The following is a 68,370-nucleotide window of genomic DNA, read 5'->3' as shown; positions in this document are numbered from 1 at the left end:
CTACCCCACCCAGGCCCCAGGCTCACCCCACCCAGGCCCCAGACTCACCAGACTCAGGCCCCAGGCTCAGCCGACCCAGGGCCAGGCTCATGAGAACCAGGCCCCAGGTTCACCAGACCCAGACCCCAGGCTGACCCCACAGAGGCCCCAGCCTACCCCACCTAGGCCCCAGGCTCATGAGACCCAGGCTCCAGGCTCACAAGTCTCAGGCCCCAGGCTTACTCCACAAGGGCCCCAGGTTCACCAGACCAAGCCCCAGGCTCATGATCCAGGCCCCAGTTTCACCCCACCCAGGCCCCTGCTCACCAGACCCAGGCCCCAGGCTCAGGAGATCTAGGCCCCAGGCTCACCCCATCTACCCTAGGTCACCAGACTCAGGCCCCAGGCTCACCCCACCTAGGCTCCCTGCTCACCAGACCCAAGCCCCAGGCTCAGGAGATCCAGGCCCCAGGCTCACCCACGTAGGGCCCCCACTCACCAGACCAGGACCCTGTCTCACGATGCCCAGGCTTCAGGCTCACCAGATCAGGCTCCAGGCCTACCTCACCCAGGCCCCAGGATCATGAGATCCAGGCCCCAGGCTCACCCCACCCAGGCCCAAGTTTAGGAGATCCAGGCCCCAAGCTTAGGCAATCCAGGCCCCAAGCTTAGGAGATCCAGGTCCCAGGCTTACCCCACCTACCCCAGGCTCACCAGACCCAGATCCCCAGGCTCACCCAACCTAGGATCCCTGCTCACCAGACCAGGACCCAGTCTCATGAGGCCCAGGCTTCAGGTTCACCAGACCCAGGCCCCAGGATCACCCCAGCAAGACCCCAGGCTCACCAGAACCAGGCCCCAGGCTCACCCAACCTAGGACCCCTGCTCACCAGACCAGGACCCAGTCTCACGAGGCCCAGGCTTCAGACTCACCAGATCAGGCTCCAGGCCTACCCCACCCAGGCCCCCTGCTCACCAGACCCAGGCCCCAGGCTCACCCCACCCAGGCCTCCTGCTCACCAGACCCAGGCCCCAGGCTCAGGAGATCTAGGCCCTAGGCTCACCCCACCTACTCCAGGCTCACCAGACCAAGGCCCCAGGTTCACCCACCCTAGGACCCCAGCTCACCAGACCAGGACCAGGACCAGTCTCACGAGGCCCAGGCTTCAGGCTCATGAGATCCAGGCCCCAGGCCTAGCCCAACCAGGCCCAGGACTCACCAGATTCAGGCCCCAGGCCTACTCCACCCAGGCCCCAGGCTCATGAGATCCAGGCCCCGGGCTCACTCCACCCAGGCCCCAGGCTCACCAGAATCAGGCCCCAGGCCTCCCCAACCCAGGCCCCAGGATCATGAGATCCAGGCCCCAGGCTCACTCCACCCAGGCCCCAGGCTCACCAGAATCAGGCCCCAGGCTTACCAGACCAGGCCCCAGGCTCACCCTACCCAGGCCCCTGCTCACCAGACCCAGGCCCCAGGCTCACCCAACCTAGGACTCCTGCTCACCAGACCAGGACCCAGTCTCATGAGGCCCAGGCTTCAGGTTCACCAGACCCAGGCCCCAGGATCACCCCAGCCAGACCCCAGGCTCACCAGACCCAGGCCCCAGGCTCACCGAACCTAGGACCCCTGCTCACCAGACCAGGACCCAGTCTCATGAGGCCCAGGCTTCAGACTCACCAGATCAGGCTCCAGGCCTACCCCACCCAGGCCCCCTGCTCACCAGACCCAGGCCCCAGGCTCAGGAGATCCAGGCCCTAGGCTCACCCCACCTACCCCAGGCTCAACAGACCAAGGTCCCAGATTCACCCAACCTAGGACCCCTGCTCACCAGACCAGGACTCACGAGGCCCAGGCCCCAGGCTCACCAGACTCAGGCCCCAGGCTCACCAGAATCAGGCCCCAGTCTTACCCCACCCAGGCATCAGGCCCAAGAGATCCAGGCCCCAGGCTCACCCCACCCAGGCCCCAGGCTCATGAGATCCAGGCCCTAGCTTACTCCACCCAGGTCCAAGGCTCACCAGTCTCAGACCCCAGGCCTACCCCAACCAGGCTCAGGGCTCATGAGATTCAGGCCCCAGGCTCACCCCACCCAGACCCCAGGCTCATAACCCAGGCCCCAGTCTCACCCAACCTAAAAACCCTGCTCACCAGACCAGGAGCCAGTCTCACGAGGCCCAGGCTTCAGGCTCACCAGACTCAGGCCCCAGGCTCACCAGACTCAGGCCCCAGGCTCATCCCACCCAGGCCCCAGGCTCACGAGACTCATGGCCCAGGCCTAGCCCAACCAGCCAAGGACTCACCAGACTCATGCCCCAGGCCTAGCCCAACCAGGCCCAAGATTCGCCAGACTCAGGCCCCAGGCTTAGCCCACCCAGGCCCCAGGCTCATGAGATCCAGGACCCAGGCTCACTCCACCCAGGCCCCTGCTCACCAGACCCAGGCCCCAGGCTCAGGAGATCCAGGCCCCAGGCTCACCCCTTCTATCCCAGACTTACCAGACTCAGGCCCCAGGCTCATGAGATCCAGGCCCCAGGCCCAACAGACACAGACCCCAGGCTCATGAGATCCAGGCCCCAGGCCCAACAGACACAGACCCCAGGCTCATGAGATCCAGGCCCCAGGCCCAACAGACACAGACCCCAGGCTCATGAGATCCAGGCCCCAGGCCTATCCCACCCAGGCCCCAGGCTCATGAGATCCAGGCCCCAGGCTCACTCCACCCAGGCCCCAGGCTCACCAGAATCAGGCCCCAGGCCTCCCCAACCCAGGCCCCAGGATCATGAGATCCAGGACCCAGGCTCACCCACGTAGAACCCCCACTCACCAGACCAGGACCCAGTCTCATGAGGCCCAGGCTTTAGGCTCACTAGACTCAGGCCCCAGGCTCACCCTACCCAGGCCCCCTGCTCACCAGACCCAGGCCCCAGGCTCACCCAACCTAGGACCCCTGCTCACCAGACCAGGACCCAGTCTCACGAGGCCCAGGCTTCAGGCTCACCAGACTCAGGTCCCAGGCTCACCCCACCCAGGCCCCAGGCTCATCAGACTCAGGCCCAGGCCTAGACCAACAAGGCCCCAGACTCACCAGACTCAGGCCCCAGGCATACCCCACCCAGGCCCCGGCTCATGAGATCTAGTCCCCAGGCTCACCCCACCCATACCCCAGGCTCATAAGACCCAGGCCCCAGGCTCACCCCACCCAGGCCTCCTCCTCACCAGACCTAGGCCCCAGGCTCAGGAGATCCAGGCCCTAGGCTCACCCCACCTACCCCAGGCTCACCAGACCAAGGCCCCAGGTTCACCCAACCTAGGACCCCTGCTAACCAGAGCAGGACTCTGTCTCACGAGGCCCAGGCTTCAGGCTCACCAGACCCAGGCTCCAGTCTCACCCCAAGCAGACCCCAGACTCACCAGACTCACCAGACCCAAGCCCCAGGCTTACCCCACCCAGGCCCCAGGCTTATCAGATTTAGGCCCCAGGCTCACCCCACCCAGGCCCCCTCTCACCAGACCCAGGCCCCAGGCTCACCCAACCTAGGATCCCCACTAACCAGACCAGGCCCCAGTCTCACCAGACTCAGGCCCCAGGCCTACCCCATCCAGGCCCAGGCTCATGAGAACCAGGCACTAGGCCCAGCAGACACAGGCCCCAGGCTCACCCCATGCAAGCCCTAAGCTCACCCAGATTTAGGCCCCAGGTTCATGAGACCCATGCCCCAGGCTCACCCTACCTAGGCCCTCTGCTCACCACACCCAGGCCCCAGGCTCATGAGAATCAGGCCTCAGGCTCACCTTACTTAGGCCTCCCCTCACCCCCAATCATCAGACCAGGCCCCAGGCTCACCCCACCCAGACCCCAGGCTCATAGGACCCAGGCCCCAGGCTCACCCCACCCAGGCCCCCTGCTCACCAGTCCAGGCCCCAGGCCCAGGTGATCCAGGCCCCAGGCTCACCTACCTAGGCCCCAGTTTCACCAAACCTAGGCCCCACGCTAACCCTGCAAAGGCCCAAGGCTCACCAGACACAGGCCCCAGGCTCATCAGATCTAGGCCCAGGCTTACCCCACATAAGCCCCAGGCTTACCAGGCTCAAGCCCCGGCTCCTAAGACCCAGGCCCCAGGCCTCTAAGACCCAGACCCCAGGCTCCTGAGACCCGTGACTCGAGCTCACACAGTCAGGGCCCTGGGAGGACAGCCCTTAGCTCATGGCGTGCTGGGGTTGGGCAAGTTCCAGAGACCCTGCTGGAGACATAATGTTATCCCCGGAGTGTAGTTATAATTGGAAAGGTAACACAGTTGATCTGTTGAAATGGCTGGAGGTGGCCGCTCTGTGTCCGTGGGCCCTCCTCAGTGAGGACATGCATGAAGGGCCGGGCCGGGGGGGGAGGGGACTCATCCCCCTTTTACTCAGGAGAATCTGATCACAGAGTGTGCGTGTGTTTGCCACACAGGATATGGTTTCTGAAGTTTATGAGAGCAGTATTAGAAATTAATGTTGAAAATATTTATTTTGAGAGAGTGCATGCGCCCCAGTGGGGAGGGGCAGAGATAGAAGGAGATACAGAATTGGAAGCAGGCTCCAGGCTCCCAGCTGTCAGCACAGAGCCTGACGCGGGGCTCGAATTCACGAACCATGAGATCATGACCTGAGCCGAAGTCAGACGCTCAGTCGATGGAGCCACCCAGGTGCCCTGAAGTTAACATTTTTAACACAGAAAAGTACAAAGAACATAATTGTTCTAACTGTGCAGGGAGAGCCTGGGGTGAGGCCAGGTGAGGGATCCCCTTTTATTTGGAGGGTGGTGTTCCCTCCTCCCGCCTGTCCTGGGGGTGTCAGAGTGGTCCTGCCCAGCATGCAACCCCTCACTCTCCCTGGCGGGGCCCGGCCTGAGGGTAGAAGGTGCAGGATGGAGTGCCTTCCACCCTGCGGGGGACCCAGAACCTCCTTCTCATCAGCCAAGCCACAAGTGGGGAAGGCCTGAGGGGGGGCGGGGCGGAGAGTGGAGCCTTCTGGAGGGTGCGCTGACCTGCCATCCCCACGGGACCCGTCTGAGGCCCCCCGGGCCCCCCGCCCCGCCCTGTGGGTCTCTCCTGGGCCCCCTGGAGCTCTCTCACCACCTGCCCTTCCCTTTTCTTTGGGCCAAAGTCGCTGAAGGGCACCCAGGCTGGCTGCCCCCTCCTGCTCTGCTCAGGATGGGCTTGTCTTCCTTTTCTGTTAAAGAAAACACAATCCCTTTTTATTGTGAAATGTCACATTATGACAGCAAAGTGCCCCAAACCAAGACGCACAGCCGGAGAGCCGTACCGGCCCCAGGCCCAGCCATAGCAGCCCCCTCCTCCCAAAGCCACCAGAGCCTTCATGCCTCCCTTTCCCAGGGGGACTTGTATCCCCTGGAGCCTGGGGGGCACCGTCCCAGTGGGGCAAACTCAGCCTCTGTCTGTGTCGTAGCATCTGGTCACTAGGAGTCTTCCCCAGGGCTCAGCCGGAGGGGGCGGTTATCACGCCTGCGTGTGTCCTTGGGCTGGGGTCCTCGTGGCTCTGTGCACAGACCTTATCCCACAGACCCTTCCAGAGCTGGTGTGGGGAACCAGGGCCTGGGGGGCTGCAGGGGAGGTCAGGGCTTGGCCAGGATTCACCCCAAGAGCGCTGGGGGCCATGGTCAACTGTGGATTCCAGAACAGTCCCCAGGGTAGCAGATGGGGGTCAAGCGGGGGGGAGGCTGCACGTTGAGAGACGTGCAGGAGAAGGGTCAGTGTGGGCCCATCAGGAGGCGCAGGGCCTGGCGGTGGGTAGGCACTCAAGGGCCAGCTCAGGACGGCGGGACCGTGAGTCCCAGACACCTCGTGCCTCGCGGCTGGGGGGGTCTCAGAGGGGCTGTCAGCCAGCCGCCAGGGCTGTGTGTGTGCGGAGTGGGTGTATGTTCCCAGCCTGAGCCGTCGGCCGCCCTCCTGGCCCGGACCCCCTGCTGGTAGATGTGGGCCTGGGGGTCCGAGGGGCTCTGGGTGTGGGGTTTGCGCTCTGGGAGTCTGGGTGTGGGCCTGGGGCGTGGGTGCGTCCCTTTCCAGAAGCTCAGAACCGGGGTCCCCGTGTTCCCAGGACGCAGCCCCGGCCCCAGGGAGGGTGTTTCAGCACAGGCCTGGGGGTCTCTGGGCTCAGAGCTTCTCCCGCGGGCTCCTCAGGAAGCCGTGTGAGCCCGTGTTTGTGTGAATGTGTGAGCCCCTGGACCGTGTGTGCCTGTGTGTGTGCGTGCATGCAGCGCCCACATGGCCGTAGCTGAGCGTGAGCCTCTGAGCGTGTGTGAGTGGCCGGGAGGGTGCCTGTGTCTGTGTCTCTGAATCTGCGTGTCTCTATCCGTGTGTCTGTGTGTGTGTGTGTGTGTCTGTACCTCCATGTGGCTGTGATTCTGGTGACGCTATGTGTGTGGGAGACCGTGTGAGGAAGGGCCACCCCGCTGACCCCTGTCGTCTAGGCCACCCTCGTGGAGCGCTCTCTCTTCAAACTGAAGTCTCCTCTGGGGGGTTCTGGCCTGGCTGGGGAGGTGGGTGCCGCCAGGGATCCCCGCTCCTGGGAGGCCACCCGGCCAGGACGCCGCCGTGCCGTGTCCCAGATGGGGGCGCTCCCAGGGTGTCCCTCGCCGTGGTCATGCCCTCGCTGGTCCTCCGGGCTCCTCAGCCTGGGGCGTTGGAGGCACAGGCAGCTTGCTGTGTGCAGGGTGGGGGCTCCCAGGGGCCTCCACAGGCCGCTAGGAACAAGGGGCAGGTCTGCATCCAGGGTGGCCGTTCGGGGCAGGCCCTGAGGGTCTCTGGGCCGGGTGGGGGTGGCCCCACCGGGGAGCCGGAGCCTGAAAGTGTACATGTGGGCCACGGAGGGGGCAGCCCCTACTCTGGGCACAGCAGGGACAAGGGTTGGGGGCAGGATGGGCCCTGAGGGGCAGTGCAGGCTGGAGCTGAGGGGTGGGTGGGACCTGGCTGCGGGCCGGGGGCTTTGTCCCCGGGTGGCCTGCAAGTCCTACAGGAGGCCCCTTCCACGAGGCAGTCCCCTGGGAGGCGGCCTGGGGGCCTGGCCACTCTGGACCTGTCCACCTGGCGGGATGGCCAGGGCAGGGGGGGGGGGAGAACGGTCAGGAATCCTCCCACCCAGCAGCTGGCCCCGCACCAGCCTCCCCTCCCCCCAGTGCAGATGCTGGAGAGTTCTGGCTGGACTGCTCTGGTCTCAGGGGCCAGCGGGGCTTTCCACCCCGGCCCCCACCTGCTCTGTGGTTCCCGTCCTTGGTGTTTTTAGAAATATTTGCAAGTGTATGTTTGTGCCTGTGTAGGGTGGGGGTGGGAGCCGCACCGGTGCCCACGGGGTCATGTTTTCCATACTGAGCTGGGGGGCGGGGAGCTGTGTGTGCAGCCTCCCCGGCGAGGGCAGCGAGGGTCCCGGTGGGGCTCCAGGGTGTGCGCCTGCACTCTGGACGGCATGTGGAGCCCCGGCCGGGGTGGTGTCCTCGGTGGGGAGGCCCCAGTGGCCAAGAGGCCTGTCCTGAGTGTGGCCCAGGCTCCTGCTGTCCAGAGCGTTCCAGAAACACAGTCTCCCTGGCTTGAGGAGACAGATGGGGAGTGGGCCTCGGTGACAGGGAGGTCCCACCCCGCACTCACGCCCCACGTGTGTGTCCACACTCGCTGCTGCCCCAGCACTGGCCTCCCCGGGTGTCCTCGCGGGTGACAAGACCCGGCGCTTGCTCCGTGTGCCACAGCCTCCCCTCCGTGGCCTCACAGCTCCGACCTTGCCTGTGACTTGGAGGCCCGGGGAGGCCGAAGTGCCCGTGACGGCAGACTTCCTGCCCCAGGGACCGAGCGCAGCTCCAGGGCGGCTCATGCGAGTGTGTGTGAGAGGAGTGGGGTGATCGGGGCCCGTTGGTGTGCATGTGCCCTGCTGCCTGCACAGGCGTGCACAGATGTGTACAGGGTATATTATGTACACGCGTGCACGCAGATATACACAGGTGTGTGCAGTGTGTGTGGGTGTGTACAGGTGTGCACAGGCAAGCAGTGGCTGTCCCCAGGAGACCCGGCCGTCTCCTCTCGCTTTCTAGGCCTGGCTCGTCATCCCCTCCAGCCACGATCTGGGTCTCTCCTGCTTCTCCTCACGCCCCCTGAGCCCCGCGGGCAGTGACAGGGCCCGGCTGGCGGTCAGGGTGTGGTAGGCCGGCCCCAGCAGGGAGCAGGGGCGCTCGGTGAGCTGAGGAGCCCCAGGGGGTCGGGGCCGGGCCTGCTCCCCGGCAGGGCGAGTGGCGAGGGCGAGGACCCCTGTGATTCGGCCTCACGGAGGCGCCTGCGTTTCAGGGCGGGTGGCCCGGACCTACACAGAGATGGACGCGTGGAACCCACTCGCGCACGGCACGCCCGTGGAACGCGCACGGCACGCAGAAGCGCAGAGGAACGACTCCGTCGCACACACTGAACAGCATGGGGCCCACACCCGGCTACAGACTCCCATGGACCAAAACACACACTCAGCCCTCCTTTTACACACTCAGAACACGTGCACTCTCCCGCCTCCCTACACACGCACTCAGAGACGTGCCCATGAACGCACACTGACCTCCTCGGTCTCCAGCTCACACACTCACTCATGTCCAGAGGGGGACATTCAGACCCCCACATGCACACTCACACTCTCACACCCATTCTCCTCCCTCCAGGCCCTGGGGGCTCAGGGAGTCCCACTGAGGCTCACGCAGGCCCACCACTCCCTGTGGGGCTGAGCAACGTACCCGGGTGTCTGGGTCCCAGCCTCACCACTCACTAGACCTGTGCCTCCCGGCCCGCCTTGGGGGTCCCATCTGTGAGGTGGGCACATGCCCTCCGCTCAGGGAAGGCCCCCACACGAACGGTGCAGGAACATGTGGGCAGAGGTCAGCCAGCAGCTGGGAGCAGCCGAGCAAGTCCTGGGCCAGAGCCAGGGGCCTGTGTGCAGGTGGGGACAGAGCAGCCTGGGGACCCCTGTGCCCCTCCGGGGTCTGGCCCCTCGGCCGGTGGGGAGCCCACCCAGCCCTGTGCACCGTGCACCGTCACTGTGCTGGCCGCAGCGGGGCCTCTGGGCCTTGGGGAGAAACCCGCAGGCCTGCCTGGGTCCCCAACAGGGGGCCGGGAAGCGGGGGCCCCCGTGCCGGGGGAGGCAGGAGACTCAGGCCTGGGGCCGGCGCAGGGTCCCCCACAAGGGCGCTGACAGCCAGGGCCGTGGGCCAGAGAGCAAGACAGCCACACGGCACAGCCTGAGGACAGGGATGGACAGCTGGAGGTCGTCAGGACAGAGGGCAGGGTGAACTTCCAGAGTGCTGGGGGCCCTGGCAGGGAGCACTGGGTAATGCACAGGTGCCCCATCACCGTGCTCCACACCCGAAGCCACCAGAGCACTGCGTGCCGACCACGCTCAGCAGCAAGAACGGAAAACGGTCTCGGCCCAGGTCCCACCACACGTCTGTGTCCCGTGTGTCCGTGTCCCTCCAGCCCCTCCTCTCCTCCTCTGCACATTCGAAGGCCCATCTGAAGACCCTTGCTGAGGAGGGCATGTGGGGGGGGGGGGCTAAGGGGCAGGGTACGCCCGGGCTGACCCCCAGGCCTCCTGGCGATGCTCACTCAGCATGTGCCTCTAAAGACCAGGGGCTTTGCAGACGGCCATGCCATCCTTGCCATTCCAAGTGAGGACTCCTGACTTCTCGGGGTCCCCGGACCCACACACACACCCTCGCCCCCGCACCGTGTCCCCTGTTCTCGGGGCTCCCACCCGGACCCCCCGCCCTGTTCCCCTGGCCCTGCCCTGCGGTTCCAGCAGTGGGTCTGGGCACGGGGGCGGCCCCCGCTCCTCGGACCCTCGATCCCAGGCGGTGAGCCCCCAGCCCTCTCTGGAGCTTACGGAGCCGCAGGTCTGGGCTTGGCGGCCCCTGGCAGTCACTGCCCCGTTGTGGCCCCCAGACTCGCCCACAGGGTGGGGCAGCATCGTGACTCTCTAGAGAGTCACAGGTCAGGACCACTGGCCTCGGACATGCTTTCACTGAGGGTCACAAGATGCCTTGGGGCCCCCGTCCCCTGGCTGCCGTGTGCAGTAGGGGCCCGGGGTCCAGGCAGAGGTGGGGGCACCGGGGTGAGGGCCGTGCTTTCACTGAGGGTCACAAGATGGGGTCTCTCGCTTCTTCATTCCCCCTCCATGTGTTAGCTGGGACACCCCCCCCCCACCTCCTCAAAGGAGAAGTTCCCTCATGTGCTATTAGCTGGTGATTGTGGAGCAGGGATCATTCTGGAATGAGCACCGCTGCCTTCCCCTTACATGCCAGATTGAGACATGAAGAGACACAAGTGGAGAGAGAGAGACAGAAAGACAGAGACAGGAAGACAGTGAGAAAGAGGGAGACAGGGAGACACAGAGGTAGAAAGAGGCAGGGACAGACAGACAAACAGGGAAGGAGACAGAGGGACAAAGGGAGGTGGAGGACAGGTAGGGTGGGGACAAGGACAGGCCTGGCCAGGGCAGGGGGGCCGCAGGCTGACAGGGGCTCAGATGCTGTGGTCACCCACAGCCACAGCCTGGGACAGCAGTGCCCATCCCCATGTGACCTGGGGCCAGCCCCCTGGCCCTGCTGAGCCTCGCTGCCCCGGTGTGTAGGGTGGGGACTGCACACCTTCTCCTCTGCTCCCTCATGGTCCCCCTACACCCACCAGCCCTGGGGCTTGGACCCTCGCAGGCTAGCCTGCAGGGTGGCCTCCCTGGGGACCCTGATCACAAAGATGGGACAAGGAGGACAGGCTGAAGTCCCCATTGGCAGGGCAGTGACTCTGTCACTGACCCAAGGTGGGCCTCTGCCAGCTGGCGGGGTGGAGGGTCCCCCGAACCCAAGGCCTAGGCCAACCCGGCCATGCTGTGGGGGCGGTGGCTGGGGCTGCAGGTGGGGACCGATGCAAGCTATTTTGGGGAACAGCCCCAGAGGGTGAGAAAGACGTTTCTCAGTTTGGAACAGACAGCCATTTGCATGTCACATCTAGGGCCTGGTTTGCCCAAAATGAGTAACTGGGGCAGAGACAGAGCCTGGAGCCTGTCACACCTGTCCTGGTGGGGGTGGGGTGGTGGGAGAGAGCACAGCGTCAGGCCCTGGAGTTGGGCCCCAGAGGCAGGGGGAGGGAGCTGCCACCAGACCCCTGCTCCCCCCCACCGGGATCTCAGTGAGGGTGCCGAGAGGGGGAGTGCCCGTCGGCACGCTGCTGGAGCCAGCAGGCCAGGAGGCCCAGGACTGCCATGACACCCCCCCCCCAACTGGTGTTTGCAGGACACCAGCCAGGGCCGGTCCCCTGGGGACTGCAGTGTGTCACCAGGGCAAATGGAGGGAGATGCCCAGGGAGGGTGATGGGGGTGGGGAAAGCATGGCAGCATGAAGGGGCGCCATGCGGTTCGTGTTCCAGTGAGATCCCTTGACACTGGGGAACTGATTCAGGTCCTTATTCTGAAAACAGGAGTAAGGGGAAGGCAGCGGTGCTCATTCCAGAATGATCCCTGCTCCACAATCACCAGCTAATAGCACATGAGGGAACTTCTCCTTTGAGGAGGTGGGGGGGGGGTGTCCCAGCTAACACATGGAGGGGGAATGAAGAAGCGAGAGACCCCATCTTGTGACCCTCAGTGAAAGCACGGCCCTCACCCCGGTGCCCCCACCTCTGCCTGGACCCCGGGCCCCTACTGCACACGGCAGCCAGGGGACGGGGGCCCCAAGGCATCTTGTGACCCTCAGTGAAAGCATGTCCGAGGCCAGTGGTCCTGACCTGTGACTCTCTAGAGAGTCACGATGCTGCCCCACCCTGTGGGCGAGTCTGGGGGCCACAACGGGGCAGTGACTGCCAGGGGCCGCCAAGCCCAGACCTGCGGCTCCGTAAGCTCCAGAGAGGGCTGGGGGCTCACCGCCTGGGATCGAGGGTCCGAGGAGCGGGGGCCGCCCCCGTGCCCAGACCCACTGCTGGAACCACAGGGCAGGGCCAGGGGAACAGGGCGGGGGGTCCGGGTGGGAGCCCCGAGAACAGGGGACACGGTGCGGGGGCGAGGGTGTGTGTGTGGGTCCGGGGACCCCGAGAAGTCAGGAGTCCTCACTTGGAATGGCAAGGATGGCATGGCCGTCTGCAAAGCCCCTGGTCTTTAGAGGCACATGCTGAGTGAGCATCGCCAGGAGGCCTGGGGGTCAGCCCGGGCGTACCCTGCCCCTTAGCCCCCCCCCCCCCCCACATGCCCTCCTCAGCAAGGGTCTTCAGATGGGCCTTCGAATGTGCAGAGGAGGAGAGGAGGGGCTGGAGGGACACGGACACACGGGACACAGACGTGTGGTGGGACCTGGGCCGAGACCGTTTTCCGTTCTTGCTGCTGAGCGTGGTCGGCACGCAGTGCTCTGGTGGCTTCGGGTGTGGAGCACGGTGATGGGGCACCTGTGCATTACCCAGTGCTCCCTGCCAGGGCCCCCAGCACTCTGGAAGTTCACCCTGCCCTCTGTCCTGACGACCTCCAGCTGTCCATCCCTGTCCTCAGGCTGTGCCGTGTGGCTGTCTTGCTCTCTGGCCCACGGCCCTGGCTGTCAGCGCCCTTGTGGGGGACCCTGCGCCGGCCCCAGGCCTGAGTCTCCTGCCTCCCCCGGCACGGGGGCCCCCGCTTCCCGGCCCCCTGTTGGGGACCCAGGCAGGCCTGCGGGTTTCTCCCCAAGGCCCAGAGGCCCCGCTGCGGCCAGCACAGTGACGGTGCACGGTGCACAGGGCTGGGTGGGCTCCCCACCGGCCGAGGGGCCAGACCCCGGAGGGGCACAGGGGTCCCCAGGCTGCTCTGTCCCCACCTGCACACAGGCCCCTGGCTCTGGCCCAGGACTTGCTCGGCTGCTCCCAGCTGCTGGCTGACCTCTGCCCACATGTTCCTGCACCGTTCGTGTGGGGGCCTTCCCTGAGCGGAGGGCATGTGCCCACCTCACAGATGGGACCCCCAAGGCGGGCCGGGAGGCACAGGTCTAGTGAGTGGTGAGGCTGGGACCCAGACACCCGGGTACGTTGCTCAGCCCCACAGGGAGTGGTGGGCCTGCGTGAGCCTCAGTGGGACTCCCTGAGCCCCCAGGGCCTGGAGGGAGGAGAATGGGTGTGAGAGTGTGAGTGTGCATGTGGGGGTCTGAATGTCCCCCTCTGGACATGAGTGAGTGTGTGAGCTGGAGACCGAGGAGGTCAGTGTGCGTTCATGGGCACGTCTCTGAGTGCGTGTGTAGGGAGGCGGGAGTGTGTGAGTGTGCATGGGTGTGCAGGTGCATGTGTGAGGGGCTTGTCTCCAGCGCCTGCCCCGTGTCCTGCCCCGTCTCTGTGTCTTTGCCTTGACCTTCTCTCTGCAGCTCTCTCTGTTCCTTTCTCCTGTCCATTGTCTTCACCTCCCCCTGTCTGTCTCTCTCCCCTCTTGTCTTTGTCTCTCTGTCTGTCTCTCTCACTGACCCTGGTGTGGTCTGCCCTTCCTGGACCCTCAGTGCCCCCCGGTGTGGGATGTGGGTCCTGCCGTGAGCCCTGTGGAATGTACCTGTCCTGGTCCACAGCCCAGGGGGATGCCTGCTGGAGTCCCGGGGCTGTGCCCACAGTCTATCGCTGCCTGTGGGGTCTAACACAGAGGAAGCACGACAGAGGGAGGGGTGTGTGGGTGCAGGGCCAGCAGAGGTCAATGTCAGACTCTAAGGCCAGGGTCCCATCCGGCCTGGCTGTTTTGTGGGCCCAACCCTCAGAAGCCTTAGAGGCTGCATGCCGCTGCGTCCTGTGGCCGGTGAGAGCCCTACCGACCTGTGGACGTCAGGAGAACCTGTGCAGATCCTGCCAACACCTAGGCTGACCCCGGGCTGACCCTGTTTGACCCTGGCTGATCCTGGCTGATCCTAGACTGACATTGGCTGTCCAAGGTGATCCCAGCCGACCCCGGAGAGACCCTGACTGATCCTGGCCTGATGCGGGCCCACGTGTGGTGGGGGCTGGAGTGTTCTGCAGGCCTTGGGGACTTCTCTGCCACCACAGCCTCCAGACCCTTGCCCAGGCCCTGGGCCCCAGGGCCATCTGGCCAGATCTCTGTTTTCGGGCCTGATTCTCAGAATAGCAGTCTCTGGCTGGGACACCTGGGCTGGGCCGCACTCACAATGACTCAGCCTCCCCTAGGACTATTTTGGGTGTTCAGCAGGTGAAGCCTGAGAAGAAAGAGAAAAACAAGAGAACACAAACACCATCACCTCCTCCCTTCCCCTGTATCGGGGACCCTCATGGATGGGGGCTCTGCCTCATGCCATCTGGGCCCTGGAAAAGATGAGGCCAGACATGGGGTCATCACTTCGCCCTCCATCTAGTGCCCAGACCAAGAGGGTCTTGGATCACCTGGGAGGCTCCCCCTCTACCATGCAGGCACTCTGATGAGGGTCGGGACTAAGAACCCAAAGCATGGGAATAGAACTCAGGACCTAAGTGTGATGCAAGCCATGAACAAGGGCTCCAACTCAGAATTAATGGCCACTAACTCAGGACCTGACCATGTAATGAACACTAGGACTCAGTTTTTAGGCCCAGGGCTCAGTGACCCAGAATTGGGATTAGTGACAGGATCAGGGCAGAGTGACCAGGAGCAGGGTCAGTGACCAGGAATTGGAATTAGTGACCAGGACCAGGCTCAGGGACCAGGACCAGGGCAGAGTGACCAGGCCCAGGCTCAGTGACCAGGCCCAGGCTCAGTGACCAAAACCAGGGCTCAGTGACCAGGACCAGGGCTCAGTGATCAGGATGAGGGCTCAGTGACCAGACAAGACTAAGTGACCAGGACCAGGGCTCAGTGGTATGGAACAGGCTCAGTGGCCAGGACCAGACTCAGTGACCAAGACCAAGGCTCAGTGATCAGGATGAGGGCTCAGTGACCAGACAAGACTCAGTGACTAGGACCAGGGCTCAGTGACCAGGACCAGGGCTCAGTGATCAGGACCAGGCTCAGTGACCAAGGCCAGGGCTCAGTGACCAGGACCAGGGCAGAGTGACAAGGCCCAGGCTCAGTGACCAGGACCAGGGCTCAGTGATCAGGACCAGGCTCAGTGACCAAGGTCAGGGCTCAGTGACCAGGACCAGGGCAGAGTGACAAGGCCCAGGCTCAGTGACCAGGCCCAGGCTCAGTGACCAAGACCAGGGCTCAGTGACCAGTACCAGGGCTCAGTGATCAGGACCAGGGCTCAGTGATCAGGATGAGGGCTCAGTGACCAGACAAGACTCAGTGACCAGGACCAGGGCTTAGTGGTATGGAACAGGCTCAGTGACCAGGACCAGACTCAGTGACCAAGACCAAGGCTCAGTGATCAAGACCAGGCTCAGTGATCAGGATGAGGGCTCAGTGACCAGACAAGACTCAGTGACCAGGACCAGGGCTTAGTGGTATGGAACAGGCTCAGTGACCAGGACCAGACTCAGTGATCAAGACCAGGCTCAGTGATCAGGATGAGGGCTCAGTGACCAGACAAGACTCAGTGACTAGGACCAGGGCTCAGTGACCAGGACCAGGGTCAGTGACTAAGACCAAGCTCAGGCTTAGTGACCAAGACCAGGCTCAGTGATCAGGCCCAGGCTCAGTGACCAGGCCCAGGCTCAGTGACCAAGACCAGGGCTCAGTGACCAGTACCAGGGCTCAGTGATCAGGACCAGGGCTCAGTGGTATGGAACAGGCTCAGTGACCAGGACCAGACTCAGTGACCAAGACCAAGGCTCAGGGATCAAGACCAGGCTCAGTGATCAGGATGAGGGCTCAGTGACCAGACAAGACTCAGTGACTAGGACCAGGGCTCAGTGACCAGGACCAGGGTCAGTGACTAAGACCAAGCTCAGGCTTAGTGACCAAGACCAGGCTCAGTGACCAGGCCCAGGCTCAGTGACCAAGACCAGGGCTCAGTGACCAGTACCAGGGCTCAGTGATCAGGACCAGGGCTCAGTGGTATGGAACAGGCTCAGTGACCAAGAAGACCAGGCTCAGTGACCGGGACCAGGCTTAGTGACCAGGACCAGGGCTCAGTGACCAAGACCAGGGTTCAGTGACCAGGACCAGGGCTCAGTGATCAGGACCAGGCTCAGTGACCAGGCTCAGTGACCAAGAAGACCAGGCTCAGTGATCAGGACTAGAGCTCAGTCATCAGACCAGGGACCAGTGATCAGGAACAGGGTTCAGTGTTGAGGACCATGGATAAGTGATCAGAATAAAATAATCATGACAGGGACACGGTGATTAGATCAGGCCACAGTGACTAGACCAGGGCTGAGTGATGAGTACCAGGGTACAATGTCAGGACCAGGGCTCAGTGACAAGGGCCAGGCACAATGATTAGGACCCAGGCTCAGTGGCCAGGACCATGGCTTAGTGATTAGGTCCAAGGCTCAGTGACCAGAATCAGGGCCCAGTGACCAGGACCAGGACCCAGTGACAGGGACCAAAGCTCAGTCACAAGGACTAGGGGTCAGTGATCAGGACCAGAGCTCAGTGAGCAAGACCAGGTCTCAGTGATCAGGACCAAGGCCCAGTGATCATAGCCAGGTCTCAGTGACCAGGACTAGGGCTTAGTGACCAGGACTAGGGACCAGTGATCATAACCAGGGCTCAGTGACCAGAACCAGGGCTCAGTGACCAGGACCAGGTCACAGTGATCGGGACTAGGGCCCAATGATGAGGACCAGGTCTTAGTGATGAGGACCAGGGCTCAGTCACAAGGACCCTATAGGGGCCAGTGATCAGGACTAGAGCTCAGTGACCAGGACCAGGGCTCAGTGATGAGGACCAGGGCCTCGGTGATCATGACCAGGTCTCAGTGAATCATGACTTGGGCCCAGTGACCAAGACCAGGGTGCTGGGTGCTGTTCTTGGCAGGGGTCTTGCTTCATACTGTCCTTGGTGAAGGACAGTTCTTGTCCTGTGCCTGTGCCTTATGGAGGATCAGATCAGCTGGGTTCTAGGTGAAGGACCCTCACCCTGGGCCTTGAGGGAGGTGTCCCCTTATCCCAAACCTCTGTCCCTCTCTTTTCCCTCCTCTCATTCAGAGTCTGAGAACCTTTGCCTTTGGGATCAGTTTATTGTGCCAGCATGGCCTGTGTGTGGGGGTGGGCGGGCAGTTTCTGAGCAGCGCTGAGCTCTGACATCCAGCTGGGCTTCCCAGAAGCTCCTCCAGCCTCCTCCCTGCAAACACAGTGGGGTCAGGGTCTGGGGGAGTTCCTTGCCAGTGCCCTGTCCCCAGCCCTGGCCTGCCTCAGGGGAGACGGATTGAGTCCTACAATGACTTCACCCAGGGAACCTAACTCCCAGAGCCTGCTGGGGGACACTGAAGCCCCGGCCCCAGGACCACCCACATCCTCAGTGTCTGTGAGGGGATCACCTCCCTGGGAGGCCAGACCCCCTCCCCCCCCAACCCCAAGGGTGTGGAGTAGGCAGATGCTCTGGTGGCCGAGGCCCCTGTCCCCGTCAGCCCACCCCTCTGCCTCCTCACCCCACCTGTGTGCCTGGCTGGCTTCTGCTCAGTACTGGGGGCCCTCTCTGCTGTCGGCTGGGCCCCGCACACTTGTCACGGTCAGCGCTGTGCTGTAGAAGAGACTCAGTAGGAAGAGGGTGAGCAAGGTGACCGTGGTGGGCCACAGGCTGGCTCCTGGGGCGTCTTCCTCCAGGTCCTCCTGCGGTAGGTCCAGCACCAGCCAGGGAAGAGGCTCCCGGCAATCTGCAAGACACTGAGAGTCTGCCAGACCCACGCCCGCACAGGTGGGCGCGAGCCCAGGCCTTCCCTTCCACGCGCCCTCGGGGTCGGGACAGTGGGGTGCCCTCTCGCAGGACTGGGGCTGCCTCAGGGAGGATGAGGTGACAGGTGCCCAGGGAAGGGGCTGGGACCCTTGCAGTTTTTCAGATGCCCAAGGCCCCCCATGTCTGAGGGAGTCCTGGCAGGACCTTGGGGAGAGAGACCTGGCAGGGCCAGAGTTCTGCTGCTCTAAATGGAGCTCAAGCCCAAGGCCTCCTGGACGCCCGCCCCGTCTGTGTGCTCAGCAAGCCCTATGTTCTTGGCTTGGCCTGGGCCTGGGCCCTGGGTGGGGTCAGAGAGGACCAGACATGCCACCCTCGGACGCTCCGGGGTGAGACAGGGCTCTGGGTCTGAGGGCACGCTGCCTTCCCAGGGAATGTGGCTGATAGGCTACAAGGAGTTTGAGGGAGGCCCAGGCGAAGGCCACCAGCATGGGCTGTCTTCAGGGTCTTAGGACACAGACCTTCTGTGTTAAGTGGGATTTGGATCCGCTTATCACATGCTGACACATCCAGTCATCCATCCTTCCATCCGCCGGTCCGTCCCTCTCCTTCCTACCATCCACCTGTCTGTCCATCCTTCCTTCCATTACATGTCCTGTGTTGTGTCTGCCTGACTGTCTGCTGTCTGTCTGCTGTCCCCCTCAGCTATTGACTCTTCCTCTCCCCCATCTCTTTAGGAAGCTCTTTCTCTGGGCCAGGCACTGGCTCCCTTGGTGGCCAGACTTTTGAGAGGGGAGCAGTGGCCATGTGGGTGGCGTCCCCAGCTCACTTTGGCTCTGGGAGCAGTGGCAGGAGGCCAGAGGCCAGGTCCCGTGGGGAAGCCCAGCAGGTGTCTGAGATGAGAGCAGGGGCCCCGCTGCCCCCTTGTGGGAGCTATACCTCCAGGTGTCCCACGGTGGCCACAGCAGGGCCTCTAAGCTCTGTCTTCCTGCCGGGGCCTCCCGCAGCAGCAGCTGCAGAGGGGCCCTGGTGGGAGCTGTCTCTCCTCACCCCTCCCCGGCCTGCCCTTGCCATATCCATACTTGGGTCCAGGAAGAGATGGGAGACCTGAATCCGGGGGTCAGGCAGGGAGCAGGGGCTGCCTGGGAGGGTCTGTGGAACTGGGCCCTGAGCTGTGGCCGGGGAGCACACAGGCAAGGTGGGGAATCTTGGGCAGGGAACACACCCCCCCTTGCCTTCGTGGACCCGGGTCTGGGCTGTGGGCTTCCTGCATCTAGACGTGTGTGCGTGCGCGTGAGTGTGAGCCTGGGCATGTGTGTGCTGCCTACAGAGTCGTTTGGTGCAGGGTGGCTCCCTCGCTGGGTGCATCAGTGAGGCCGTCCCACAACCGTGTGCGTTTCACCACCCGTGGCGCGAGCCCCTAGGATCCTGCCCTCCCCTCATTCCTGCCGTGGCCCCTGACGGTGACACCAGCCTCCTCACCGGCCACCTGCTCTCCTGCCTCCCTCTCGTCCCTCACAGCTGCCCCTAGAGGCATTTTCTGAGATCCAAGACCACGTCACCTGCCCACTGAGGACTTGCGTGGTGCCCGCTGCTCAGGACCCACTGGGCTGTGCCCACCTCGCTGACTGTCGACCTCGGGTTTGGCTCCCAGCTTGCCTTGCTGTGCACCATGTGCTCACACACGCACACGCACACACACACACGGGTGTGAAGGCCGAGCAAGGAAAGTGAGGCCCCAAAGGGTCAGGGCAGCAGTCGCCCTCCCCCCTGCGGGCCCTGCCGTGCCCCGGCCGCAGACCCCGAATATGGACAGACAGGCAGCCTGAGGGAAGCGTGGGGCTGCTTTGGGCCAGTACGGAGTTTATTCAGGGAGGGGCAGGTGGGCAGTTCAGTAGCAGACGCCTTCCACATCCGACATGACCACAGACACGTTGACGTGGGTGGGTTTACCCGCCAGGCGGTCGATGGTCTTCTGGGTGAAGGCCAGGGGCAGGGCCTCGTGCCCCACCATGCAGGAGAACTTCTCCCCCTGCTTCCAGTCCTCGGCCGACACTCGCAGCACGCTGGTCGTGGCGAAGGTGGGGACGCTCTGGTCGGGCTCCTTCAGGGGGCCCCAGGTCAGGTACTTCTCCCGGGACAGCTCCTGGGATCCTTGCAGCCATCGTACCAGCACGTCCTCGGGGCTGAAGCCTCGCACGAGGCACGTCAGCGACACCAGCTCATTGAGGGCCAGCTCTTCCGACGGCGGCGGCAGCAGGTGGACCTGGGGCCGGAAAGTGTTCTCTGGAGGGCAGAAAGCTGGGTTAAGGGTCTGGGCACCCCAAGCCTCAGTGTCCTCGGGAAAGTGTTCCCCGCAGGGCAGAGAGCCGGGTGGGGGGTCTGGGCACCCCGAGCCTCAGTGTCCTCGGGAAAGTGTTCCCCGCAGGGCAGAGAGCCGGGTGGGGGGTCTGGGCACCCCGAGCCTCAGTGTCCTCGGGAAAGTGTTCCCCGCAGGGCAGAGAGCCGGGTGGGGGGTCTGGGCACCCCGAGCCTCAGTGTCCTCGGGAAAGTGTTCCCCGCAGGGCAGAGAGCCGGGTGGGGGGTCTGGGCACCCCGAGCCTCAGTGTCCTCGGGAAAGTGTTCCCCGCAGGGCAGAGAGCCGGGTGGGGGGTCTGGGCACCCCATGCCTCAGTGTCCTCTAGTAAAATGTGGGTGGGAGCCTCTAAGCCCAGGGGCTCGAGGGAGGAGGCAGGCCAAGGAGTTGCCCAACGGCACCTCACGGTCGGGTCTGGGCCCACCTAGGACTTTGGAGATGGTGTCAGTTTTTGGCGTCTTGAGCTCGGGATGGGTGGCGGTGCAGGAGAAGTTCTCCCCGCGGTTCCATGGCTCAGCACAGCCTGGAAGGACACTGGACACACTGTAGCAGCCGCAGGAGTCACGCTCTGGGGGCTTCTGGATGGCCTCCTTCCCCCCTGAGGGTGTCCAGGAGAACAGGGCACCCTTGGGGCTGTTCAGGCCGCTCAGTGTGCACGTGATGCTGGCATTGGAGCCCAGAAGCAGGTCCTCGAGGGCGGGCTTGTGTAGTGACAGGCGGGGTTCATTGCACGGGGAACACTGAGGAGGGGGGCCAACTGGAGCCGGGGGGAAGGTTGAGCAGGTCAGTGAGCCCCTCTGCCCACCTCCCCTCCCCCTCCCTCCAGCTCCTTCCCGGGTGCCTGTCTCGGCCACTCGCTGGGAGCTGGGCCTGGCAGCCCACTCTCCTCCCAGGGGAGTTCCGGGTGGTGGGTCAGGGTGAGAATGCGGCGGCCCCCGCCCCGCCCCAGCCTGCCCTCTGACCTCTGCAGGGCACAGACACGGCCGGGCTGGTGCTGGAATAGTGCTCCACTTGGCATTGCAGGGACGCGCCATCCGGGCACTGGCTAGCCGGCAGGGTCAGCTGGCTGCTCGTGGTGTACAGGTTCCCGGAAGCAGACTTCACTGCGGGGAAGTTCCGGATGGACGCGCCTTCCTTGCTGGGGCTCCAAGTCACTCTCACGGGCTCCGGCGGGAAGAACCCTTGCACCAGGCAGGCAATGACCACTTGCCCGGCTGGGTCACTGGTCCTGAGGCTCAGCGGGAAGACACGGGGGCTGGTTTTGGACTCTGCAACACAGGACGCTCTGTGAGGCGGTGGGCCCGCATGCTGCCCGGACCCGTGACGGCCTCACAAGCCTGGGGGTGATGCCCGTTTCTCCTTTACACTGGAGGAATCCGGCACAGAGAGGGTTAGTGACAGCCCTGAGGTCATTCAGCTCACGTGCCATGGACCCGGGGTCGGAACCGGCTGCCCGGGTCCTCTTGCACTGTTTCTGAACGTGCTTGTCAGGGTTCTAGCACGAGGACCTGGGCATGTTCCTGGGAGAAGGCCTCGGGCACAGGCCGCTCCCAGACGGGATTCGTGGTTATTGAACACGGCTCTCCCACTCACTGGCTGAGTCCACACGTGCTGCTGGACTTTCAGCTTCCCATCTGTGCAGTGGGCACAGACATGCTCTCTGCTGGGCTTTGGGGATCATGACAGGTGGGCCCAGAGCGGGGGCATAGGCAGAGCAGTCCAGGCTTGAAGCGAGTCTGCACCAGGGCCTGTTGCCAGGTAAGAGGTGGCACAGGGCAGGAGACGAGGTCTGTTCCTCCGGGACCCCCTTCCCACCAACCAGTCAGGGTCCCCATCCACCCACCCACCCGCAGCCTCCAGATCAGTGACAGTTGACCTCTGTGGCCTATGAAGTTTTGGAGGTCAGAGGCCTAATTCCAACTCAGTCCTGGGATATCCCTGCTGGAAAAGTCAAGAACACAAGGCATGATCTGCTTATACAGGACCAATTTCCTTCAAGGACTGGTGAGGAGAGAGGGGATCATGGCTGCAAAGGAAGTAGCATGGCCCTCATGCATCCCCGAGGAACACAGGGGCCAGCCTGGCTGGAGACCAGATCTCTGGGGGCTGACACTAACCCAAACAACACCTTCCCTTGCACCCTAGCCCAGCCCAGTTCAGCCCAGCTCAGCCCAGCTAAGCCCAGCTCAGCCCAGGTCAGCTCAGTTCAACTCAGCTCAGCCCAGGTCAGCTCAGTTCAGCCCAGTTCAGTCCAGCTCAGCCAAGTTCAGCCCAGCTCAGCCCAGTTCAACTCAGCTGAGCTCAGCTGAGCCCAGCTCAGCTCAGTTCAGCCCAGTTCAACTCAGCTCAGCCCAGGTCAGCCCAGCTCGGCCCAGGTCATCTCAGTTCAGCCCAGTTCAGCCCAGCCCAGCCCAGCTCAGCTCAGTTCAGTCCAGTTCAGCCCAGCTCAGCCCAGGTCAGCTCAGTTCAGCCCAGTTCAGCCCAGTTCAGCCCAGCCCAGCCCAGCTCAGCTCAGCCCAGCCCAGGTCAGCCCAATTAAGCCCAGCTCAGCCCAGCTCAGCTCAGCCCAGCCCAGCCCAGCCCAGCTCAGCCCAGTTCAACTCAGCTCAGCTCAGCTCAGCTTAGCCCAGCCCAGCTCAGCCCAGCTCAGCCCAGCTCAGCCCAGTTCAGCCTGGCTCAGCTCAGCCCAGTGTAATCCAGCTCAGCTCAGCTTAGCTCAGCCCAACCCAGCTCAGCCCAGGGCAAGCCAGCTAAGCTCAGCCCAGCCCAGCCCAGTTTAGCTCAGCCCAGTTCAGCCCAGCTCGGCCCTGGTCAGCTCAGTTCAGCCCAGTTCAGCCCAGCCCAGCTCAGCTCAGCCCTGCTCAGCTCAGCCCAGTTAAGCCCAGCCCAGCCCAGCCCAGCCCAGCTCAGTCCAGTTCAACTCAGCGCAGCTCAGCTCAGCTCAGCTTAGCCCAGCCCAGCTCAGCCCAGCTCAGCCCAGCTCAGCCCAGTTCAGCCTGGCTCAGCTCAGCCCAGTGCAATCCAGCTCAGCTCAGCTTAGCTCAGCCCAACCCAGCTTAGCCCAGGGCAAGCCAGCTAAGCTCAGCCCAGCCCAGCCCAGCCCGGTTTAGCTCAGCCCAGCTCAGCCCAGCTCAGCTCAGCTCAGCCCAGTTCAACTCAGCTCAGCTCAGCTTAGCCCAGCTCAGCCCAGCTCAGCCCAGTTCAGCCCAGTTCAGCCTGGCTCAGCTCAGCCCAGCTCAGCTCAGCCCAGCCCAGCTCAGCCCAGTGCAACCCAGCTAAGCTCAGCCCAGCCCAGCCTGGTTTAGCTCAGCCTAGCCCAGCTCAGCTCAGCCCAGTTAAGCCCAGCTCAGCCCAGCTCAGCCCAGCCCAGCCCAGCCCAGCTCAGTCCAGTTCAACTCAGCGCAGCTCAGCTCAGCTTAGCCCAGCCCAGCTCAGCCCAGCTCAGCCCAGCTCAGCTTAGCCCAGCCCAGCCCAGCTCAGCCCAGCTCAGCTCAGCCCAGAACAGTTCAGCTCAGCCCAGCCCAGCTCAGCCCAGGGCAAACCAGCTCAGCTCAGCTCAGCCCAGCCCAGCCTGGCTTAGCTCAGCCAAGTTCAGCCCAGTCCAGCCCAGCTCAGCCCAGCTCAGCTTAGCCCAGCTCAGCCCAGTGCAACCCAGCTAAGCTCAGCCCAGCCCAGCCCAGCCCGGTTTAGCTCAACCTAGCCCAACTCAGCTCAGCCCAGCTCAGCTCAGCCCGGCTCAGCTCAGCCCAGTTAAGCCCAGCTCAGCCCAGGTAAGCTCAGCCCAGCCCAGCCCAGCTCAGTCCAGTTCAACTCAGCGCAGCTCAGCTGAGCTCAGCTTAGCCCAGCCCAGCTCAGCCCAGCTCAGCTCAGCCCAGAACAGTTCAGCTCAGCCCAACCGAGCTCAGCCCAGCCCAGCCCAGCCTGGTTTAGCTCAGCCAAGTTCAGCCCAGTTCAGCCCACCTCAGCCCAGCTTAGCTCAGCCCAGCTCAGCTCAGCTCAGCTCAGCTCAGCCCAGAACAGGTTAGCCCAGTTCATCCCAGCTCAGCCCAGCTCAGCCCAGCTCAGCCCAGCCCAGCTCAGCCCAGTGCAACCCAGCTAAGCTCAGCCTAGCCCAGCCCGGTTTAGCTCAACCTAGCCCAGCCCAGCCCAGCTCAGCCCAGTTCAGCCCAGTTCATCCCAGCTCAGCCCAGTTCAACTCAGCCCAGCCCAGACCGGTTTAGCTCAACCTAGCCCATCTCAGCTCAGCCCAGCCCAGTTAAGCTCAGCTCAGCCCAGCCCAGCCCAGCTCAGCCCAGCTCAACCCAGTTCAACTCAGCTCAGCCCAGCCTGGTTTAGCTCAACCTAGCCCAGCCCAGCCCAGCCCAGCTCAGCCCAGTTCAGCCCAGTTTAACTCAGCTCAGCTCAGCCCAGTTCAGCCCAGCTCAGCCCAGCTCAGCCCAGTTCAGCCCAGTTTAACTCAGCTCAGCTCAGCCCAGTTCAGCCCAGCTCAGCCCAGCTCAGCCCAGTTCAGCCCAGCTCAGCCCAGGTCAGCTCAGTTCAGCCCAGTTTAGCCCAGCCCAGCTTAGCCCAGGTCAGCCCAGTTCAGCCCAGTTCAGCCCAGCCCAGGTCAGCTCAGTTCAGCCCAGTTCAGCCCAGCCCAGCTCAGCCCAGCTCAGCCCAGCCCAGCTTAGCCCCGTTCAACTCAGCTCAGCCCAGCTCAGCCGAGCTCAGCCCAGGTCAGCTCAGTTCAGCCCAGTTCAACCTAGCTCAGCCCAGCTCAGCTCACCTCAGTTCAGCCCAATTCAGCCCAGTTCAACTCAGCTCAGCCCATTCCAGCCCATTCCAGCCCAGTTCAGCCCAGCCAAGCCCAGCTCAGTTCAGCCCAGTTCAGTCCAGAACAGACCAGCTCAGCCCAGTTCAGTCCAGAACAGACCAGCTCAGCCCAGTTCAGCACAGTGCAGCCCAGTGCAGCCCAGCCCAGCCCAGTTCAGCCCAGTTCAGTCCAGAACAGCCCAGTTCAGCCCAGTTCAGCCCAGCCCAGCCCAGAACAGTTCAGCCCAGCCCAGCCCACATTCACCTAGCTAGCTGCCTGTTACAGCTCGGCCCTGTGATCTGGGGCATCATGCCGACCCTCCTTTCTCCATCTGCTCTCTGTCCTGGTGCCTGTTCTCCATCCTCTAGGGCACAGCAGCATTCAGGACGGGCTGACTGAAGAGAGGAGGCCTGAGCCACATCTGGACCCACATGCTCAAGGCTGCTGGAGGGTCCACTGCGTCTGAGAGGCTCAGGCTTCCCTCAGCCAGGTGGCCCAGGGCTGTATGTCCATCTGCCTCCCAAGAGCATTGAAGTTGAGGATGAAGGCCTGGGTCTCCTGCATTCCCACCTGATGGCCGCAGGGTCTCAGCAACCACCTGCCCTACTCTGGGCCATTAGTGTTGTCGGTGGGCTGAACTGTGAGGGGTGGGCTGGGAGGGGCTGCGTGACTGTGTCTGGCCCACAGATGGGGTCACTTGCCCACTTCCTGTCCCACCAGTGGTGGCTGCTCGCCTCCACGTCATGTCTGGTCTGTGGTCTGGCTGTGGTGGAGCCAGGTGTGTGCGGCCTGGCCGGTACGACCCCCGGGAGGCTGACTCTGGCCTGGGGTCATGTGGGTGCAAAGTCGGGTGCCCTGGTGGGGTCACGGCTCCATGTGGCTGTCTGGGGGCTGAGAGGCAAGGAGGCAAAGGCTGCAATAGATACAGGGAGGGCTCAGGGACACTGGGGTAGAGATGGTCTCAGAAGTGGAGGTGGAGTGAAGGCCTGCAGGGGTGGGGCCTGGAGGCACAGGGCTTTCCCAGAGTAACCCCTGGCAAGCCAGCAGGCCTCGGCAGACCCTCTGGCCACAGGGGAGGGTATGAGCGTGAAGAGCCACTCCAGCCTGGCTGTGATTGTGGCCACCCTTCTTAGAACAGCCCTCAAACAGCTGGGGCCCCAGGGTATGGCTGGGGTGAGGGCATGGGGGCTGTCCCTGTCTGGGAGCCTGGAGTTCTGTGGGTAGGGCCAGCTCCCCAGCCCACCCTCCAGAGCCAGGGCTCTCCTGCCGCTGTCTGATCTCCTGAGTTGCCTCTTCTGTGCGTCCTGACTGGCCCTCCCTGGTGCAGGTTGGGCCCAGCTTGTGTCTGTGCCCGTTTGATCATGCACAGAAGGTTCTGGAGCCACACACAGGAACCAGTGGTCCACTCCCAGGAAGGACACCACCAGGGGGAGTGGCAGCAAGCTTCAGGCTCGATGGAGATGTCTGCCAATGTGTTTTCCCCCCGGTGGGCTCTGATGGCCCAAGGAAGGGGGAGTCAGGGCAGGCCAGGAGGCAGAGGAGAGACAGGTGCAGGGAGGGGAGCCCAGGATGGCACAGACACACAGTGGCCTGGCTCCAGGGAGCTCTGGGGGTTTTGTTATGAACCCCAGGATCCCCCAGAATCACCCATAAGGGATAATTCATCCCGCCAGCCCTGCATACCCTTGTGAGCAGGGGACTGTCCCTGAGGCAGGTGCCCACGAGTCCCTGGACTCTGCACCCTCTGAGGGTCCAAAGCACTGGGGTTCCCCCCCGAGCAGCCCCTGCCCCAGAGAGCAGGGAAAGTGAGAGACGGGTCGGGCAGACTTGGTGGGCCACCTTCTCCTTCAGCCTCCCTGCTCCTCAACTTGGGCACCCACACGTGGGCAGCATGCACACAGACAACCTGGGACACAGGGCAGAAGAGGTGTCCCTGGACCTGAGATGCGACATCAGGGTCTTGTCCATCCGTGGGTGGAAGGACCTGGACTCAGGAAAGAGGTCTGAAATGCACTCTGTGAAGACTGACCAAGCACCTGCCATGTGTCAGGGGCTGTGCCCAGTGTGAGGGTCCTATTGGGGGTGGAAAGAGCCAGGGAATACTCCTTGGGCTTTTTTTTATTATTTGTTTATTTTTTAAATATGAAATTTACTGTCAAATTGGTTTCCATACAACACCCAGTGTTCCTCCCAACAGGTGCCCTCCTCCATGCCCATCACCCGCCCTCCCCTCCCTCCCACCCCCCATCAACCCTCAGTTTGTTCTCAGTTTTTAAGTCTCTCTTATGCTTTGGCTCTCTCCCACTCTAACCTCTTTTTTTTTTTTCCTTCCCTTCCCCCATGGGTTTCTGTTAAGTTTCTTAGGATCTACATAAGAGTGAAACCATATGGTATCTGTCTTTCTCTGTATGGCTTATTTCACTCAGCATCACACTCTCCAGTTCCATCCACGTTGCTACAAAGGGCCATATTTCATTCTTTCTCATTGCCACGTAGTATTCCATTGTGTATATAAACCACAATTTCTTTCTCCGTTCATCAGTGGATGGACACTTAGGCTCTTTCCATCATTTGGCTATTGTTGAAAGTGCTGCTGTAAACATTGGGGTACAAGTGCCCCTATGCATCAGCACTCCTGTATCCTTTGGGTAAATTCCTAGCAGTGCTATTGCTGGGTCATAGGGTAGACCTATTTTTAATTTTCTGAGGAACCTCCACACTGTTTTCCAGAGTGGCTGCACCAATTTGCACTCCCACCAACAGTGCAAGAGGGTTCCTGTTTCTCCACATCCTCTCCAGCATCTATAGTCTCCTGATTTGTTCATTTTGGCCACTCTGACTGGCGTGAGGTGATATCTGAGTGTGGTTTTGATTTGTATTTCCCTGATGAGGAGTGACGTTGAGCATCTTTTCATGTGCCTGTTGGCCATCCGGATGTCTTCTTTAGAGAAGTGTCTATTCATGTTTTCTGCCCATTTCTTCATTGGATTATTTGTTTTTTGGGTGTGGAGTTTGGTGAGTTCTTTATAGATTTTGGATACTAGCCTCCTTGGGCTTTTCTTGAAGGAGGAGGGACTTCCTCTTGGCTGAGGCCTGCTGGCTGGGCATCTGGGCATCCCGTGGCTGCTGTGACCAAGGACCACGGACTGAGGGTCTTCAAACAACAGAAATTTACTCTCCCAGCTCTGGAGATCCAGGCGGTGTTCTTCGTGTCTCTTGCAGCTCCTGGGGCCCCAAGCACCCCTGGGGTTGTGGCTGTGTCCTTCCGTCTCTGCTTCCGTCCTCACGTGGCTTCTCTACGTCTGTCTCTGCATCTGTCTCTCCTCTTCTGCCTCTTGTAAAGTCACCTGCCATCAGGTTTGGGGCCTGGACGATCTCATCTTAAGGTCCTTAACTTTAATCACATCTGCAAAGAGCCTTTTCCCAAAGTCACATTCACAGGTTCCAGGGATTAGGCCGTGGGCATAGCTTTGGGGGGGCCACTGTTCAGCCTGCTGTGGTGGATTCATAAGAGAAGGGAAGAAGGAGGGACAGAGGGGACCCTGAGAATGCAACCTCTTACTGCTGGCACGATCCTCTCCTACCCTGCTCTCAGACTGTGCTCCCAGTGCGACTGGCCTCTGCAGGCCTCTCTTGACTGGTGACCAGCACTCTGTCCTCCCAAGCTTGGGGGACATGCATTCTGCCCATGAGCACTGGGGGCCCGTGTGAGCCGAGCCCTTGTTGTCCTCGTTCTGGGGTCCATAGGGTGGGTCTCAGGATCTGGGCCACAAGTCAGAGAAAGAAGACAGCTCTGCCCTCAGGGGGCCTCCAGCCCAGGAGGTGGGAGGAAGGACCTAGGCTGTGGCATGTGAGAAACTTGCAGGTGAGGGTGGGTCTTGGTGCAAAATAGCAAAACTTTCTTAAAATTTTACTCTATCATCATCTATCAGTTTACCTATCATCTATCTATCTATCTATCTATTAATCATCTATCTGCCTATCTACCTACCTACCTTATCTATCTATCTATCTATCCATCTATCATCTATCTAATCTATCATCTATCAGTCTATCTTCAGTCTATCAATTATCTATCATCTATCTATCATCATCTATCAGTCTGTCATCTATCTATCATCTATCAGTCTATCTATCATCTATCATCATCATCTATCAATCTATCTCCCTATCTTATCTATCATCTATCAGTCTATCTATCCATCCATCATCCATCTAATCTATCATCTATTAGTCTATCTTCAGTCTATCTATCTACATATATATATATCAGTCTATCTATCTATCTATACCAGCCTATCATCTATCTATCTATCTATCATCATCTATCAGTCTATCTATCTATCTGCCTTATCTATCTATCTATCATCTATCTGCATGCCTGCCTACCTACCTACCTTTATCTATCATCTATCTATCTATCTACCTATCTATACCAGCCTATTTATCATCATCATCATCATCATCATCATCTGTCTATCATCTATCTGTCAACTATCATCTGTCTATCAATCATCTATCTACCTACCTTATCTATCTATCTATCTATCTAGTTACCTACCTATACCAGCCTATCTCTCTCTCTCTCTCTACCTATCTATACCAGCCTATCTATCATCTATCTATCATCATCTATCAGTCTATCTATCTATCTATCTATCATCTATCTGCATGCCTGCCTACCTACCTACCTTTATCTATCTATCTATCATCTATCTATCTATCTATCTATCTACCTACCTATCTATACCAGCCTATTTATCATCATCATCATCATCATCTATCAGTCTATCATCTATCTGTCAACTATCATCTGTCTATCAATCATCTACCTACCTTATCTATCTATCTATCTATCTATCTATCATCTATCTATACCAGCCTATCTATCTACCATCATCTATCAGTCTATCATCTATCTACCTATCGTCTATCTACCCACCTTTATCTATCTATCTATCTATCTATCTATCTATCTATCTATCTTGTCTACCTATCATCTATCTATCTATCTATCTTTCTATTTATCTATAATCTATCTGTAATTTTGCATGCTATCCCAGTGCCATGGCCTCGGTATTTCCTCCCACACTTGGTGTGGCCTCTACTGCATCCTGGAACCTTCATATAAAATACAGGGCACGTACCACCCTGCACCCCTTTTATACAATTTTAGAGGAAAAGGAGAAAGGATTTACTGGAGCCCACGTGAGGCAGCTGCTGGGACCCACACTCGCTCCAGAAGCAACCTTTGGTGTGGGGGTTTCTCACACGAAGAGCTACAGATACTCATGATGAAGAACATTCCAGAAAGTCACAGACTCATGTCCTGTTTTCAGTATGTGCAAGGCTGCAGGCTCCAACCTTATGGGAACGTGGGGAGGTCTTACTCTTATCTTCCTGTTTGCAATGTTTCCTGCAGGTTATTTGCCGCTGAAGCAGATGTATGGCATGTGCTCAGGGCAGAGAAGGAGCCCCTGCTGGGAAGTCTGGTCATGTCGTTCTGGCCTTGGTCAAAGTAGAGCCTTCCTGGGCACTCAGGAAGAGCCTTAAAGCTGAATATCTCCTGTATTTTATCAGTGTGGGGCCTGGTTTCCTGGGACTGTGTGTGTCTGCATGTGAGTGTCTGGTGGGCTGTGGTGTGGCCTTGACCTGTTTTAGCCCCCACCCCCGGCTTCCCTGATGTTCCATTTAGACCAAATCCTCTGTGTCTCTGAACGAACCTCAGAGTTGCCCAATCCTGGGTTTTCTGCCCCCAGGCTGCACACTTGCTGTCCCTCATTTCCATTCCTGGTTTGTGTCAGAGCCCGTGGGACATGGGACAGCGATGGGAGGCTTTCTGTGGAAGGCCACCTCCACGAGCAGAATCTCTTTTTCCAGAGGGTCTGGGCATTCGGGCGCTGGGAATGCGGCCATGGGCCCTGAGCGATGGTCCTAACAAATCACACCCCCTCAGACAGGGCTGAGAGGGCTGTGCCCCTCTGGCTTCCTCCTTAGTGTAACTTCTGTAGTTATTGAAACATTGTCTTCTCATTGGCCATTTGGTTTTTCCTCTCTGTGAAGGATCCACTGCTCACTTTCTTTCCTTTTATTGGTTCCCAAACATTTTGTATATAAAGGAATCCTACTTTTCATTGTGTGTGTTCACGTATTCTCCCCCAATTTCCAGTGGACTTCATAGAGACCCTTGTGGGAAGGTCTCTCCACCCAGGGAAACCACCTCTTTATTCTCAGGAGCGGGGCACAGCCTCATGCCCACCACTGTCCTTGGTCAGCTGGCTGTCTCACCGGCATCTTGGCTCCTGCCTTCCAGGCTCATCAGGTTTCTTCTCGAAGATGGCGGTGGCCAGCCCCAGACAGCTCGTTTGCTTTTGTGTCTCGCTCAGCTCACCGGGACATCCAGGCTGGCTGGTGGGATGGGGGCCGAGGATTGGCCTGTCTGTGTGTGCTCAGTGGGTGGACAGATTGGGGTGGGTGACTGGTGGTCCCTGGAGGGGCTCTGACCTTGGTGATTGTGCTGCTGTGTTCCTGTGGCCTTCTGCACAGACCAGAGAGGTAGCTACTGCGAGTTTGTCACGGGCAGACTGTTGCGTTCACATTAGCATGGGAAGGGGCAGTGAGTCTTGACGTCGGCAGAGCGGGCGTGATGGGGACCGAGCTGGGGTGTCTGGGGCGTCAGAGGGATTCTTGCAGGGAGCCGCTGGCTGGCCACCTGGGCCTTCAGGCCCAGAACTGCCCCCTGCCCGTTCCCTCTGGCCCCTTGTCTACATCCTTGGGCAGACCTGCCTCCCACCACCCCCGCAGGACAGGAGGCACCTCTCCCAAAAAGTGTTCAGGTGACAGGGATTTGTAAGAAGGCACTTTACTAAGAAACTCAAAATGAAGTTAACAGGGCAAGAGGGTTGCCAAGCCAAGAGTGAGAGGTCACATGGGCCTGGGTGGACAGGGTGGGAGCTGCTGGCCCAGGACCCGTGGGCAGTTCCTTCTGCTGCGAGACCCCTCCTCCCACCGGGAGCCCTGCCCGCAGACCTGCATTCTGCAGGGGCAGGTGCTGCGAGTGGCCGGTGGGAAGGCTGGGCCCAGGGGCAGGCACTTGGACCTGGTGGCAGGGAGGTCGGGTTGAGTCTGGGCTTGGGCTCTGAGTCTTTTTTGGCTCAGAATTCAGCGGTGGGCGGGGCCACGGGCTTCCCCCTCAGCGTGCGTTGGGGGTTGTTTGGTCAGAACAGGAGTGGCCCTGACCCCAGGTCACTTTGTCGAGGGACCGATGATCTTCTGCCGCTTGTCCCAAAGTGGGCGGGGTAGGGGCTGTGATTGGCAGGTCCCATCGGAGCCTTGGACCTTGGGGCTGAGCTGGAACCTTCTGGATGCCTGTGTGCTGCGCTTTCTCCCCCCCCCCCCCAAGGCAGGCAGACTGCCTCAGACATGGGGAGGGGGAGGGGGAAGCGAGCCCTCGTTGCTCTGGCTCCCGGCTACTTCGCCGCCTGTACGTTTGCGTAGTCCTGGAAGGTCTGCGGCTTCTGCAGGACGGTGGCAAGTACCGACTTCACCTGGGGGAGGGCGCGCGTGAGGACAGCGTGAGGGAGCAGGTCTCCCCCCACCTCGCCCCGCCCCCTCCCTGGCACAGGGACCTCTGTGCTCCCACCTTGAAGAGGGTGATGGCGGCTCCGTAGCTCACGCTGAGCAGGAAGAGGGTGATGAAGACCAGCAGGCCGGTCCATAGCTCGTCCAGCTCGTAGCTCTCAGCGGCGTCCGCACACAGGTCCTGGAGCTCCAGCTCTGCAGGCACCGGCCAGTCAGCCTTCCCGGCCCAGCCTCTGCACGTGCCGGGGAGGGCGGAGCCATGGCAGGCCCGGCCCCCCGAGGAGGCGGACACAAGACCCACGCCCAGCCTCCGCACGTGCCGGGGGGCGGGACCATGGCAGGCCCGTCCCTCCTCCCCCCTCCCCCACCTGCCCCAGGAGGGGGACACAGTACGGAAGCCTTGGCCTCGGCTGCTGCTGGTGTGCTGGTGGCTGGAAGGCAGACCGCCTCGTCCCGCCTGCTCTGCAGCTGCCCCTCTGGGGCGGGGGGCGGAAGCCCCCCAAGTTGGCCAGTGGCTGTGTGGGAGTGGCCTTCCCTCCCTTGACTCCTACCCCCAGCAGCTCTGTTGCCCGCTGCATGGCCTGCGGCCACCCGCCAGGCCTCCCCAGCCCCGTCCCCACTGGGCTTCGCCAGTGCTGGCCCACGAGGACCTTTCTGAACTCTACACGGACGGCCACCTGCCCCAAGCCCTGAGGGGTCTGAGCTCTGTAGCCCAGCTCACAGGACCTGGGGTAGCCCCAGGAGTCAATGAAGCTGGTGCTTTAAGGGGCTGGCTCGGTGCTGTGGACTTTGTTCAGGCCTGAGGGTGCCCAGAGCTGCTACCTGGTCCTACACTGGGCCCAGTCTCCCGGCTCCTCCTGCCCTGGCCCCACTCTCCCCTGACAGGCTCTGCAGAGTGAGGCTGTTGTGCATGGCCCTCAGGCTCCCGTGTGCACCGCACAAGCCGGTGCTTCCGGGCTTGTGTCAGCAGCGTGTGGGCCAGATGGATACGGTGGGTACTCGTGTGTGTGTGAGCATGACGGGAGCAGGGCGTCTGGGGCTGTGTGGGCTTAGGCCCTGGCTCTGACCCCCTCGGCCTCTAGCCCTGGGGTAGGGCCAGCAGCCTGTTCTGGGACGTGCTCCAGCGGGAGCGGGGGACACGGCCCCCACCGTAGGTGTGCGCGCGTCCGTGTGCCAGTGTGTGTGTTCGTCCGTGGGGTGCAGCTGACGGAGGGGCTGGACTGAGGAGGCCCGGGCCATGAGAGGAGTCTGGGGTGGGAGGCCTCTCCACATCCACGTTGGATCCCGAGGTCCAGGTGTGACAGAGAAGGGCCTGGGTGCGGCCCGGGCGAGAGAGCAGACCGTGGGAGGCCACGTGTCAGCATGCGGGACACGTCCGCCACGTGGGGTGCCCGTGGCTGGTGGTGATGTTGGAGCTGCCGAGGACTGGCCGTGAGGCTCACGGGAACGTGCCTGCGGGTCTGGGCGGGTGCATCCCCGGCGGGGATCCAGGGTGGAGTGAGGCTGAGAGGCCTGTCGTGACCGTGTGTGCAGGCAGGGCGGGGGCGGTTAGAGGTCGGGTGTGCGGGCGGTCTGGGCCCTGGGTCTCGTGTGTGAGGAGGTGGCAGTGAGGGGGCTGTTCTGAGTGTAGGCACCTGAGTGGGGTTTGACTGGCCCGCTTCTCCATCAAAGGGCCTGTGCGTGTGCAGCTGGCCTGGGGATCCAAGGGCTGGTCTGTGTCCAGAGGGCCCGGCAGGAGGCTGGGGGTGGAGGCCGAGACCTCTGTGGCCTCCAGCAGAGGGAGGGGCCGTGGGCTCCCTGAGGTGTCTGTGGTCCTTCCCCTGGGACCATCCTGTGGCTTCTGGGACCCCTTTGAGTGAGCAGGACCCGTAGTGGCAGGGAGGGGCCTGTGGCATGGGTGATGATGGTGGACAGACCACCCCCATCTGCCCCCTCCTCGGGGGGGGTCCCTTCCTCTGTGCCAAGACACCCCTGCCTGGCAGCCCCACCCACCCCCAAGAATGGGTGCCCTCAGGACTCTGAGGCAGGCACTGCAGCGTTTATTGACAACAACAGACCGGCGGGTCCGGCCGGCCCCTCCCCCGCCCCAGCAGGATGGAGCTCTGGGGGGAGGGGTGGGCATCATTTACCAGGGTTTTTGGACACGGATTTCTTGAGCGTCCTAGAGCCAGGCAGCGCCTCGTGCACCACTTGGCAGGTGAACACATCCCTCTGCTCCCAGTCTGCCCGGCTGACCTCAAGGCGACTGAAGACAAAGAAGGCTGGGCTGGGGCCGGTGGCCTTGTGGGGCCACGTGGTGGCCTGCTGTTCCGTCCGAACAGGGCTGTCGTTGTGAAGCCATTGCACCGAGATGTCCGGGGGAAAGAAGTTCTGGATCAGGCACGTGAGAGTGACTTTGTCCTTGGTCTTCGGCTCCCCCTCGGGCGGCAGGAACACGTACACCTCCGGGGGGAAACGCCGGCCTGTGGACAGGTGTGGGGTCAGCCCAGGCTGCAGCGCGCGAGGCCCACTTGCCCCCCCCCCCCTCCCTGGGGCCTGCGCGGCTCACCGGGGGCTTTGGCAATGGAGCGCACGATGTCCTTGGGCAGGTCCGGATGGGTCACCTTGCATTGGTAGGTCTCCCCCTCGACCCAGTCAGTGGCATCCACGGGCAGGGTGGAAGTGACGGTGATTGTCCCGTTGTACTGAGTCTTCTTGACCATCGGGTCTGGGTGCACAGACTCCCCATTCTCCCGCGACCAGGTCAGGATCATGCCGTCTGTGTTGGCCAGGTCCACCACCAGGCAGGTGATCTTGGGCGACTTGTGGACGTACAGGTCAAGAGGGCTGGGCGGGCTCAGGTAGGTGCTCACGCCTCGGGGGTCAGACTCTGCAGGGGTGTGTGTGGGAGGTGCTGCGTGAGGGTGTGGCTTGGCCCTCCTCTGAGCCCAGGCGTCTGGGTGTTGGAGGGGATGCGGAGCCATACCTGTGCACTTGCGAGCGTTGTCCTCAAAGGTGAAGCCTTGATAGGTGACCTGGCAAGTGTAGGTCTTTTGGGACACCCACTCACCCTGCGTGATGTTGAGCTCGCTGCGGGTGGAGGTCACCTTGCCCTCCTGCTTGCCGGGGGCAGTGTATGGGAATATGTTCGTGGCCTTCTGCCCATCCACCAGCCAGGTGACCTCCATGTCACCTGGGACGTAGCCGGAGATGAGGCACAGGAGCTGGATGGTGCTACTGGTGTCACCGAGGGGGTTACACGAGGAGTGGAAGAGCTTCACGGTGGGGGGAATGAAGTTCATGGCACACGCTAGGGGTGAAGGTGGCAGCGTGGCGTCAGCCCCCTGAGCCCACGACACCCACGTGCCCGCCCAGGCGCCTTCCTCCTCTCCTAGCCGCTCCCGCCACGCCTGCCCCCCTCCTCCAGCCCGACCCTGGCTCACCACTGACGGTCTTGTTGATGGTGGGGGACTCCGCGTGAGCCACGCTGCAGGTGAACTTCTGTTTGGCCCACTCGCCCGAGACGGTCACGTGGCTGGTGGTGGTGTAGAGGCCAGAGGTCTGGAGGGTGGCGGGGAGGGTCACGACGCTCTTGTTCAGGGACCCTGCATCCCAGGTCACAGTCACCGGCATCGGGAAGTAGCCCGTGACCAGGCAGCCCAGTGTCACGGACGGGGCGGTGGCGATGGTGCCTTTGCAGCAGGTGGCCAAGGGGAAGACGAGGGGGGCCTGGACGGAGGCTGTGGGGGCAGAGGCAGTGTCAGTGCCGACCGGCGGAGTCTGAGGGGGAGAAGTGTGGGGCAGAGCGGGGTGGTCGGGTGGAGGGGCGCACGGGGACCCCTTCTCCAGCCTCCGGGGCAGATGCTCATTTTGGACTCTTGTTCCCCGAGTCTGCTAGGAACGCCCTCCCGCGAACCCCTGTGTCCCTGCCAGAAGCAGGGGTGTTCTTACCTTTGGCCAGGACACCCTGCCCGCAGCCCTGAGTGGCAGGAACGGGGGGTTCTTGGGGAGCAGAGGTGTCTGACTCGTGTCCTGACCTGCGGAGGCTCCAGGGAGCCCGACTCCAGGCCCCATTCATAGCAGAGCCCAGATCAGTCCTCCCCCACTCCCCCACGTGGTGACTCCTGCCCGGAGCCCAGACCCCAGCTCATCGTCCACGCTGCCCACTCAGTCCAGTGAGACCGACCAGTCCACGTGGCCTCGCGTCAGGACGGCTGAGAGCAGTGATACAAACCCGCTCCACACCCAGCCTCACTAGGTCTGCTGATTCAGACCAGCTCAGGTCACGGGAGTCCGCCTGGGTCCGGCCTGGCCCACGTCAGCCCAGCAGACCCGATTTCAAGCAGGCTAACTCATCTGAGTTCAGTCCACGAATTCCACCAGAATCCTTCAGCTCCGTTTGGCTCAGCCTGCCAGCCAGGCTTGTCGTACCTGCTCAGTCCCACTCAAGGTAGCCTCACTGACCTTGGCCACTGGACCTAGCAAAACAGTACGCCCTGCTTGACTCGCTGAAGCCTGATTCAGCCAGACCAAACCAACTAGCTGAACCCACTTTAGCCCAACCCAACCCAATATAGCCCAGCTCAGCCCAGTTCAGCCCAGCTCAGCCCAGCTCAGCCCAGCTCAGCTCAGCTCAGCCCAGTTCAGCCCAGCTCAGCCCAGGTCAGCTCAGCTCAGCCCAGCCCAGCCCAGCCCAGCCCAGCCCAGCTTAGCCTAGTTCAGCTCAACCTAGTTCAGCCCAGCTCAGCCCAGCCCAGCCCAGCCAGCCCAGTTCAGCCCGGCTCAGCCTAGCTCAGCCCAGCCCAGCTCAGCTCAGCCCAGTTCAACTCAGCCCAGCCCAGCCCCGCTTAGCCTAGTTCAGCTCAACCTAGTTCAGCCCAGCCCAGCCCAGCCCAGCTGAACTCAGCCCAGTTCAGTCCAGCCTAGTTCAGCTCAACCTAGTTCAGCCCAGCCCAGCCCAGCCCAGCCCAGCTGAACCCAGCCCAGTTCAGTCCAGCCTAGTTCAGCTCAGCTCAGCCCAGCCCGGTCCACCTCAGACCAGTTCAACTCAGCCCAGCTCAGCCCAACTCAGCACAATTCAGTCCAGCCCAGCTCAGCTCAGCCCAGCTCAGTCCAACTCAGGCAAACCCAGCTCAGCCCAACCCAGGCAAACCCAGCTCAGCCCAACCCAGCCCAGCTAATCCCAGTTCAGCCCAGCTCAGCCCATCCTAGCTGAGTTTAGCCCAGTTCAGCCCAACCAAACTCAGCCCTATTCAGCTCAGCCCAGCCCAACCCAATTCAGCCCAGTTCAGCCCAGCTCAGCCCAATTCAGCCTAGTTCAGCATAGTCTTGCCCAGCTCAGCCCAATTCAGTCCAGACCAGCTCAGCCTGCCCAGCTTAGCCTAGTTTAGCTCAAACCAGCCCAGTTCAGCCCAGCTCAGCCCAGCACAGCCACCTTAGCCTGGTTCAACCCAGCAGCCCAGCCCAGCCCAGTTCAGCTCAGCCCAGCTCAGCCCAGCCCAGATCAGACCAGTTTGGCCCAGTCGAACTCAGCTCAACCTAGCCCAGAGTAGTTCAGTTCAGCCCACCCAGCCTAGCCCAGTTCAGCTCAGCTCCACTCAGCTCAGCTGAGTTCAGCCCAGTTCAGCTCAGCCCAGTTAAGCCCCATCCAACTCAGTTCAGCCCAGCCCAGCCAAATCCAGTTCATTTCAGCCCAGCCCAGCCCAGTTCAGCCCAGCTCAGTTCATATCAGCTCAACCCAGCCCAGCTAAGTCAAGTTCAGCTGAGCTCCACTCAGCCAAGCCCAACCCACTTAGCTAGCTCATTCCAGTTCAGCCCAGTTCAGCTCAACCCAGTTCAGTCCAGCTCAGCTCAGCCCAGCCCAGCTAATCCCAGTTCAGCCCAGCTAATCCCAGTTCAGCCCAGCTCAGCCCATCCTAGCTGAGTTTAGCCCAGTTCAGCCCAACCAAACTCAGCCCTATTCAGCTCAGCCCAGCCCAGCCCAACCCAATTCAGCCCGGTTCAGCCAGTTCAGCCTAGTTCAGCCTAGTTCAGCATAGTCTTGCCCAGCTCAGCCCAATTCAGTCCAGCCCAGCTCAGCCTGCCCAGCTTAGCCTAGTTTAGCTCAAACCAGCCCAGTTCAGCCCAGCTCAGCCCAGCACAGCCACCTTAGCCTGGTTCAACCCAGCAGCCCAGACCAGACCAGTTCAGCTCAGTTCAGCTTAGCCTACCACAGCCCAGTTCAGCCTGGTTCAACCCAGTTCAGCACAGCTCAGTCCAGTTCAGTTCAGTCCAGCTCAGGTCAGCCCAGCTCAGCCTAGCTCAGCCTAGCCCAGCCCAGCCCAGCCCAGCCCAGCTCAGCCTAGCCCAGCCCAGCCCAGCCCAGCTCAGCCTAGCCAAGCTTAGCTTGGTTCAGCTCAGCCCATTCCAGCCCAGTTCAGCCCAGTTCAGACTAGCTCAGCTTTGCTCAGTTTGGCTCAGTCCAGCCCAGCCTGGTTCAGCTCAATCCAGCTCAGTTCAGCCCAGTTTAGCCAAGTTCAGCCCAGTCCAGCTCATCCCAGCCCAGCTCAGCTCAGCCCAGCTCAGCCCAGCTAAGCCCAGTTCAGCTACCTCAGTTGAGATCAGCCCAGCTCAGCTCAGCTCAGCCCAGTTCAGCCCAGCCCAGCCCAGCCCAGCCCAGCCCAACTCAGCTCAGCCCAGCCCAGCTCAGCCCAACTCAGCCCAGTTAAGCTCAGCCTAGTTCAGCCCAGCTAAGTCCAGCTCAGCCCAGCCCAGCCCAGCTCAGCCCAGCCCAGCCCAGCTCAGCTTGGTTCAGCCCAGGCCAGCCCAGCCCAGTTCAGCCCAACTTGGCCAAGTTCAGCCTAGACCAGACCGTTCAGCTCAGCTTGGTTCAGCCCAGCTAAGACCACTTCAGCCCAGCCTAGACCAGCCCAGCTTTGCACACATCAGACAAGCTCAGCTAGGTGAGCCACGGTGAGCCAACCCAAGACAGTCTCACCCAGGCTGCATCGGGTGTGCTCCTTAGACCTGCCTGCCCAAGCCCTGTCCATCCAGGTCTGCCCAGCCCAGCCCAGGACAGGACAGCCCCCACTGAGGACAGCATCTCATCGGACCCAGGTCTTCCTGCCTCCGTACCCGCCCCCCGCCCCCCCCCCCCCCCCAGCCCCAAGCTTGGTCAGATCCCCTTGGCTCAGGATAGCCCAGCTCAACCACAAGTGCCTAGCCTGGCCAAGCCTGTCCTATGCAAGGGCAGGGTCGCCCCCCAAACCCCTGCCTGTGGTACTTGCGCACCAAGGTCAGCCCAGGTTAGCTCTCCCCAGCTTCCCCCAGCCCACCTACTCCTGCAAAATCAGCCCAGCCTGGCCCATCTCAGTCCACTCAGTGCCACACAGGGGAGCGGAGCCAGAGGGACCAGTCTGGCCCGGCCGAGACGGGGATAGTTGGACCCTTTCCACATAACTCCGACCACTCAAGCTGCGCTGGGCCTGGCCCAGCTAGCCTGGCCCACCTTATTCAGGCTGGCTCAGGCCGCCCAGCTCACATATGTGTGGACGTGGGAAGGCCTGCCCACCACCTGACCCAGCATGGACACAGCTCCCTGTTGCTCTCCCTGGACCCTGGGCTAGCGGTCACTGCCCTGGTTCGTTGCAGGAAGATCCACACCCAGGCCACTGTCCACGCCCTCTGCGTGGTCCTTGACCCTGTCAGGCTCGGGTGCTGCCCTAGGCCTGTTGTGCCTGAGGTTCTCAGCCCCTTGTCTTCCTCGAGTTGGTCCTGGGCAGTCTCTGGCTCCCGTGTGTCCCTGTGCGGAGAAGGGGTGGCTGGCAGACGAGCAGCGGTCGGGAGGCTCTGGCCCTGCTGGGTGGGCAGTGGCCCGGACCCGCCTGCCGTTGCTGCGTTTGGGCCAGTGCCAGCGGCTGGGATACCTGAGGCGGCCGCTCCTGCGTCAGGGGCCCGTCCTGGCCTCGGCAGCTTCCTGGACAGGCTCCCGGACAGATGAGGCGAATCATTAGTAACCGTGGGTGTTACATTTGCGATCAGACAATAGGGCCTGGGGGGAGGAGAGCTCTGCCTCAGTGCTCTGGCTAAAAATGGGGTGGGAACCCCCAGGGGCCTCAGCAGCCTGGAAGTTCCCTTTATGTTCTTGGGAAGTCCGTCTCGCACCGTCGGGGTCGCTGGTGAGGCCCCTGCGCCATGGAGGAAGCGTGCTCCTCTCCACGGCCCCTGCTGCCCAGCTCGTGGCCTGTCTCCCTCGATGTGGGAGATGTGGACTTGCTGTGCGGCAACCCTCTGGTGGGCGCCGTGAGGCCCCAGGAAGCGGGGAGCGCTGGGCGCCAGCACCGCTGCTCTAGAGGCAGACCTTCAAGGAAAGGGTCGCCCCGTTCTGTGCTCGAGCAGTTGAGGCCCGCGTGGCCACGTGCCCGAGGCGTGGATGCAGGGCTTCCCGGTGGCGTGCCACCCTTGTTCCTGTGTCCCACGGCTCGGAGGAGAGGGCTGGGGGCTGGTCCGGTGGGAGAAGCTCCGGGGGGCAGTGAGCGGGGGCCGTGTCCATCTGGGGACAGCAGGCCCTGGTCCCCCACTGGCCGCCCTGGGCTCCCTGCCAGCAGGTGACCTCCCGCATTGCCCGCACGCTTGCTCCATGCTACTGTCCTGCAGCTGGGCTCTTCCTGGGGAGGCACCTGCTGGGCACGGCCCCTGAGGACCAGCGGGGACCTGGGTGGAGGCTGGACATGGCAGTGAGGTTGGCCGGTGGCTCTGCAAGACCTCTGCAGCCTCTGGAGTGGACTGTGCCGTGGATCTGTTCTGCGGTGCCCACTGAGGGTGTGAGACCACAGCGTGGCTTTGGTGGCCTCTGATTCTGGGCTGTTGGGGCAGCTGGCCCACTGCTGACACAGCACTGACGTGTGCGGGGCCGTGACGGGCTGGGTCTGGGCTTTACCTTCACCCTGTGGTCGTTTCCTGCAGGCCGTGTGTCCCCCAAACCCCGAAGGCACCCTCAGCGCACAAGTAAGGGAGGCCGTGGGAGCCTGCCAGCCTAGCCGGTCAGAGTGGGCTCCTGGGAGACACTGCACTGTCTTGGAGAGAGAGAGAGAGAGAGAGAGATCAGGAATCAGGATCCCACCCTGTGGCCCACAGTCCCCGCAGGAAGGCTGCGTGAAGGTGGCCTCTGTCAGGACTGGTGCCCTCGGAGAGACATCCAGGCTCATTTGGGAGACCCAGAGAGGCTGCTGCATGGGGCAGAGCCAGGGCCCCGGAGGGCCTGAACGTGAGCCCGGGGGAGACGGGGCCCCTGCGCCCCTACATGCATCATGGGAGGCAGAGGGGGAGTGCCCAGTTCCTTGGAAGGGCCCGTGCTTCTGAGAGAAACCACAGGGCTGGCAGAGCACCCCCAGGAGCCTACTGCCCCTGCGGGCCCAGGGCAGGTGGTGCCAGCCCTGGGGCCCCCACATGTGTGAGTGCTGGACTCGGGCCTCCGCTGCCAGAACCCCTCCCCTCCCCCAGCCCCTACTCATTCACCCCAGGCTGTGGGCATTTGGGGCGGGGCTTCAGTGCCCAGCCAGTGTCCTGGCTCTACCCTGACATCACAGGACGTGCTGCTGGTGCTGGGCCGCCCTTGGGGTCCCTTGGTGTCGGAGAGAAAGACTCTCATCTCTCCCCAGTTCCCACCGGGGGGGGCTCAGCTCTGAGTGTACACGTTTGTCTGGGGCTGCGGCCCTGCCACACGGCTGCCCCCACCCGCCAGGCTGCCCCGCTCTGGCCTCGGCCTGTGTCCTGCCTGCAGACAGGAGACAGGCGACCCTGCTGCGTCTCGACTGTGGGTGTGTGCCCGGGTGTGTGCTGGGGGAGCAGGGGGAGGTGACCCCCGCCCAGCCCTTGGAAGGCCCTGCTGACGGTGGAGGGCTGGCTGCGGGGGCAGTGTGGGCAGGGCGGGCAGGTGTAGCGTGGCATCCACAGTGCCGGCCCGCCCCCGAAGGCGGTTTTCTCCAGACACTCGGAGCCCTTTCAGGTCCGTTGCCGGAGTTGCCGTTTCCTGGGCTTGCTTTCTCCGGAAAGTCCTTGGATTGCTGTGAATCGTGCCTCGTTTTCGATGACGCGTTCTTGGCAGGTTTTTGCTGACACAGCGGAACACGACTGCTTCCTGCGTTTGTTTGGAGCCCCTGCTGCTGTCCTTGCTGGTTCGAAGGGCTGTCTGGATTCCGCTGCCGTTTCATCGTACGTGCTTGTGTCATCTGCATTAGTGACAGTCTGACATCTGTCCGTTCAGTCTCAGCAGCTCGTCTTCGTCCTCTGTCACACAGCATTGGCCAGGACCATCTCCAAACTGTTTGACCGCGCCGCTCACAGGGAAAACATTTGTACTGTAATCTAACACCCATACATATGTTATGAGCAGGTGGCACACATGTTACCCTTCCGTACATACGTTGTGTGTGTTCTTACGTGGCTGAAACATCTTCACACACAACACTTACCTTGGTACGTTCAGCACATTACGATTTCTGTCGCCACCTGGCTGATTTCAGTCTGCAGGTTGGCCCGACACACGTTGTATAAAGGTCGTGACGCAGCACCCTGGCCTGGTCGCCGGTCTGCACTGTCTGAGGTGGGGCCCCGAACCCCACGACCTGCCCCTGTGCCTGGACGACAGCCTGCTCCCCTGCATTCTAGCTGCACCTGTCTGAGGTGGGACCCCGAACCCCACGACCTGCCCCTGTGCCTGGACGCCTGCCCGCTCCCCTGCATTCTAGCTGCACCTGTCAGAGGTGGGACCTTGAACCCCACGACCTGCCCCTGTGCCTGGACGGCTGCCCGCTCCCCTACATTCTAGCTGCACCTGTCTGAGGTGGGGCCCCGAACCCCACGACCTGCCCCTGTGCCTGGACGGCAGCCCGCTCCCCTGCATTCTAACTGCACCTGTCAGAGTTGGGGCCCCGAACCCCACGACCTGCCCCTGTGCCTGGACGGCAGCCCGCTCCCCTGCATTCTAGCTGCACCTGTCAGAGGTGGGACCTTGAACCCCACGACCTGCCCCTGTGCCTGGACGGCTGCCCGCTCCCCTACATTCTAGCTGCACCTGTCTGAGGTGGGGCCCCGAACCCCACGACCTGCCCCTGTGTCTGGACGGCAGCCCGCTCCCCTGCATTCTAACTGCACCTGTCAGAGTTGGGGCCTCGAACCCCACGACCTGCCCCTGTGCCTGGACGGCAGCCCGCTCCCCTGCATTCTAGCTGCACCTGTCTGAGGTGGGACCTTGAACCCCACGACCTGCCCCTGTGCCTGGACGCCTGCCCGCTCCCCTGCATTCTAGGTGCAGCTGTGGCAAGGACTGGGCTTCTCTCCAGGGCACAGTCTTCCCTGGAGCCTGCCCGGTTCTGCTTGTCCTCTGATGCCTTCAAATCAATGTCTGCCGGGCAGTTTTTCCACTTTGTACTTGTGCCTGCAAAGGTTTAGTCTGAGACAAGGCACCGCACCGACCGCCGTTGGAATCAGAACCACTTTCTCTCCGGTGGCTTTTCAGAAATTTTCACTTCCCTGTCACGGGTGGAGCGCAGTGTCCTTTCTGTATGTTTGAGGGCTATTTGGATAGCCTCTGTGAAACATCTGTTCAGTTCTCGTGTCCATTTCTCTACCGAATTGTGCGATTTTCCCAATTGATTTGCCGGAGTGCCCTGCACATTCTGGATACTCTGAGAGCGAAATATGTCTACAGGAAATATTTTGCAAGACTTTGAAATGCACCAAAAGATTACTCCTTACAGGGGGCGCCTGGATGGCTCACTTGGATGAGTGTCTGACTCTTACTTTCGGCTCAGGTCTGATCGCGGGGTCCCGGGATCGAGCCCTGCTTGGGGCTCTGTGCTGAGTGTGGGGCCTGCTTGGGATCCTCTCTGTCTCTGTCTCTGTCCCTCCCCTGCACACTCTCTCCCTGTAAAAAGAAAAAGATGACTTCCCCGAGGGACCGGGCGGTCAGCACCCTGGTGGCTGCGGATGGGGCGCCGGGTGCGGCAGCTCAGGCAGCGGGGTGGGCGGGGCTCCGGCGCCTCTGAGGCTCTGGGCGTGTCTCTACCGGCCCAGCTCCCTGCAGACTCAGATGCCCCGGTTCCCGGGGCAGTGTCTGAGCGTGGGGCCTAGGGGGAGAAGGGGGCCCTCCCCTGTGCGGTGACCGAGCCGCCATCCGGGTGCCTCTAATAGTCCACTGCCTGCTGCATGTGGTCCAGGAGCCCGGGGCTGATGTCCCTGCCCCACGCAGGCTGGGGCTTCAGCAGCACCCGGGGTGGTCTCGTGGCCCTGTACCCCGCTGATGGCCGGCCGACCTGGGTCCGGGGTTAGGGGGTTGGGCAGGGGGCCTGGGGGACCCCGTTCCTCCAGGTCCGCCCGTCCAGGTGGCTCCTGTCCAGCCGTCTGGCTGGCCCGACAGAGACCGCAGACACTCCTCACGGGTGTGGAGGCGGGATGCCCACATCAGGTACCAGCAGGCGTGGTGTCTGGGGGGTCCCCGCTGCCTGGCTCACGGACGGCGTCTTCTCTCTGCCCCTTCACGTGCCGGAAGCGGGGAGGCAGCTCGCTTTTTCATAAGGGCACTAACCCCAGTCATGGGGGCTCCACCCTGACGACCTCTGGTGCCCCAAAGCCCCGCCTCCTAACACCATGACACTTAGAGCTAGGATTCCAACACGTGCAATGTGGGGACACAGTTGCAGCCTCCCCTTCCTGCCCCCACCCACGCTGATGTTGTGCGTCTTGGGCCCCCCGTGGGGACAGGGTTCAGGCGCCAGCTGGTTCCCTCCCAGCGCGAGTGGGTGGAGGGCGGGACCAGGTGGGTCCCAGGAGCAGGAGTGAGGCCAGCCCGCTGGTCCGTGTGTGTGTGTGAGGCACAGGTGGAGGTGTGAACACGGGCAAAGGGAGATGCACACGGGCCTGTGTCCGAGCGGAAGCCCAGGGTAGGGGGCCCCTGAGGAGCGGCAGGCAGAGGAGGCCGACCTCAGGGCTCACACAGGAGCAGCCTGCAGGACCTTAGGGGGTCTGAGGGGTTGCATGGAGAGGCACGTAGGTGTGTGCGGGTCCCCGGGGGAACGTGGGGGGGGGCACGTGGTATGGCGTTATCGGAAGGTCACAGGTGGGGGCCTCAGGGCCTGCTGGGAGATTGCTCTCAAAGAGCGGGCGTTCCTGCCCTGAGAGTGGATGAGAGTCATGTCCCGTGTTCCCGCGGAGGCCATGGGGTCAACCAGCTGCCGAAGACCCCGGCGTTCCGGCGGGAGGGTGGGAAGGATGGAGACTGATCTCTGGTCCAGGGGATGGAGCGGGGGCCCCGGCCCGGGGACCGAGAGGGAGGGGGTGCTGGGCAAGCTGTGTGGACGGTGTGGTGGCCTGGAGCCCCCAGGATCCCTGGGGGCCGGGGCGTTCTCCCCACGGCCGCCCTGTATTTGGTGCGGCCCCCACTGGTGAGGCAGCCCCTGCCCGCGGGGAGGTGGGAGGTGCTCCCTGAGCGGTCCTGAGGCACCGCGGCCGCGCTGGCCACGACTCTCTGCCCGCCCTGGGCCTCGGGCCGGGCTGTTGACCTGCAGACTCAGAGCCCACGCCCCGCTCCCACTGCGTCCCCAGAAGACCGCAGCCCCTCGTGCTGGCCTCCCTTCCCCAGGGCCCTTACTGGGAAGGGCTGGCAGGTGTGGTCCCGCCTCTGCCCTGAGGTGCACGTGTCTCCTACAACCCGGGGCACCTCCGGGACCCGAGACCCCCAGGCACTGCAGGGACAGAATCCCGACTCCATCGTTGCTGGCCAGGGACCCCATGGCCTCCTGACGCCAACGGACTGCCCGCCCCCACTTGGCATTCTTCCTGTAGAACTTGGTCTTTTCTGCCCCCCACCCCCACCCCCACCCCCGGTGGTGGTGTTCTGGCTGGGCCTCCCCCCGACTGAGTGTCCTGACCCCTCGGGCTGGTGTCCAGCTTCGCTTACCTGGGACAGTGCTGTCCCCCCGGGCCTCACCCGACCTGGCCTTCACTGGTGCTCCCACCTGGGCCCAACTCTCCTGAAATGCGTTCCCCAAATTCAAATCTTGAAGCCCTGACCCCCAGGACCCCAGAATGTGACTGTATTGGGAGATGGGGTCTTTCGAGAGGTAATAGGTGACAGTGAGGTCACTAGGGTGAGTCCTGATCCAGTGTGACTGGTCCTCACCATGGACTCACTCCTCCTCTTGTAAGAGGAGGTCGGGGCACAGACACGCATAGCGGGCCGGTTGTGTGAGGACACGGCGTCTACGTGCTGAGGGGCCACCGGCCCCATGACACCCGGGTCTGCCTGCCAGCTTCCAGAGTCGCGGAAACATCAGTGCGCGTTGTCCACACCACGGGACTGTCGTGCTTTGCTAGCAACCCGTGCTAATACACACCCAATAGGTGCCTCTTGCGGTGCCCTTGGCCAGGTCAGGATGCCCCCCCTGCGCCCCACAAGGCCTCACGTGACCCCTCGCGCCTGCAGCGCACCTCACCCCCCGGGAACCCCAGGGGCCGGGGGTCCTGCTCCCACGGCTGGAGGGACCGACACACGGCACGGCCAGTCTGTGGATGTCACGGGGCGCGTCAACAGAGGAAGACTTTCCCCAGCCGGTTATGGAGTTTTTAAGGATATTTTATTGTCATTAAAAAAAAGAAAAAGAAAAAGAAAAAGAAATGCTAAAGGAAATCAACGAGCTCCAGACATTTAAAATAATAAAACAAGCTAGCCAAGCTTCGGCAGTGGCTTTCCCATGTGTGGGAGCCCCGGGCTCTCTGTCCCTGGGGCTGGGGGCTCTGCTTCTCCTCCCCTGCGTGGCCATCTCTTCCCATGTGGGGGCCCCGACTTGGCACCCACCCAAAGCCAGGGCGGAGAGCCAGTCCTGGGGGTCCGCCCGGCCATGGGCTTGGCTCTCCCTCCCACCCCCGCGCGAGCCTGGTGGGACTCAGGCCCCGGCCACGGGGGGGGCGGGCTGGGCCTGCCGCCCTGGCCTCCTGGCACCTTCCACCTGTGTCCGCCGAGGCTGTGTCCCACTGGCCCGGGGACCAGGTCACCAGACCCCTCTGCAGGAGGCCTGTCTGGCTGGATGTCACTCTGTCCCCGGCATCCACGGGGCTCCCGCAGCAGCCACAGGCCCAGGCCCTTGTCTGCGCGGTCTCCTCCGGCGCAGAAGATCTGACTGACCGTTAGTGACACGTCGGAAGCTTCCTCAGGATCTGGGCCGACGTGGCTGCTCTGGGGAAACCCTGCGTCCCGGAGCCTGGCCTGGACGGGGTTCGCACAGAGGCCGGTCCCTGCCGGACAGACACTGGGATCGCCAGCCGCCCGCCTCCTCCAGGATGAGCGTGCCCGCTGACCGTGCGCGGCCACAGCGGTAGCCTGGCGGCCGCCGTGGAGGGCCCAGCGGGCGTCCACCAGCTCAGGTTGGGGCACAACCTGCCGTCCCCGCGATTCTCCAAACGGGGGTTCAGGGCGCAGCATGCAGCTCACGGTGGCCGCGAGGCCAGAGGGCGAGGGCGCAGGCCCAGGGTGGCTGTGAGGTCAGAGGGTGGCGAGGTCAGAGGGCGGGAGAGCAGGCCTGGCAGCAGGCTGACGCACCGGGATCCTGTGCAGGGTTGGGGCAGCGCTGACACCCGCCCGGGACGGCTGGCCCTAGGCCCCCTGCCCGATCATGTTCCTGTAGTCGGGCGCGATCGTGCGCTTCAGCTCCACCACCGAGGAGAAGATCCACTTCACCTGCAGCAGGAGGGCAGGAGGTGACGTGGCTGGGACCCCCGAGGACAGCCCCCCTTCCAGGCGCCCCCCTCCCCGGGACCGCTTGAGTGGGAGGGAGTCTTATGGGGATGGCATGGGGACCGGGAGGGGACAGAGGGGATAGCGTGGGGGTCAGTGTGGGAACAGCCTGGGGTCAGTTTGGGAACAGCGTGGGGACAGCATGGTGACAGTGGGTCCACAGCATGGGAACAATGTGGGGTCAGTTTGGGAACAGCATGAGGACAGCATGGTGACAGTGGGACCACAGCTTGGGGTCAGCATGGCGTCTGTAAGGGGTCACTGTAGGGACAGTGTGGGGACAGCATTGGGTCACTGTGGGGTCAGCATGGGGTCAGTCTGATGTGGACAGTGGGTCAACAGTATAGATCAGCATGGGGTTAGTGTGGGTTCAGCATCGGCTCATGGTGGGGACAGGGTGAGGTTAGTGTGGGGACAGTGTGAGGTTACTTTGGCGTCAGTGTGGGGTCAGCATCAGGTCACAGTGGGGACAGCATGGGGTGAGTGTGTGGACAGTGTGGGGTCAGTGTGGGAACAGCATGGGGACAGCATGGTGACAGTGGGTCCACAGCGGGGGGTCAGCATGGGTCATTTTGGGGACAGCAAGGGGATGGCATGGGGACAGAGGGGATAGCGTGGGGCTCCGTGTGGGAACAGTGTGGGGACAGCATGGTGACAGTGGGACCACAGCATGGGGTCAGCGTGGGGTCAGCATCGGGGTCACAGTCAGGACAGTGTGGGTCAGTGTGGGGGGGTCGGGGAGACAGCATGGTGACAGTGGGTCCACAGCGTGGGGTCAGTATGGGGTCAGTGTGGGGGCAGCATTGGGTCACGGTGGGGTCAGTGTGAGGCAAATGAGATCAACATCGGGTCAGCGTGGGGATAGCGTGGTTCCAGTGGGTCCCCAGTGTGGGGGCAACATGGGGGCAGCATGGGGGCAGCATTAGGGTAGTGTGGAGTCAGTGTGGGGGCAGTGTGGGGTCAGCACGGGGTCAGCATGGGGGCAGCATGGTGATAGTGGGTCCACAGCGTGGGGTCTGCATGGGGTCACTGTAGGGACAGCGTGGGGTCAGCATGATGGGGACAGTGGGTCCACAGCATAGGTCAGTGTAGGGTCAGTGTGAGGTCAGCATCGGGTCATGGTGGGGACACCATGGGGTTAGTGTGGGGACAATGTGAGGTCAGGATGGGGTCAGTGTGGGGACAAGGTGGGGTCAGTGTGGGAACAGCATGGGGACAGCATGGGGACAGCATGGTGACAGTGGGTCCATAGCATGGAGTCAGCATGAGGTCATTTCGGGGACAGCATGGGGATGACATGGGGTAGAGGCGAGAGCGTGGGGGTCAGTGTGGGAACAGCGTGGGGATAGCATGGTGACAGTGGGACCACAGCATGGGGTCAGTGTGGGGTCAGCATCGGGTCACGGTTGGGACATGTGGGGTTAGTGTGGGGACGGTGTGAGGTCAGCATGGAGTCAGTGTGGGGACAGCATGGGGTCATTACGGGGACAGCATGGGAATAGCATGGGGACAGGCTGGGGTCAGCATGGGGGTCAAAGGCAGGACAGCATGGGGTCAGTGTGGGATCACAGGGGAGACGGCATGGTAACAGTAGGTCCACAGCACGGGGTCAGTGTGGGGTCAGTGTGGGGTCATGGTGGGGACAGCGTGGGATCAGCACGGGGTCAGCATGGGGGAGCATGGGGTCAGCGTGGGAACAGCATGGGGACAGCATGGTGACAGTGGGTCCACAGCATGGGATCAGCATGAGTTCATTTCGGGGACAGCATGGGGATGGCGTGGGAGTCAGTGTGGGAACAGCGTGGGGACAGCATGGTGACAGTGGGACCGCAGCATAGGGTCAGCGTGGGGTCAGTATCGGGTCATGGTTAGGAGAGCATGGGGTCAGCGTGGGGTCAGTGTGGGGTTAGTGTAGGGACTGCATGGGAATAGCATGGGTTCAGTGTGGGGTCAAAGGGGAGACAGCATGGTGACAGTGGGTCCACAGCATGGTGTCAGTATGGGGTCACGGTGGGGACAGCATAGGGTTAGTGTGGGGACAGTGTGAGGTCAACATGGGGTCAGTATGGGGACAGCGTGGGGTCACTGCAGGGACAGCTAGGGAATAGCATGGGGACAGCATGGGGACAGCATGGGGAAAGTATGGGGTCACAGTGGGGTCAGCATGGTGAGAGTGGGTCCACATCATTGGGTCAGTATGGGGTGACAGGGGAGACAGCATGTTGACAGTGGGTCCACAGTATGGGGTCAGTGTGGGGGCAGCATGGGGTCAGCGTGGGGTAGCGTGGGGTTAGTGTGGGGACAGTGTAGGGTCAGTGTGGGGACAGCCTGGGGTCATTGCGGGGACAGCATGGCAATAGCATGGGGACAGGCTGGGGTCAGCATGGGGGTCACAGGCAGGACAGCATGGGGTCAGTGTGAGGTCACAGAGGATACAGCATGGTAACAGTAGGTCCACAGCATAGGGTCAGCGTGGGGTCACAGTGGGGTCAGCGAGCGGTCAGCGTGGGAACAACATGGGGACAGCATGGTGACAGTGGGTCCACAGCATGGGATAAGCATGAGTTCATTTCGGGGATAGCATGGGGATGGCGTGGGAGTCAGTGTGGGAACAGCGTGGGGACAGCATGGTGACAGTGGGACCGCAGCATGGGGTTAGCGTGGGTCAGTATCGGGTCACGGTTAGGAGAGCATGGGGTCCATGTGGGGACAGCATTGAGTTGCAGTGGGGATAGCGTGGGGTCATGGTGGGGTCAGTGTGGGGGCAGCACGAGGTCAGCGTCTGGTCAGTGTGGGGATAGCGTGGTTCCAGTGGGTCACCAGTGTGGGGGCAGCGTGGGGGCAAGGTGGGGTCTGCGTGGGGTCAGTGTGGGGGTAGTCTGGGGGCAGTGTGGGGGCAACATGGGGTCAGTGTCGAGTCAGTCTGGGGTCAGCATGGGGTCAGTCTGGGGGTAGCCTGGGGGCAGTGTAGGGTCAGCACGGGGTCAGAGTCGGGGCAGCGTGGGGTCAGTGTGGGGGCAGCGTGAAGTTTGTGGGGACAGGGTGAGGTCTGCGTGGGGTCAGTGTGGGGGTAGCCTGGGGGCAGTGTGGGGGCAGCGTGGGGTCAGTGTGGGGGCAGCATTGGGTCACAGTGGGGACAGCGTGGGGTCATGGCGGGGTCAGTGTGGGGCAGCATGAGGTGAGTGTCTGGTCAGTGTGGGGATGGCGTGGTTCCAGTGGGTCCCCAGTGTGGGTCAGTGTGGGGTCAGCGTAGGGTCAGTGTGGGGGCAGTGTGGGAGCAGCGTGGAGTCAGTGAGGGGGCAGCGTGGGGTCAGCGTGGGGGCAGAATGGGTTCAGCGTCGAGTCAGTGTGGGGATAGCGTGGTTCCAGTGGGTCCCCAGTGTGGGGACAGCGTGGGGTCAGTGTGAGGGCAGCGTGGGGTCAGCATGGGGGCAGTGTGGGAGCAGGGTGGAGTCAGCGTGCGGGCAGCGTGGGGTCAGCGTGCGGGCAGCGTGGGGGCAGCATGGGGGCAGTGTGGGAGTAGCGTGGGGTCAGCGTGCGGGCAGCGTGGGGTCAGCGTGAGGTCAGCATGGGGTCAGCGTGCGGGCAGCGTGGGGTCAGCGTGCGGGCAGCGTGGGGTCAGCATGGGGGCAACATGGGGTCAGGGTCAAGTCAGTGTGGGGATAGGTGGTTCCAGTGGGTCCCCAGTGTGGGGACAGCGTGGGGTCAGCGTGGGGTCAGCATGGGGTCAGTGTGGGGGCAGCGTGGGGTCAGTGTGGGAATGGCATGGTTCCAGTGGGTCTCCAGTGTGGGGACAGCGTGGGGTCAGCGTGGGGGCAGTGTGGGAGCAGCATGGGGTCAGCGTGCGGGCAGTGTGGGGTCAGCGTGGGGTCAGTGTGGGGCAGCATGAGGTCAGTGTCTGGTCAGTGTGGGGATAGCATGGTTCCAGTTGGTCCCCAGTGTGGGTCAGTGTGGGGTCAGCACAGGGTCAGCGTGGGGTCAGTCTGGGGGCAGCATGGGGTCAGTCTGGGGGTAGCCTGGGGGCAGTGTGGGGTCAGCACGGGGTCAGAGGTGGGGCAGCGTGGGGATAGCGTGGTTCCAGTGGGTCCCCAGTGTGGGGACAGCGTGGGGTCAGCATGGGGTCAGTCTGGGGGTAGCCTGGGGGCAGTGTAGGGTCAGCACGGGGTCAGTGTGCGGGCAGCGTGGGGTCAGTGTGAGGGCAGCGTGGGGTCAGCGTGGGAGCAGCGTGGGGTCAGCGTGCGGGCAGCGTGGGGTCAGCGTGGGGTCAGCGTGCGGGCAGCGTGGGGTCAGCGTGGGGGCAACATGGGGTCAGCGTCGAGTCAGTCTGGGCTCAGCGTGGGGTCAGTCTGGGGGTAGCCCGGGGGCAGTGTAGGGTCAGCACGGGGTCAGTGTGCGGGCAGCGTGGGGGTCAGTGTGAGGGCAGCGTGGGGTCAGCGTGGGGTCAGCGTGTGGGCAGCGTGGGGTCAGCGTGCGGGCAGCGTGGGGTCAGCGTGGGGTCAGCGTGGGGGCAACATGGGGTCAGCGTCGAGTCAGTGTGGGGATGGCATGGTTCCAGCGGGTCCCCAGCGCTGGGACAGCGGGCCACAGTGCGGGACGGTGCGGGGACACCCACCTTGAAGAGGGTGACAGTGGCGCTGTAGCACACGCTGAGCAGGAAGAGCGTGATGAAGATGGAGATGGTGGTCCACAGCCCATCCAGCTCCCCGTCCTGGTCCTCCGCACAGCTGTCGTCCAGGAGCAGCTCTGGACAGGAAGGGAGTGGTGAGTGCCATGCCTGCCCATAGGGGTGGTTCCCGGGGTGACGGTCGCGGCCCTCCGTAGCCTCAGGGCACCGGCCTCGGTGCCCCCATCCTCCCGCCTGGGCCTGGCCCGTGGGGACGCGCTCCCTCTCTGCTCTGCGCTGTGCTGGGGCTGTCTGGGGGGAAGGCAGCCTGACCACCACACCCGTTCTCCTGGGGACCCGGCCCGCAGGGCGGGAGGGTCAGCAGAGCCCAGGGAAGGGTCGAGAGGGTGGCAGGCAGTGACCCTAGCGAACGAGTGGGTGCGAGTGTCGGGGCCAGCTGGGGGTGGGGGTTGGTGTGTGTTGGGAGGGGCCCCAGTGTCCTGGGGAGAAGAAGGGCTGGTCAGTGTGGTCGGCGAGCGGATGGGCTGCTGAGCGGCCGATGGGTGTGGGAGGGGGTGGGGACCAGGCTGGGGCCCCCGGTGAGGGTTCCCAATCCTGGTTCCGGTCTGGGCCCTGGCACATTGTCCCGTGTGAGGCCCGGTGGGTCAGGTGTGCGTGCGTGTGTGTGTGTGTGTTTGTGAAGGTGGCCCTGCTCAGTGGGAGGGGCTTGTTTTCAGCGTCCATGTGGGTGTCTGGGATGGTCCCTCCCCTGGGCCCTCAGGACTGCTTGCCTCTGCCCGTTTGGGGCACCGGGGTGAGTGTCCCCACGAGTGGACAGGCCTGGCCCCAGGCAGGGTGAAGCCAGGCGGGGCCGCCTCATCTGAGGGGGGGTGAGGGCCTGTCCTCACAGCATGGGTCAGGCCTGGCTACTGCACTGGCACAGAGCTACCGCTCAGAGCTGTCAAGAGGTCCAGGGGACGGGGGGAGCAGCGGAAGAGGACAGGCCAGCGTCCCACAGCTTGGGCGGGTCCAGACGTGGGAAAGACCGTGCGCCCCGTTCCCTGAGGGGCTCTGAGGGCTTCTCCGTTCCCTGTCGGCCCCCTCCGGCCTTGAGTAGCCCCTGGCCAAGCCCTCTCTCTGTCCCAGGCGGCTCCCGGCCATGAGTTTCGGCCGCCTGTGCAGACCTGCCCACTCAGGTCCCGGCCCCTGGTGGGACCCACGCTCTCCCGTGAATGGTGACCCCTGAGCCTCGGAGCCTGGCCTGCCCGCACCTCCCAGAGGCCCGGGTGTCCTGAGCTCTGCCTCGGAAAGACGCACGACAGTGTCACAGGTCCCAGGGCAGTGCTGGGTGCTTTATTCACGCAGGGTGCCTGCCCGGGGGTGGGTGGCGGGGGATGTACACAGGGGTGGGCGCTCAGAGCCCGCGGGGGCCTGCTGGGGGGCCGGGCGCGCTGCTCATTTACCCGGAGACTGGGTGAGGGATTTCTGTGTGTGGTGGCTGTGCAGAGCTTCGTGTGACACCGAGCAGGTGTAGGTGTTTCCACTCTGCCAGCGGGACTTGTCCACCAAGAGCCTGCTGTACAGGAAGTAGGTCCCGTCGCTGTCCAGCTGGGGCGGGGTCGTCTGGTAGTTGTTCTCTGGCTCTGCCTCTCCGGTGATCTCCCACTCGACGGCAATGTCAGGCGGGTAGAAGCCTTCGATCAGGCAGGTCACGCTGACTTTGTTCCTGCTGAGCTCCTCCTGGGCTGGAGGCAGGACGTACACCTGGGGCTCGTGGGGCTGTCCTGTGGGGTCAGAGGTCAGCACAGATGGTCACTCCCAGGGTGGAGGGCTGGCCTGGGTCCGCCAGGCCCCACTCGACCTCCCTGTGCCCCATCTGTCCTGTTGCCCACCTTTGGCCTTGGAGATGGTCCTCTCGATGGCTGAGGGGAGGGCTTTGCTGTTGACCTTGCACTTGAACTCCTTCCCCTTGAGCCAGTCCTGGTGCAGGATGGGGAGGACACTGACCACACGGTAGGTGCTGTTGAACTGCTCCTCACGCGGCCTCGTCTTGGCTGTGTGCATCTCGGTGTTATCCACAAACCATGTGATCTGGACATCGGAGTCATCTGGGCCCAAGTCCACCACCAAGCACGTGACCTCGGGCGTCCGGGAAATCGAGAGGGTGTCCTTGGGTTTTGGGGGGAAGATGAAGACGGACGGTGCTCCAGGAATCTCAGGAACTGGTGTGGGAGACACAATGCAGGGGTCAGCATTTGGGGGGGATCCTCTTGAACATTCCCCCCACCAGGCAGTCCCTGGATACGGGCCATGGCCTTGGTGTGCAGGGCGGTGCCCTGCTGACTCACCTGGGCATTTGGGACCTTCCCCGGTTTTGGGCTCTATTGTGGACGCTGTTTTGGGTACTGCAGAGAGACCAGACAGGAGGTTAGTGGGGGCCAGGGGTGGGGACAGCTCTTGGGGTGGGCTAGGTCAGGGCCGGTCAGGGGGGCGTCCCAGACTGGTGCCTGCCATTGGAGATGAAGTATGGTGGGGGCGTGCAGCCTGCGCTCACACTGGACCAGGCAGCCAGGCCAGAGGCCCTCCTCCCCGAGCTTGGGGGACAGAGGTGCCACTCCTGTGCCCCGGGGTCAGGTGGGCCGGCTGACCTGGCCTGTCTCCCAGTGGACACCCTCTTACCGGTCTTGTCCACCTTGGTTTTGCTGGGCGGGTGGGCCACGTTGCAGGTGAAGGTCTCACTGAGCCACCTGCTGGAGGGCACTGTCACCATGCTGCTGAGAGAGTAGAGCCCCGAGGCCTGCAGGACGGACGGGAAGGTGTGCACACCGCTGGTCAGGGTGCCGGAGTTCCAGGACACGGTCACCGGCTCAGGGAAGTAGCCTAACACCAGGCAGGCCAGGGCCACGGTGGCGCCAGATGTGGTCCCGCAGCTGGGGGCCAGTGGGAACACCGATGGGGCCGTGGTGGAGGCTGCAAGAGAGGAGGCCGTGTGACCACAAGGGTCTCGCTCCTGGGAGGGTCCGGGCAGGGTATCAGGTGCCCGGGCTTGGGGTGGCCCTCCAGGAAGTCTGCAGACCAGCCGCCCGGCGTAGCTCTCTGCCGCCCCAGGGCCTCGTGTATCTGCGGCTGCACGCGCTGGCCCCATGGGCCTGGTCGGTGCTGGGTGACCTCCTGCTGGATTAGCGTCTCCTGGGCCCAGCCCCTGGGTCCCCACTCGGGCTTCCTGTGGGTGCTCGGCCTGAGCGAGCCATCTGTCTGAGCTCTGACCGGTGGCCCCTGCTCCCAACGGGCCTCTGCTGAGGCCCTGAGCCCACTGCCCTGTTGTCCCAGCCTGAATCTGCCCTGGGCCAGCGGGACCTTTCTTGAACACAGCAGGCCTCTGCCACCCGCTGCCCGTGCCCCTCAGCCCGGAGTCCTCGTCGTGGCCTGCCGTCTGCCCTCCAGGCCTCACATCTTCTGGGTCAGCTCTGCAGCTAAAGCGCCCGGGCGCCGGATCCCGTCCCTGCCCTGAGCCCCTCCTCAGGCCTTCCTGGGCTCACTCAGTGCCCGTGCCCTGGGGCCTGTCCAGCTCCTCCCTGTCCCCAGAGCCCTCTTTCAGCAGAGGTCTTTCCTGAGCCTGCCTGCCCCTCAGTGCCGGTGGGAGCCTTGCCCCGCCCTGGCTGTCCTCTCGGGCACGGTGCCAGCACCCCAGAGCCCACGTCCCCCGCCAGACCCGACCCCTCTGCCAAGTCTGATGGCCCTGCCTGGCCTCCCCTCCCACCCACACTCCAGGCTGGCGGCCCTGCCTCAAACTCCCAGGCTCCCCCTTCCCTGCACCGGCTCCACTGCCCTGAGCCACCCCTCCTGGCTTTGTCATGTCCAGCCTTCTGTCCCCCATCCCCACGAGCCTCCAGAGCGGGTTCAGCGCCCCTGAGCCTAAGCCTGTGGCCACCCCTGTCCCTTCAGCCCCAGAGACCTTCCTACCCAGGCTCGCCTCTCCCCCTACCTTGTCCACCGGGCCGCAGGCGGCTCACGCCCTCCCGTGTCCAGGGAGGCTCTCCTGGGCCCGCGCCCTCGTGGTCTCTGTGTGCCGTACCGCTCAGCTCCCACCTCGTCCAGGGCTGCTCGTAGCTCAGTCCCTCTGCCCTTCACCCCTGAGGCTCCTGGGGCAGCCTTGCTCCTCCTGCCTCCCCCTGCCCCTGCTCACCCTCACATACCCTACCTGTTCCCCTGCTTCTCCTGCCCTCTCCCTGCCCCTCCTGCTCTCCCCCTGCCCCTCCTGCTCCTCCTGCCTCCCCCCTGCCCCTGCTCACCCTCACATACCCTGCCTGTTCCCCTGAGCTCCTGGTGCAGCCCTGCCTCTCCTGCCCTTCCCTCTGCCCCTGTTTCCCTGCCCCCTGCCCCTGCTCACCTGTACCAGCTGTGTGTGCTCCCAGGGAGTTCCTGTGGGCAGCCCTACCCCTCTTTCTCTCCCCTTGCCCCTCCTCCTCTCCCCCCTGCCGCTCTTGCCCACTCCCCAGCCCCTCTTGTCCTCCCCCTGCCCCTCCTGCCCTCCCCCTATACCTCCTGCTCTCCTCTGCTCCTCCTGCACTCCCAACCCCCTGCTCACCCTCACATACCCTGCCTGTTCCCCTGCTTCTCCTGCCCTCTCCCTGCACCTCCTGCTCTCCCCCTGCCCCTCCTGCTCCTCCTGCCCTCCCAAACCCCTGCTTACCCTCACAGGTCTGCCTGCTCCCTTGAGCTCCTGGTGCAGCCCTGCCTCTCCTGCCCTCCGCTTGCCCCTCCTGCCCTCTCCCTTCCCCTCTTGCTCTCCCCCTGCTCCACCTGCCCTCCTAATCCCCTACTCACTGTCATAACCCGTGCCTGCTCCCCAGAAGTCCTGGGGGTGTCCCTGCCCCTCCTGCCCTCCCCCGTGCCCCTCCTGCCTCCCCCCTGCCCCTGCTCACCTGCACAAGCTCTCTTGCTCCCCTGAGCTCCTGGCCTGGTGGTAGCTCCGAGCTGTCTGTGCTCCCCATAGGTTCACCTCCTTCTAGCAGCTCCTCCACCTGCCCCCACCCCTTTGCCTGGCCCCTCATGCTGAGCCCAGGCCTTGGATCCGTCTAGCTTCTTGCCTCTGCATGTCTGAGACCTGGTCCTGCCAGTTCAGGCCTCGGCTCCCCCTGCCCTGCAGCACTCCTAACCTCCCCCTGCCCTGCCGCCCTCAGCACCTCCTGGCCAGAACTCCCACCCCCGAGCCCCTGCAGACTCCAGACCTTACCAGAACCCTGCCTGCTGCAGGAAGCCCTCTCAGCTCAGGTCCCTGGGGACAGTCCAGGGTCACTGTGTCCTCCTGCCTACAGCTTGTCTGAAGCAACCCTGCCCCACAGCAGCCCCTGCCCCTCTTGCTGTCCCCCCTGCCTCTGCTCACTCTCACAAGCTCTGCCTGCTCCCCTGAGCTCATGGTGCAGCCCTGCCTCTCCTGCCCTCCTCTCTGCCCCTCTTGCCCTGCCCCTGCCCCTGCTCACCTATACCAGTTCTATGTGCTCCCAGGGAGTTCCTGGTGGCAGCCCTTCATGTGTTTCTCTCCCCCTGCCCCTCCTGCCCTCCCCCCTTGCCCCTCCTGCCCACTCCCCAGCCCCTCTTGTCCTCCCCCCTGCCCCTCCTGCTCTGCTCCCTGCCCCTGCCCTGTCCCCTGCCCCTGCTCACGTGTAGGAGCTCTGTGTGCTCCCAGGGAGCTCCTGGGGCAGCCCTAAGCTTCTTGCTCTCCCCCTGCACCTCCTGCCCCTCCTGCCCTGCCCCCTGCCCCTGCTCACTTGTACCAGCTCTGTGTGCTCCCAGGGAGCTCCTGGGGATAGCCCTACCCCTCTTGCTTCCCCCTGCCTCTCCTGCCCTTCCCTCTGCCCCTGTTTCCCTGCCCCCTGCCCCTGCTCACCTGTACCAGCTCTGTGTGCTCCCAGGGATTTCCTGGGGCAGCCCTTCATGTCTTTCTCTCCCCCTGCCCCTCCTGCCCTCCCCCCTTGCCCTCCTGCCCACTCCCCAGCCCCTCTTGTCCTCCCCCCTGCCCCTCCTGCCCTCCCCCTGCTCCTCCTGCCCACTCTCCAGCCCCTCTTGTCCTCCCCCTGCCCCTCCTGCCCTCCCCCCTGCCCTTCTTGCCCTGCCCCGTGCCCCTCCTCACCTGTACCAGCTCCTTGTGCTCCCAGGGAGTTCCTGGGGCAGCCCTACCCCTCTTTCTCTCCCCCTTGCCCCTCCTGCCCACTCTCCAGCCCCTCTTGTCCTCCCTCTTCCCCTTTTGCCCTCTCCATGCCTCTCTTGCTCTCTCCCTGCTCCTCCTTCCCTCCCAACCCCTGCTCACCCTCACAAGCTCTGCCTGCTCCCCTGAGCTCCTGGTGCAGCCCTGCCTCTCCTGCTCTCCCCCTGCCCCTCTTGCCCTGCCCCCTGCCCCTGCTCACCTGTACCACCTCTGTGTGCTCCCTGGGAACTCCTGGGGCAACCCTGTCCCTCCTGCTCTCCCCTTGCTCCTCCTGCTGTCTCTCAACCCCTCCTGCTCTCCTCCTGCCCCTCTTGCTCCCTCCCTACCCCTTCTGCTCTCCTCCTCCCCCTCTGTTCTCCCCCCTGCCCCTCCTACCCTGCCCCCTGCCTCTGCTCCCTATGCCAGCTTTGTGTGCTGCCTGGGAGCTCCTGGGGCAGCCCCCTGTCCCTCCTATTCTTCTCCTGCCTCTTCCGTTCTCCCCCTGCCTCTCATGACGTCCCCCTGCCCCTCCTGCCCTCTCCCTGGCCCTGCTCACCCTCACAAGCTCTGCCTGCTCCCCTGAGCTCCTGGGGCAACCTTGCCTCTCCTGCCCTCCGCCCTGCCCCTCCTGCCTTGCCCCCTGCCTCTGCTCACCTGTACCAGCTCTGTGTGCTCCCTGGAGCTCCTGTGGCAGCTGCCTGTCCCTTCTGCTCTCCCCCTGCGGCTGCTGTCCTTCCCCTGCCTCTGCTCACCTGTACCAGTTCTGTGTGCTCCCTGGGAGCTCCTGGGCAGAACCCTGCCCCTCCTGCCCTCCCTCCTGCCCTCCTGCCCTCCCCCTGCCCCTGCTCACCTGTACAGCTCTGTGTGCTCCCTGCGAGTTCCTGAGGCAACCCCTGCATCTCCTGCCCCTCCCCTGCCCCTGCTTACCCTCACAAGCTCTGCCTGCTCCCTGAGCCCCTGGGGCAGTCCTGCCTCTCTTGCCCTCGACCCTGCTCCTCCTGCCCTGCCCCTGCCCCTGCTCACCTGTACCAGCTCTGTGTCTCCCAGGGAGCTCCTGGGACAGCCCTACCCTCTTGCTCTCCCCCTGCCCCTGCTGCCCTCCCAGGAACCCTGCTCACCGGCAGAAGCTCTGCTGGCTCCCCTGAGCTCCTGGGGGAGCCCTGACTCTCCTGTCCTCCCCCCAGCCCCTCCTGCCCTACCCCTACCCTCCTGCCCTCACCTGCCCCTCCTGCTCTTCCCTGCCCCTACTGTTCTCCCCCTGCTCCTCCTTCCCTCCCAACCCCCTGCTCATCCTCACAAGCTCTGCCTGGTCCCCTGAGCTCCTGGGGCAGTCCTGCCTCTCTTGCCCTCGACCCTGCTCCTCCTGCCCTGCCCCTGCCCCTGCTCACCTGTACCAGCTCTGTGTGCTCCCTGGGAGCTCCTGGGACAACACTCTGACCCTCCTGTGTTCCCCCACCCCTCCTGCTCTCCCCCTGCCCTTCTTGCTCTCCCACAGCCCCTTCTGCCATGCCCCCTGCCCCTGCTCACCTGTACCAGCTCTGTGTCTCCCAGGGAGCTCCTGGGACAGCCCTACCCTCTTGCTCTCCCCCTGCCCCTGCTGCCCTCCCAGGAACCCTGCTCACCGGCAGAAGCTCTGCTGGCACCCCTGAGCTCCTGGGGGAGCCCTGACTCTCCTGTCCTCCCCCCAGCCCCTCCTGCCCTGCCCCTACCCTCCTGCCCTCACCTGCCCCTCCTGCTCTTCCCTGCCCCTACTGTTCTCCCCCTGCTCCTCCTTCCCTCCCAACCCCCTGCTCATCCTCACAAGCTCTGCCTGCTCCCTGAGCCTCTGGGGCAGTCCTGCCTCTCTTGCCCTCGACCCTGCCCCTCCTGCCCTCCCTCCTGCCCTCCTGCCCTCCCCCTGCCCCTCTTGCCCTGCCACCTGCCTCTGCTCACCTGTACCAGTTCTGTGTGCTCCCTGGTAGCTCCTGGGCAGAACCCTGTCTCTCCTGCCCTCCCTCCTGCCCTCCTGCCCTCCCCCTGCCCCTCTTGCCCTGCCACCTGCCCCTGCTGACCTGTACCAGCTCTGTGTGCTCCCTGGAGCTCCTGTGGCAGCTGCCTGTCCCTTCTGCTCTCCCCCTGCGGCTGCTGTCCTTCCCCTGCCTCTGCTCACCTGTACCAGTTCTGTGTGCTCCCTGGGAGCTCCGGGGGACAACACTGCCCCTCCTGCCCTCGCTCCTGCCCTCCTGCCCTCCCCCTGCCTCTCTTGCCCCTCCCCTGCCCCTGCTTACCCTCACAAGCTCTGCCTGCTCCCTGAGCCTCTGGGGCAGTCCTGCCTCTCTTGCCCTCGACCCTGCTCCTCCTGCCCTGCCCCTGCCCCTGCTCACCTGTACCAGCTCTGTGTCTCCCAGGGAGCTCCTGGGACAGCCCTACCCTCTTGCTCTCCCCCTGCCCCTGCTGCCCTCCCAGGAACCCTGCTCACCGGCAGAAGCTCTGCTGGCACCCCTGAGCCCCTGGGGGAGCCCTGACTCTCCTGTCCTCCCCCTGCCCCTCCTGCCCTGCCCCTACCCTCCTGCTCTCCCCTGCCCCTCCTGCTCTTCCCTGCCCCTACTGTTCTCCCCCTGCTCCTCCTTCCCTCCCAACCCCCTGCTCATCCTCACAAGCTCTGCCTGGTCCCCTGAGCTCCTGGGGGAGCCCTGACTCTCCTGTCCTCCCCCCAGCCCCTCCTGCCCTGCCCCTACCCTCTTGCTCTCCCCTGCCCCTCCTGCTCTTCCCCTGCCCCTCCTGCTCTCCCCCTGCTCCTCCTTCTCTCCCAACCCCCTACTCGTCCTCACAAGCTCTGCCTGGTCCCCTGAGCTCCTGGGGGTAGCCCTGCCTCTCCTGCTCTCCCCCGGCCACTCTTGCCCTGCCCCCTGCCCCTGCTCACCTGACCAGCTCTGTGTGCTCTCTGCTCTCCCCTTGCCCCTCCTGCTCTCTCCCCACCTGTCGTGATCTCCCCCTGCCCCTCTTGCTCTCTCCCTGCCTCTCCTGCTCTCCCCCTGCCCCTCCTGCCCTGCCCCCTGCCCCTGCTCACCTGACAAGCTCTGCCTGCTCCCTGAGCTCTTGGGGCAGCCCCATGCCTCTTGCTCTCCACCTGCCACCTCTGCTCACCTGCACAAGCTCCGTTGGCTCTCCTGAGCTCCTGGGCAGCTGTACTTCTCCTGCCCTCCCCCTGCCCCTCCTGCCCTGCCCCCTGCCCCTGCTCACCTGTACTAGCTCTGTGTCCTCCCTGGGAGCTCCTGGGGCAAGCCCCTGTCCCTCCTGCTCTCCCCCTGCCCCTCCTGCTCTGCGCCTGCCCCTCTTGGCTTCCCCTGCCCCTCCTGCCCTCCCCCTGCCCCTGCTCATCTGTACCAGCTCTGTGGGCTCCCCTGGAGTTCCCAGGGCAACACCCAGTCCCTCCTGTTCTCCCCCTGCCCCTTCTGCTCTCCCCCTTCCCCTGCTCACCTACACAAACTCCACCACTGGTCTTCGGAGCTAATGGACCACAGTTGCCTTCTGCCCTTGCTGCCCCATGACCTCTCCCCCACAGGCGAGCTCAGCCCGCAACTACTGTGTGTTCTTAGGGCTGCCCCGGTCTCAGCTGCCCATCCCAGACTCCTTAGCCCAGGTTTGGCTCCTGACCGTCTGCCCCTGTGCTACTGTCTGGGTTCTGAGCACACGGGAGCCCCTGCCAGCCCCTCGTGCTCTGTCCCGGCTCATGTGCTGCAGCCCAGGACCCCATGGCCAGCACCTCTGACCCTGGCCTGGGGCCAGAGCCGGCCCCAGTGTCCTGGACAGGACCCTCGGGCCATCTGGGGTCCTCTTCTTCCCCTGTGCTGGGCCGGCCTCTCCCTGTGCCCTCACCTTAGGCCTGTCTGTCCACGTCGGCCTTGGTCCTGCAGTAGCTCAGTCCAGCCCAGCCCTGGGCTCCCAGCACAGATGGCAAAGGGCAGGCCTCAGGCCCACCATGGCCATCATGTTCCTTGAAGGCCCAGTTGCCACGTCCGGTGCGTCCAGCAATGTTGGCGTGGGCGCTCCGGCCCATGCCTCCCTCGTCCCTGCCCTGGCCGGTGCCCTGGCCCCCAGGCAGCCTGTGTCCCCCATGCTGGCTGCTCCGGCCCGTCCGTGGGGCCCCGTCTCTCCTTGGCTCCTGGGCTGCTTCTGCTGCCCCCACGCCGCCCTCTCTCCGTGCGGAGCCTACTCACCAAGGGCTGGGGCGACGGAAGGCTGGCCCCAGCACCTCGGCCCTCCTCGCTCTGGCCCCAGGCACATGTGGCTCCTTGTAGCTGAGCTCTGTGCCCATAGCCCCCTTCCTAGCCCCCAGGCAGCCGTGGGAAGACTAAGAACAGGATTGAAACTAGGTGGCTCGGCGACACGCTTCCTGAAGTTCCCTTTTCTTCTGGGTACTTTCTGTCTCAAGGGCCTGGGTGTGCGGGGGTGGGCTGTGGGGGGGGGCTGGGGTCCCAAAAGAGGGCACAGGAACCCCGCTCTCACCTGGGCGTGTGGTGTGGGCACAGGTTGACCCACCCATAGCCTGAGGCCCCGCCCTGGGCCTTGTCCCGTCCACTCAGCAGTGTGGCCTCCCTGGTGGGACGCTGTCTTCCTCTGGCTTCAGCCATGGTCACAGTCATCTGCCCATGGTCAGAGGGAAGCTACTACCCTAGAGGACAGACAGAAGCCTGATGTGCAGGGACAGAGTTCGTGGTGGTCACCGGACCTGAAAATGTCCCTGCAGCTGAGAGACCCTGTGTGGTCCCTGTGCTGCACGTGCAAGGGGGCCGTGACCCCTCAGCCCCTGTGTTTGGACAACCACAGTGTGCACCCCAGGCTGCCACTTCCTGCGGTGTTAGGCCTCGATGGGGACGCCTCCGCACCACGTCCAAGTCCCAATCTGGGCCTGCTGGGCTGTGGGTGTGCCTGGAGCCCTCGGCCTGTGGTGCGAGGCTCTCTGCCCTGCTCACACTCATGTGAGCGAGGGCTCTGGGCTCCTCCTGGGGTCTGGGGCCTTGGCTGGGTGGGTCCGGCCCGCTTGGTCCCCGGGGCTCCCCAGAATGGCACCTTGGCCGTAGCTGGACGGCTGCACTGGGCCCAGGGCCTGACTCCCACGAGAAGCCACGTCTCCTTAGGTCCTGATCTTAGGAATCCAGCAATGGCTCTTCTGTGCCCCCATCCCCACGGAGTTCACAGAGACCCTTGGGCTTCTGGGGAGGGGAGCAGACCCCGCCCCCTGCATGGGGCAGGGCAAGGTGATGGAGGAGCCCGTGGTCCTGGAAATACTGCAGTGGCCACTTTGCAAATGCCATCAGTCACAGCCTCGGTGAAGGGAGTGTGCACCCCACACTCCGGGCTCCCGCAGCCCAGCCCCCTCTCGGGGTGCCCGGCAGTTAGGGTCCTCAGCAAACTGTGGGTCCCTGGTTGCTCAAGAAGCACATCCATCTACACAACTCTGGTCAGATCACGGGAACCGATGAGTTTGGCAAAACCCTCGAGGGTGTCCCGGCTACCGTGCGTTTCGGACATGGGGCCCCAGGCACCTCTAAAGGCAGGGTTTTGGCAAGACAAAGTGGCACATCGTACGTCCCTTGGACAGCTAATTCCCTCCCCTGGTCCCCATGCAGTGCCCCTGGCGTGGTGCCGGGTCGCTGTCCCTCGTGGGGTCATCACGGGGCTCTGGGGCACCTGCTGTGCCGGATCGGTGTGGGGGAGGGCTGCCTTGGCTGCCGAGGGCGTGGCGGTGGGATGTGGGCCGTCAGGCACTGGGTTTTGTCGGAGACCACACACCTGTCCCAGCCTAGGTTTGCAAGGCCCGTCCTTTCCAGAATAATCCTTTCACAGAAAAGTTGGCGAGGCGATGAAATTACCTAGTGTTGACGCTTTTCAACCATCACGCTGAACTGTGGGTTTGGCTTTCAGAAATATTCACCCTGTGATTACAAGAACAAAGAGATGCTTTGGAGGTGTTCACGGATGTCCCTTCCAGGGGCCTCTCCCCGACCCGCGGCGTCAGAGCCTGCGGTGGTGGTCGTCCAGGGCAGCCGTGAGACACCAGCCTGGCCCGGGGCTGGCTCATTCCAGCCTGACTTGTTGCCACGGCGTCTCAGCAACCCCTCCCCTCCCCTTATGGGCACCTGCTTCCGGGTACCTGCAGATGCTTACTGTGTATATGTAATATTTTGTGCAGGCATGTGAGGTATTTGTGTAGTACCCTCACCTGGATGGTGCGGACCATCTCCCCCCGCCGGGGGTGCCTCTTTCAAGCAAAGTGACCTGGGATGACATGATATTCTTTGTTACAGAAGGTGGAGGAGGGCTCGGGCTGCCAGGCCAGCACACACACCCGCCCTCCTCGTGGCAGGGCCACTGGAAGGTCTGTTCGTGCCGAGAAGCCCTATAGTCAGCACCCCGTGGGCACATGTGGGCCGCGTGCCGGCCCGTGTGCCCTGAGGGGAGGGAGCCAGCTGGAGAAGGCTACCCGCTGTACCATCGGCACTGCGCGATGTGGGGGACGGCACATGTAGTGTGACGGCACGAAGGCCAGCGGTTGCCGGGCGTTTGGGGGGAGGGAGGAAGGAATAGGTGGGGCAGAGGGGATCTTCGGGCCGGGCGATTCTTCTGTAGAAAACGGTAGTGGGGGAAACGCGAGGACAGCAGCCTGAACAGCAGGCTGACCGGGGCGGCACCGCGGACAGGGTGCAGGCTCGGAGAACCTACTCGGGTGGACCTTGCTGTGAACTCCGGACTTTACTCAGCTGTCATCAGTTCACATTGGCTCAGCGTTCGCAACAAACGTGGCACACGGGTGTGAGCTGTTTATAGTGCACAGACTGTCCCATCCCCGTGCTCCACGCCCAAAGCCACCAGAATGTTGTGCGTCAACTGTGCTTCAATAAATTAAAAAACAAAATCTATTTATTAAAAGAATTCATTGTGCTGTACAGAAAAGCAAAAGCACCCGATGGCCCTGTGTGATGTTGAGCTTGCTTGGGTGGAGGTCACCTTGCCCTCCTGCTTGCCGGGGGCAGCGTATGGGAATATGTTCGTGGCCTTCTGCCCATCCATGTCACCCTCCATGACATGGAGGTCACCTGGGACGTAGCCGGAGATGAGGCACAGGAGCTGGATGGTGCTACTGGTGTCACCGAGGGGGTTACACGAGGAGTGGAAGAGCTTCACGGTGGGGGGAATGAAGTTCATGGCACACGCTAGGGGTGAAGGTGGCAGCGTGGCGTCAGCCCCGTGAGCCCACGACACCCACGTGCCCGCCCAGGCGCCTTCCTCCTCTCCTAGCCGCTCCCGCCACGCCTGCCCCCCTCCTCCAGCCCGACCCTGGCTCACCACTGACGGTCTTGTTGATGGTGGGGGACTCCGCGTGAGCCACGCTGCAGGTGAACTTCTGTTTGGCCCACTCGCCCGAGACGCTCACGTGGCTGGTGGTGGTGTAGAGGCCAGAGGTCTCCTGGAGGGTGGCGGGGAGGGTCACGACGCTCTTGTTCAGGGACCCTGCATCCCAGGTCACAGTCACCGGCATCGGGAAGTAGCCCGTGACCAGGCAGCCCAGTGTCACGGACGGGGCGGTGGCGATGGTGCCTTTGCAGCAGGTGGCCAAGGGGAAGACGAGGGGGGCCTGGACGGAGGCTGTGGGGGCAGAGGCAGTGTCAGTGCCGACCGGCGGAGTCTGAGGGGGAGAAGTGTGGGGCAGAGCGGGGTGGTCGGGTGGAGGGGCGCACGGGGACCCCTTCTCCAGCCTCCGGGGCAGATGCTCATTTTGGACTCTTGTTCCCCGAGTCTGCTAGGAACGCCCTCCCGCGAACCCCTGTGTCCCTGCCAGAAGCAGGGGTGTTCTTACCTTTGGCCAGGACACCCTGCCCGCAGCCCTGAGTGGCAGGAACGGGGGGTTCTTGGGGAGCAGAGGTGTCTGACTCGTGTCCTGACCTGCGGAGGCTCCAGGGAGCCCGACTCCAGGCCCCATTCATAGCAGAGCCCAGATCAGTCCTCCCCCACTCCCCCACGTGGTGACTCCTGCCCGGAGCCCAGACCCCAGCTCATCGTCCACGCTGCCCACTCAGTCCAGTGAGACCGACCAGTCCACGTGGCCTCGCGTCAGGACGGCTGAGAGCAGTGATACAAACCCGCTCCACACCCAGCCTCACTAGGTCTGCTGATTCAGACCAGCTCAGGTCACGGGAGTCCGCCTGGGTCCGGCCTGGCCCACGTCAGCCCAGCAGACCCGATTTCAAGCAGGCTAACTCATCTGAGTTCAGTCCACGAATTCCACCAGAATCCTTCAGCTCCGTTTGGCTCAGCCTGCCAGCCAGGCTTGTCGTACCTGCTCAGTCCCACTCAAGGTAGCCTCACTGACCTTGGCCACTGGACCTAGCAAAACAGTACGCCCTGCTTGACTCGCTGAAGCCTGATTCAGCCAGACCAAACCAACTAGCTGAACCCACTTTAGCTCAGCCCAACCCAGTACAGGCCAACTCAGCCCAGCACAGTTCAGCTGAGGCCAGCTCAGTCCAGCTTAGCCTAGTTCAGTTCAACCCAGTACAGCCCAGCCCAGCCCAGCCCAGTTTAGCCCAGCTTAGCCCATCCCCGCTGAACTCAGCCAGGTTCAGCCCATCCCAGTTCAGCTCAGCCCAGTTCAGCCCAGCTCAGCCCAGGTCAGGTCAGCTCAGCCCAGCCTAGCTCAGCCCAGTCCACCCTAGTTTAGCCCAGCTTAGCCCATCCCAGCTGAACTAGCCCAGCTCAGCCCAGCTCAGGCCAGTTCAGCTCAGCTCAACCCAGTTCAGCCCAGGTCAGCCCAGGTCAGCTCAGCCCAGCCCAGCTTAGCCTAGTTCATTTCAACCTAGTTCAGCCCAGCCCAGCCCAGCCCAGTTTAGCCCAGCTTAGCCCATCCCAAATGAACTCAGTCCAGCTCAGCCCAGCCCAGTTCAGCTCAGGCCAGCTCAGTCCAGCCTAGCTTAGCACAATTCAGCCCAGCCCAGCTCAGCCTAGCTCAGCCCAGTTCAGTTCAGCTCAGTTCAGCTCAGCCCAGCTCAGCCCAGTTCAGCCCAGCCCAGCCCAGCCCAGCTCAGCTCCGCCCAGTTCAGCTCAGCTTAGCCCAGCACAGCCCAGCTTAGCCTAGTTCAGCTCAACCTAGTTCAGTCCAGCCCAGCCCAGCCCAGCCCAGCCCAATTCAGCTCCGCCCAGCCCAGCCCAGCTTAGCCTAGTTCAGTTCATCCTAGTTCAGCCTAGCCCAGCCCAGCCCAGTTTAGCCCAGCTTAGCCCATCCCAGCTGAACTCAGCCCAGTTCAGTCCAGCTCAGCCCAGCTCAGCTCAGCCCAGCTCAGCTCAGCCCAGCTCAGTGAAGCTCAGCCCAGTTAGCCCAGCTCA

At 63.1% G+C, this 68,370-nt stretch overlaps 4 gene segments (V, D, J or C); all 4 read right to left on the bottom strand.

The window, feature by feature from the left end:
• Positions 1-19,583: 19,583 nt before the first annotated feature.
• LOC124512456 (immunoglobulin heavy constant alpha 2-like) lies at positions 19,584-21,905 on the bottom strand. The segment is given in 4 exon segments: positions 19,584-20,026; positions 20,521-20,853; positions 21,059-21,364; positions 21,690-21,905. Coding segments are annotated over 4 exon segments (1,122 nt in total).
• Positions 21,906-34,486: 12,581 nt separating this feature from the next.
• Positions 34,487-36,999, bottom strand: LOC124512452 (immunoglobulin heavy constant epsilon-like). The segment is given in 5 exon segments: positions 34,487-34,931; positions 35,018-35,338; positions 35,435-35,758; positions 35,892-36,188; positions 36,400-36,999. Coding segments are annotated over 5 exon segments (1,410 nt in total).
• Positions 37,000-47,128: 10,129 nt separating this feature from the next.
• Positions 47,129-63,288, bottom strand: LOC124512454 (immunoglobulin heavy constant gamma 4-like). The segment is given in 7 exon segments: positions 47,129-48,160; positions 52,830-52,960; positions 54,284-54,604; positions 54,713-55,042; positions 55,169-55,225; positions 55,500-55,790; positions 63,207-63,288. Coding segments are annotated over 7 exon segments (1,281 nt in total).
• Positions 63,289-65,913: 2,625 nt separating this feature from the next.
• LOC124512417 (immunoglobulin heavy constant epsilon-like) lies at positions 65,914-67,119 on the bottom strand. The segment is given in 3 exon segments: positions 65,914-66,203; positions 66,337-66,636; positions 66,848-67,119. Coding segments are annotated over 3 exon segments (717 nt in total).
• Between the last annotated feature and the right edge of the window lie 1,251 nt (positions 67,120-68,370).

Source organism: Lynx rufus, unplaced genomic scaffold (genome assembly GCF_022079265.1).
Source record: "Lynx rufus isolate CCGP_SWC_20201006 ecotype Redwood Valley unplaced genomic scaffold, mLynRuf1.p SCAF_17, whole genome shotgun sequence".
In the NCBI taxonomy this organism is placed as follows: domain Eukaryota; kingdom Metazoa; phylum Chordata; class Mammalia; order Carnivora; family Felidae; genus Lynx; species Lynx rufus.
Note: the sequence above shows the minus strand (reverse complement) of the source record. Positions and strands in the feature narration are given on the sequence as shown.